At 43.1% G+C, this 72,089-nt stretch overlaps 1 protein-coding gene and 1 pseudogene across 1 annotated transcript; one reads left to right on the top strand and one right to left on the bottom strand.

The window, feature by feature from the left end:
- The first annotated feature begins 30,437 nt into the window (after positions 1–30,437).
- LOC105705750 (patr class I histocompatibility antigen, A-126 alpha chain) lies at positions 30,438–33,815 on the top strand. Its single transcript, XM_064380639.1, is given in 10 exon segments — positions 30,438–30,602; positions 30,604–30,939; positions 30,941–31,032; positions 31,034–31,145; positions 31,147–31,459; positions 32,049–32,324; positions 32,445–32,558; positions 33,004–33,036; positions 33,179–33,226; positions 33,385–33,815. Coding segments are annotated over 10 exon segments (1,479 nt in total). The 5' UTR covers positions 30,438–30,452; the 3' UTR covers positions 33,390–33,815.
- Positions 33,816–52,210: 18,395 nt separating this feature from the next.
- LOC105705746 (coiled-coil domain-containing protein 77-like) lies at positions 52,211–54,261 on the bottom strand (annotated as a pseudogene).
- Between the last annotated feature and the right edge of the window lie 17,828 nt (positions 54,262–72,089).

Below are 72,089 nucleotides of genomic sequence, written 5' to 3'. Positions count from 1 at the left end.
CTCTAACTATTGCATCCACCCAAAATTGTGCTGTGCAACAATGGCTGCAACTGGAAAAAAAAAAAAAAACCAGCAGTATTAATAAACAAATGGCACTTAGAGATATGGAGGTCAAGTCCAAAAAAATCAGCTAAGAATGTTGAAAGTGGTTGCTCCCTAGAAAAGCAGAAATTGATAAGATACAGAGAAGGCTCTCATTTTTCTCAAGCTATCCTGTGCAAATATTTGACTCTTTCAATTATGGACAATTGTAAATTTAATTAAAGTAAAAGAAAAAACTTCAATAAATATGCAAGTTTATGTCTAATGACAACTGGATTCAGCAATGATATAATTAAATATAATATAGTTATAACTATAGTGATAACTAAATATAATATAGTTATAACTATAGTGATAACTAAATATAATATAGTTATATTTAGTTACAACTCAGTATAACAATGATCTTACTAAAATATAAAAATACTTTAACATAACACAGTCATGCATAAATGTGTATGTAACATCAACTCTGAATAAAAACATGGAAGAGTATGTCAATAAACACATTTCTGAATAAATAGCCCACAAATGAATTCTCTACCCCTTCTCCTTTATTGGTTGCCCTGTGACCTGAGGCAGTGGGTATCAGGACCTAAGGTCTCTCATCCTTCTGTTGCTTCCAGGCAGGTCCCGCATCCTCTCCTACTGCACAGCGGGCTCTCATTCCTGCCTTGCATCTGTTTTGACAGCCCCCACCACCTCACTGATGCTCTTAGAAGGACCCCGAGCAACAGGGTGGGGAACTGTCTCACCTCCCCACTTCCCTTTTCCAATCAGTCTGAACTGACAGGAGAAGATTGAATTGCTTTAACTGGGAATCTGGATTGCTTTACTCATCCTGATTCCCAGTTCATTTATTCTACATCAATTCAGTCCACATCTCCTGAGCACGCTCTTCACTCCAGCCTGACCCTATGCTTATTTTAATGCCCTCAGTTCTTTTTCTTTTCGATTTTTGTGAGTACATAGTAGATGTATTTCTTCATGGAGTACATGAGATGTTTTAATACAGACATGCTATGTACAATAATCACATCATGGTGAATGGGGTATCCATCCTATCAAGCATTTATCCTTTGTGCTACAAACAATTCAATTGCACACTTTTAGCTACTTTAAAATGTATAATTAAGTTTTATTGACTATAGTCACCCCATTGTATGACCAAATAGTCATATTCATTCCTTCTATATTTTTGTAACCATTGACCATTTCCACCTCCCCTCTACCGCCCTTCCCAGCCTGTAGTAACCATCATCCCACTTTCTATGCCCATTGGGTTTCATTGTTTTGATTTTTACATCCCACAAATAAGTAAGAATATGCAATGTTTATCTTTTTGTGCTCTGCTTATTTCACTTAACATAACGATTTCCAGTTTCATACATGTTGTTGCAAATGACAGAATCTCTGTATTTTCTTTATCCTTTAATTTGTTGATGGACACTTTTGTTGTTTCCAAATCTTAGATATCGTGCAAAGTGCAGCAGCCAATACGGGAGTGTAGTTATTTATTTAATATATTAATTTCCTGTCTTTTGGGTATATACCCAACAGCAGGATTGCTGGATCATATGATGACTCTACTTTTAGTTTTTTGAGGAATCTCCAAACTGTTCTTCATACTGGTTGCACTAATTTACATTCCCAGCAACAGTGTACGAGGGTTCTTTTTCTCGCCAGTGTTTGTTATTACCTGTCTTTGGGATAAAAGCCATTTTACCTGGGGTGAGATGATAACTCACTGCTTTGATTTGAATTTCTCTGTAGTTCCATGATGTTGAACACCTTTTCATATACCTGACTACCATTTGCATGTCTTCTTTTCAGAAGTGTCTATGCATATCTTTTGCCCATTTTTGATTGGATTATTATGTTTTTCCCTATGGAGTTGTTTGAGCTCCTTATGCATTCTGGTTATCAATCCCTTGTCAGTTTAGTAGTTTTCAAATATTTTCTTCTATTCTGGGGTTTGTCTCTCCACTTTGTTGATTGCTTCCTTTGCTGTGCAGAAGCTTTTCAACTTGATGTGATCCCATTTGTCCACCTGTGCTTTGGTTGCCTGTGCTTGTGGTGTATTGCTCAAGAAATGCTTTCCCAGACCAATGTCCTGGAGATTTTCCCAATGTTTTCTTATAGGAGTTTCATAGTTTAAGGCCTTTAAGTCTTTAATCAATTTTGATTTTATTTTCATATGTGACAAAAGATAGGGGTCTAGCTTCATTCTTCTCTATATGGATATCCAGTTTTCCCAGGACTGTTTATTGAAGAGAATTTTCTTCAGTATATGTTCTTGATACCTTTGTCAAAAATGAGTTCATTGCAGGTGTGTGAACCTGTTTCTGGGCCCTCTATTCTGTTTCATTGGCCTATGTGTCTGTTTTTATGCCAGTGCCATGCTGTTTTGGTGACTATAGCTCTAATATAATTTGAAGTCAGGTTATTGAATTCCTCCAGTTTAGTTCTTTTTGCTTAGGACAGATGTGGATATTCTGGGTCTTTTGTGGTTCCATATAAATTTTAGGAATTTTTTTCTATTTCTGTGAAGAATGCCATTGGTATTTTGATAGGGATTGCATTGAATCTGTAGATTGCTTTGGGTAGTATGGACATTTTAACAATATTTATCCTTCCAACCCATGAACATGGAGTATTTTTCCATTATGTAGTGCCCTCTTCAATTTCTTTCATCAGTGTTTGATAGTTTTTATTGTAGAGATCATTCACTTATTTGCTTAATTACCAGGCATTTAGTTTCATTTCTGGCTATTGTAAATGGGATTGCTTTTAGTTTCTTTTTCAGATCGTCCACTGTTGGCATATAGAAATGCTACTGATTTTTGTATGTTGATTTTGAATCCTGCAACTTTACTGAATTTATCAATTCCAGTAGTTTTTGGTGAAGTCTTTAGGTTTTTCTAAATATAAGATTATATCATTTGTAAACAAAGATAATTTGACTTCTTCCCTTCCAATCTCTATGCCCCCTATTTCCTTCTCTTGTCTGATTGCTCTAAGATTCCAGCTAAACAACAGTGGTGGAAGTGGGCATTCTTATCATGTTCCAGATATTAGAGAAAAGGCTTTATCCTCCATTCAGTGTGATACTAGCTGATGGTCTGTTGTATAAAGTGTTTATTATGTTGAGGTATGTTACTTCTGTACCCAGTGTTTTTAGGATTTTTATCATGAAGGGAGGTTGAATATTATCAAATGCTATTCAGCATCAATTGAAATGATCATATGGCTTTCAATCCTTCATTCTGTTAATATGATGTATCTCATTGATTGATTTGCATAGGTTAAACCATTCTTGCATCCCTGGGATAAATCCCACTTGGTCATGATGAATGTTGTTTCTAATGTATTGATGAATTCATTTTGCTAGTATTTTGTTGAAGATGTTTGCATCAATGTTTATCAGAGATACTGGCCTGTAGTTTTTGTTGTACTGTTTTTGTTTTATTTTGATATATCTTTTGCTGGCTTTGGTACCAGGATAACACGGGCCTCATAGAATGAGCTTGGAAGCATTCTCCCCTTTTCTATTTTTTGGAATAGTTTGAGTAGAAATGGTATTAGTGGTATTAGTTCTTCTTTAAATGTATGGTAAAATTCAGCAGTGAAGCCATTAGGTCTCAGGTTTTTCTTCACCTGGAGACTTATTACAATTTCAATCTTTTCACTAACTCTTAGCCTATTCGGGTTTGGGATTTCTTCCTACTTCAATCTTGTTAAGTTTTATATGTCTAGGAATTTGTTCATTTCTTCTAGATTTTCCAATTTGTTGGCATACAGTTGCTCACGGTATCTTCTGATGATTCTTTGAATTTCTGTGGTATCAGCTGTAATATTTCATTTTTCATTTCTGATTTTGTTTATTTTGGTCTTCTCTCTCTCTCTCTTTTTTGTTAGTCTAGCTGAAGGTTTGTCAATTTAGATTAACTTTTTAAAAAACCAAGTTTTTGTGTCGTTGATCTTTTGTATTTCTTTTTCACTTCAAATTGATGCTCTGATGTTTCTTTTCTTCTACTAATTTTAGGTTTGGTTTGCCCTTGCTTCTTCAGTTTTTATTTTTTGTTTTTGACAGAGTCTCACTCTGTTGCCCAGGCTGGAGTGAGTGGCACAATCTCAGCTCACTGCAACCTCCTCTTTCCAGATGGAAGTGATTCTCATGTCTCAATAGCTGCGATTACAGGTGAGAGTCACCATGCCTGGCTGCTTTTCTAGTTCTTTAAGATGCATCAGTAGATTGTTTTCATGTTGTTTTTGTTTTTTGTTTTTAAGAGATGAAGTTTTGTTCTTGTTGCCCAGGCTGGAGTTCAGTGGCACAACCTCAGCGCACTGCAATCTCTGCCTCCCAGGTTCAAGCCATTCTCCTGCTTCAGCCTCCTGAGTAGCTGGGATTGCAGGCACCCACAATCCAGCTAATTTTTGTAATTTTAGTAGAGATGGCATATCAGCATGTGGGCCAGGCTGGTCTCAAACTCTGACATCAGGTGATCTGCCTGCCTCAGCCTCCCAAAGTGCTGGGATAACAGGTGTGAGCCACAACACCTGGTCTACATTGTTTATTTGAAGCTTTTTCTTTTTCAATTTAGGCACTTCCCTTTTAGTACTGCTTTTGCTGTATCTCATAGGCTTTGGTATGCTATATTTCCATTATCATTTGTTTCAAGAAACTTTTTAGTTTTCTTTTTAATTTAATTTCTTCATTGATCCACTGGCCATTCAGGAGCATATTATTTACTTTCCATGTGTTTATATAGTTTCCAAATTCCTCTTGTTATTGATTTCCAGTTTTATGTAGACTTTAGTCCAATAAGATGTTTGGTATTATTTCAATTTGTTTAATGTTGTAAACCCTGTTTTGTGACTACATTTGCTCCATTCTTGAGAATGATCTATGTGCTGAAGGAAAGAATTTGTATTCTGCAGTTTTTGGATGGGATGTTCTGTATGCTTCCTGAGAACTGGATATTCCAAACATCTGAGTTTTTGATGTAGGCTATTTCAAACTGGTCTAACGCCCATAGTTTACAGTAGGTAATCCTAAAGCATAAGTTACGACAGAGTTTATGTATTTGAATTTTTAACCTTTCAGAACTAAAGAAAGGGCTGCACTTTGGGTCAGCTTGAATCACCAAAATGAGAATTGAATCTCATAATCATAAAAATTAAGAAATAATGATAAATATGCACAAAGTAGATTACCTAGTTTTATGTTACTGTGTATATTTATTTGTTGTTATTCCTGCCTCTTAATAGAATCTTAAATAGATAGGCATCCTGTTCTGGCCTCTGCAGAAGGAGCCTGTCTTTAGCCAGAGACAAGCAGGGGATTAAGGTCAGCGTCAACCTCAAGGTCAAGGGGCTGCACAGTGTTCTGAGGCCAATGTGCTGATGGCCCCCTCAAATTTGCATCCTACCTGGCCATTTGGTAGGGTCTGATCACTGACAGTAATCATTGTAGCTTCATGGAACATTTTATGAAGACAGTGGCTGTCAATTAATTATTAATTAACTTCATCAATTAATTATTGATGCAGTTTATTGAGGATTAATTCTCAAATTAATTCTCTTTAACAATTAATTTAATGTCCTTAATTAAATTTCTTTAATAGATACTTAGGTTATCTATTTTGTTTAATTTTAATTGATTTTTTGATGTGTTTAGATTTACAGAACAGTTATAAAGCTAGAGCACAGAGTTCTATCTACCCTACTTTCAAGTTCCATTAATGTTACAGTTTAATAAAGCCATGTTAAGGCTAGGAATGTAAGAAATTAACATTAGCATAATATTATCGGTTAAACTATAGGCTTTACTTGAATTTCACTAGTTTTTCCATTAATGTCCTTTGCCTATTCCAGGATTCAGTTCAGGTCACTTAATGCTGTTAGTAGTCATGTTTCCTCTGATCTGAGAGTTTCTCGTCTTTGCCTGTTTTTATGTTTTTGAAAGTTTTGAAGAGTACTAGACAGATAATCTGTAGAATGTCACTCAGTTTGGGTTTGTCTGATGTTTTCTCATGATTAGATTGGGGTTATGGCTTTAGGGGACAAGTACCATACTGGTAAGTGCCTTTCTCATCACATAATATCAAGGAGTGCATGATATCTTGAACTCCCGACCTCACGTGATCCACCTGCCTTGGCCTCCAAAGTGCTGGGGTTACAGGCATGAGCCACCATGCCCGGCCTGGAGTGCATGATATCAACAGGACTTTGATCACTTCTTTAAGGTGGTGTCTGCCAAGTTTCTCCTCTGTAAGTTTACGATTCTTTATATCCTGTATTCCATTCTTTGTGAGTCACCATGTCCAGCCCACATTCAAAATATGGAAATTAAGTTTCATCTTCTGGAAAAAGGATTCTCTTCATGTATTAATTGGAAATTCTTCTGTAACAAAGATTTGTCCCTTCACTCTCATTTATTTATTTCTTAAATTAATTATTTTTTCAGTATAAAATGGATATTCATTTTATATTTTCGATTATAATTCAATACTGTTGTTATGTTATTGCTCAAATTATTCTAGGTTTGTCCACAGGGAGCTATTTCAGGTTGGCTCCTGTGGCCCTTTGGCACATTCTCAATTTTTAGGTGGGGAGCGGCACTTCCTTTCTGGAATTACATGATGTTCTAAGTTCATGTTGTATTTTCTCTATCCTAGCCTTGTAATCTGCTGTTTTTCTAAGGTGCCCTGGTTTTTCTTACTGAAGAGTGACATTTATAAACTATGATCTGGGCACTGGGTCCTCATTCGACTTTTCTAAGAGGACATAGGAATTCCAGGAGCTGCCCGAGATCATATAGTCCAGTAAGCAGCTCTCACTTCAGCGCCACCTTAGAGCTTATTCAGCACAGCCTTTGACATCCCCCAAAAGATGGTCAGATCCCCATGCACGGCTTTATTTCCTAAAGTTTCTATTTTTTTCAGTCTGCAGGGCTTAGACATTGATAATTTTATTCTCTAATATTTGGAGACTTTCATCAAATAAGAATCTCACATTTCAGCAACAGCTTTCATTTACAAAACTGCCAGAATAAGCACAAGGAAAAATAAAGCAGAGAGAGGGATCACTTAACACTTTTTCTTTATTTCTTTTTTCACTCTCCCTTTGATCAGGTCTTTATCCAAAGTAACTTACCCACAATGATTTGTGCCATATGCCACTTGTGCAGGAGGCTTCTTTTCCTCTGTGGTAGGTTTCTTTCCTGCTGGCTTCTTTTCAGCTACTGGTTTTTATGTATCCACTGCTTTTTTCCCACCAGAGGCTTCTTCTGCATCTTAGAACCAACAACCTTCTTTCCTTACTTCCCTACCACAGACTTCTTGCTTGCAACCCCCTTCTCATCTGATTTGACCTCTAATGCTGCTATTGTGGCAGCGTTATCCACCCAGAGTTTGTGATTCTTGGTCTGGGGAAGAATGGTGTTCCCGCACATGGTCTGTGCCTATGGGTTTAGTTTCAATGTCATTCTCAGGAACACATCAGTGGGTTCTTCTTCAGGACGTTTCAGTGAATATTCTTGTGCAGTGCTCAAGGGTCTCTTTGGATCTCTGTGCTTTTCAAGATTCTGCTGAGGTCTCTAATAACCATCTTGTATCTGGAAAGGTTGTAGTTACTCTTGAGGGAAACAGATTTGTGCCAAGTGCCATGCAATTCATCTAACTTCTGGAAAGTGCTTTCAGTCCGAATGCAGAATGTCCCACATGCCCACTATGTGCAGGGTCCTAAATGCTCAATTTGCTACATTAAGTGGAGTAATTCCAGGGATGTTTCTGAAGACCTTGCTGATACCATCTAACCTCATTCATTATAGGTGACGTGGGGTCCCCTGCACTGGATACAATGACATTTTCTCATTTCGTCCTTGCCAGCTCTCATTAGCTGAGAGGCACAGACTTTTTGATATCTTCCCAGGCTCTACATTTCTTAAGACACAAAAGAACCTACTTGGTCTTCTTGTAGACTTCAACTATATCTTTGGCCATCACAGGAAATACAGGAGTGTCCTCAATACGATGACCCTCAGACATGACTAACACTGGTCAGGCTGAGACATCCAGGTCAGAGCAGATGGCATATTGTTTTTGGCTTGTGTTCACTCTGTTGTGCCAATGGTGACAGGCTTTGACTAGTGCAAACATGGGGAACATATTTGCACTGTAACACATATTTCCAAAAGCACTCTGGCCAGAACAGTGAGTTCCACCACCTCGAGCTCTGGATATTACAGACACAGCACTGTCAGGATCCCATGACTCAGCACTGGTCTGATAACCTGCTAATTCACTGACAGCACGTGGCTGCCTGTTGTTTTTGTGCAAGTTGGTGTGAACAAAGCTTATAATACCTAGTTCAATGAGAGCCTTGAACACAGCAGGCAAAGTTACATTCTTCCTGATGAAACCACCTTTTCAGAGTATATTAGCAGACAAAGACACACCATGGTGTGGAGAGGAGAAAGTCATGCTCCTCTCAACCTGGCAGCTGCTACAGGAGAAGCTCACTTACATTTGTGTTTTCTGTGGAATATTTCCCTGTTCCTGCTGTGCTTTCCATGTCCCTGGAACAGGAGGAAAGATGGTTCTCTTGGACCATGAGACAGAAATGGTGATGTGGAAACATCTGCCTTTATCACACCTCCCCAAACTTTCCATTTCTGCTCTGGCTGTACCCATTCTCCCTGCCATTCCCTGACCCATGAGCCTTTTCCTTCTCCCAGCCTCATGGAGATCCCAGACTCTCACCTAGAGCTGGCTCTTCAGTGGGAAGTCAGTCATTACCGCCTGATGGTAGAAGAGGAGAGAGAGACCAGATCCTGGGGCTGGGGCAGAAGCTTTAGTAGGAATGAAGGATGTTAAAGTGAGAAGAACTTCAAATAGAGGGGTGATGTATGAGTGCTCTTTGGGGACTAAGGACATCCTTAGCATCTCCATTTAGGAGGGAGGAAAGGGACTTGGGTGCAGGAAAAGGGAAGGGGGTAGAGGCCAGATTACACAGTCCTATCCATACCCCTGGTTTTCTGACAACACCTACCTAGTCACACTGAGGAGCCCAGACAAGCCCAGGGGCCACTTCAGGCAGGTATGTCTCAGCTTCTCTCTAGGGAGGACCCCCAAACTGCCTAGCCCTGGTATGTCTCATTCCCCTGACACTGTCCCAGGTCTAGTCCCAGTGAGCCTCAAGTCCAGGGTCAGCTCCTTCCCTTCCTGCAGCTAGGTCTGAGTGACGTTAGCAGGTGAGAAGCCAGGTGCTCTGCATGGCAAGGTGTGACTGTCCTCAGAGTCCTCCATACTAATAACACAAACCCGAGTGGGGAACTGGATGCAGGACAGAGAGGTGGAATGAGGCTGGGACACCTCTCGGTTCCCTCTTGTCTCCTAGTCTTTCTGCATATGCCAGTATCTTCCCCTCCCCAACCCTGGGACATCTAAAAGCCCCAGCAGGAAGGGGAGACCTGGGTCCCCACCACTCCCTGCCAGATGTCTTTCTTAAGCATGCCCATCTTTATTCTCACTGCTGCATTAGGGCCTGTGGCAGCACAGAGAGCTGAGTATGTGCAGAGGGTGATCCTGTAAGGTTCTTTCTTCACACATACCTGCTGGGCTGTTTCTTTCCTTGTCAAATCTGCTCAAATGGCACCTTTGTGAGGCCTAATCTGACTACCCTATTAGAAGTGTCACCTTGTTTTTATTTTGCATGGTTGTTGACATTGAATTTATTTATTTATTTATTTATTTATTTATTATTTTTTTTATTATTTTTTTTATTGCATTTCAGGTTTTGGGGTAAATGTGAAGAACATGCAAGATTGTTGCATAGGTGTATACGTGGCAGTGTGATTTGCTGCCTTCCTCCCCTTCACCTATATCTGGCATTTCTCCCCATGCTATCTCTCCCCAACTCCCCACCCCCTGCTGTCCCTCCCCTATTGCCCCCCAACAGACCCCAGTGTGTGATGCTCCCCTCCCTGTGTCCATGTGTTCTCATTGTTCAACACCCTCCTATGAGTGAGAACATGCAGTGTTTGATTTTGTGTTCTTGTGTCAGTTTGCTGAGAATGATGGTTTCCAGGTGCATCTATGTCCCTACAAAAGATGTGAACTCATCATTTTTGATGGCTGCATAATATTCCATGGTGTATATGTGCCACATTTTTCCTGTCCAGTCTATCATCGATGGGCATTTGGGTTGGTTCTAGGTCTTTGCTATTGTAAACTGTGCCACAATGAACATTCGTGTGCATGTGTCCTTATAGTAGAACAAGTTATAATCCTTTGGATATATGCCCAGTAATGGGATTGCTGTGTCAAATGGAACTTCTATTCTAAGTCCTTGAGGAATCGCCATACTGTCTTCCACAATGGTTGAACTAACTTACACTCCCACCAACAGTGTAAAAGTGTTCCTATTTCTCCACATCCTCTCCAGCATCTGTTGTCTCCAGATTTTTTAATGATCGCCATTCTAACTGGCGTGAGATGGTATTAGATGTAGTTTTGATTTGCATTTCTCTAATGACCAGTGATGATGAGCATTTTTTCATATGTTTGTTGGCCTCACATATGTCTTCTTTTGTAAGGTATCTGTTCATATCCTTCGCCCACTTTTGAATGGGCTTGTTTGCATTTTTCTTGTAAATCTGTTTTGGTTCTTTGTAAATTCTGGATATCAACCCTTTGTCAGATGGGTAAGCTGCAAAAATTTTTTCCCATTCTGTTGGTTGCCAATTCACTCTAATGACTGTTTCTTTTGCTGTGCAGAAGCTGTGGAGTTTGATTAGGTACCATTTGCCTATTTTGGCTTTTGTTGCCAATGCTTTTGGTGTTTTGGTCATGAAGTCCTTGCCTATGCCTATGTCCTGAATGGTTTTGCCTAGATTTTCTTCTATGGTTTTTATGGTGTTAGGTCTTATGTTTAAGTCTTTAATCCATCTGGAGTTAATTTTAGTGTAAGGTGTCAGGAAGGGGTCCAGTTTCTTCTTTCTGCATATGGCTAGCCAGTTTTCCCAACACCACTTATTACACAGGGAATCCTTTCCCCATTGCTTGTTTTTATCAGGTTTGTCAAAGATCAGATGGTTGTAGATATCTTGTGTTGCCTCCGAGGCTTCTGTTCTGTTCCATTGGTCTATATCTCTGTTTTAGTACCAGTACCATGCTTTTTTGATTACTGTAGCCTTGTAGTATAGTTTGATGTCTGGTAGTGTGATGCCTCCTGCTTTGTTTTTTTTGCTTAGAATTGACTTGGCTATGCGGGCTCTCTTTTGGTTCCATATGAAGTTTAAGGTGGTTTTTTCCAGTTCTGTAAAGAAGGTCATTGGTAGCTTGATGAGGATAGCGTTGAAACTGTAAATTACTTTGGGCACTATGGCCATTTTCACAATATTGATCCTTCCTAACCATGAACATGGAATGTTTCTCCATCTGTTTGTGTCCTCTCTTATTTCATTGAGCAGTGGTTTTTAGTTCTCCTTGAAGGGGTCCTTGACGTTCCTTGTTAGTTGTATTCATAGGTATTTTATTCTCTTTGTAGCAATTGTGAATGGCAGTTCATTCTTGATTTGGCTCTCTTTAAGTCTGTTATTGGTGTATAGGAATGCTTGTGATTTTTGCACATCGATTTTATATCCTGAGACTTTGCTGAAGTTGCTTATCAGTTTCAGGAGATTTTGGGCTGAGACGATGGGGTCTTCTAGATATACAATCATGTTGTCTGCAAATAGAGACAATTTGACTTCCTCCTTTCCTAATTGAATACCCTTTATTTCTTTTTCTTGCCTGATTGCTCTGGCTAGAACTTCCAGTACTATATTGAATAGGAGTGGTGAGAGAGGGCATCCTTGTCTAGTGCCTGATTTCAAAGGGAATGCTTCCAGTTTTTGCCCATTCAGTATGATATTGGCTGTTGGTTTGTTGTAAATATCTTTTATTATTTTGAGATACGTTCCATCATTACCTAGTTTATTGAGGGTTTTTAGCATAAAGGGCTGTTGAATTTTGTCGAAGGCCTTCTCTGCATCAATTGAGATAATCATGTGGTTTTTGTCTTTGGTTCTGTTTATGTGGTGAATTACGTTTATAGACTTGCATATGTTGAACCAGTCTTGCATCGCCAGGATGAATCCTACTTGATCATGGTGAATAAGCCTTTTGATGTGCTGTTGCAATCGGCTTGCCAGTATTTTATTGAAGATCTATGTTCATCATGGATATTGGCCTGTAGTTTTCTTTTCTTGTTGAGTCTCTGCCGGGTTTTGGTATCAGGATAATGTTGGTCTCATAAAATGATTTGGGAAGGATTTCCTCTTTTTGGATTATTAGGAATAGTTTCTGAAGGAATGGTACCAGTTCCTCTTTGTATGTCTGGTAGAATTCAGCTGCAACCCCATCTGGAACTGTGCTTTTTCTGGGTAGTAGGCTCTTAATTGCTGCCTCAAATTCAGACCTTGTTATTGGTCTATTCAGGGTTTTGACTTCCTGGTTTAGGCTTGGGAGGAGGCAAGGGTCCAGGAATGTATCCATTTCTTCCAGGTTTTCTAGTTTATGTGCATAGAGATGTTTGTAATAATCTCTGATGATGGTTTGAATTTCTGTGGAATCTGTGGTGATATCCCCTTTATCGTTTTTTATTGCATCTATTTGGTTATTCTCTCCTTTCTTTTTTATTAATCTGGCTAGTGGTCTGTCTATTTTGTTGATCTTTTCAAAAAACCAGCTCCTGGATTTGTTGATTTTTTGAAGGGCTTTTTGTGTCTCTAACTCCTTCAGTTCTGCTCTGATCTTAGTTATTTCTTGTCTTCTGCTAGGTTTTGAGTTTTTTCTTTATCTTGCTCCTCTAGCTCTTTCAATTTTGATGATAGGGTGTCAATTTTAGATCTCTCCTTGCTTCTCATGTGGGCACCTATTGCTATATATTTTCCTCTAGAGACTGCTTTAAATGTGTCCCAGAGATTCTGGTATGTGGTGTCTTCATTCTCGTTGGTTTTGAAGAACATCTTTATTTCTGCCTTCATTTCATTGTTTATCCAGTCAACATTCAAGAGAAAGTTGTTCAGTTTCCATGAAGCTGTGCGGTTCTAGGTTGGTTTCTGAATTCTGAGTTCTAACTTGATTGCACTGTGGTCTGAGAGACTGTTTGTTATGGTTTCCGTTCTTTTGCATTTGCTGAGGAGTGATTTACTTCGAATTATGTGATCAATTTTCGAGTAGGTGTGATGTGGTGCTGAGAAGAATGTATATTCTGTGTATTTGGGGTGGAGAGTTCTGTAAATGTCTATTAGGTTTGCTTGGTCCAGGTCTGAGTTCAAGTCCTGGATATCCTTGATAATTTTCTGTCTCGTTGATCTGTCAAATATTGACAATGAGGTGTTAAAGTCTCCCACTATTATTGTGTGGGAGTCTAATTCTCTTTGTAAGTCATTAAGAACTTGCCTTATGTATCTGGGTGCTCCTGCATTAGGTGCATATATATTTAGGATCGTTAGCTCTTCTTCTTGTATTGATCCTTTTACCATTATGTAATGTCCTTCTTTGTCTCTTTTGATCTTTGTTGCTTTCAAGTCTATTTTATCAGAGATGAGAATTGCTACTTCTGCTTTTTTTTGCTCTGCATTTGCTTGGTAAATCTTCCTCCATCCCTTTATTTTGAGCCTTTGTGTATTCTTGCACGTGAGATGTGTTTCCTGGATACAACACACCAATGGGTTTTGGCTTTTTATCCAATTTGCCAGTCTGTGTCTTTTGATTGGGGCATTTAGTCCATTTACATTTAGGGTTAATATTGTTATGTGTGAATTTGATCCTGCCATTTTGATGCTAGCTGGCTGTTTTGCCCATTAGTTGACGCAAATTCTTTATTGTGGTGATGCTCTTTACCATTTGGTATGTTTTTGGAGTGGCTGGTACTGGTTGTTCTTTTCTATGTGTAGTGCCTCTTTCAGAAGCTCTTGTAAAGCAGGCCTGGGGGTGATGAAATCTCTGAGTACTTACTTGTTCGCAAAGGGTTTTATTTTTCCTTCACTTATGAAGCTTAGTTTGGCTGGATATGAAATTCTGGGTTGAAAGTTCTTTTCTTTAAGGATGTTGAATATTGGCCCCCACTCTCTTCTAGCTTGTACGGTTTCTGCTCAGAGATCGGCTGTGAGTCCGATGGGCTTCCCTTTGTGTTTAACCCGCCCTTTCTCTCTGGCTGCCCTTAGCATTTTCTCCTTCATTTCAACCCTGGTGAATCTGATGATTATGTGCCTTGGGATTGCTCTTCTTGAGGAATATCTTTGTGGTGTTCCCTGTATTTCCTGGACTTGAATATTGGCCTGCCTTGCGAGGTTGGGGAAGTTTTCCTGGATAATATCCTGAAGAGTATTTTCCAGCTTGGATTCATTCTCTTCATCACATTCAGGTACACCTATCAAACGTAGATTACATCTTTTCACGTAGTCCCATATTTCTTGTTGACTTTGTTCATTCCTTTTTAGCCTGTTTTCTCTAATCTTGCCATCTCGTTTTATTTCATTGAGTTGATCTTCGACCTCTGATATCCTTTCTTCTGCTTGGTCAATTCGGCTGTTGAAACTTGTGCATGCTTTGTGACGTTCTCGTGTTGTGCTTTTCAGCTCCATCAATTCACTTATATTCCTCTATAAGTTGTCCATTCTCGTTAGCATTTCGTCAAATCTTTTTTCAAAATTCTTAGTTTCTTTGCATTGGGTTAGAACATGTTCTTTTAGGTCACAGAAGTTTCTTATTACCCACCTTCTGAAGCCTGATTCTGTCATTTCATCACACTCATTCTCCATCCAGTCTTGTTCCCTTGCTGGTGAGGAGTTGTGATCCCTTGTAGGAGGAGAGGTGTTCTAGTTTCGGGTGTTTTCATCCTTTTTGTGCTGGTTTCTTCCCATCTTTGTGGATTTATCCACCTGTCGTCTTTGTAGTTGGTGACTTTCTGATTGGGTGTCTGAGTGGATGTCCGATTTGTTGATGATGAAGTTATTTCTGGTTCTTAGTTTTCCTTCTAACAGTCTGGCCCCTCTGCTGTAGGACTGCTGAGGTCCACTCCAGGTCCTGCTTGTCTGGGGATCACCTGCAGCAGCTGCAGAACAGTAATATTGCAACCAGTTTCTTCTTCTGCTTTGTCCCAGAAGGACACCTGCAAAATGTCAGTCTGAGCTCTCCTTTATGAGGTGACTCTTTGGATATATGGGGATCAGGGAGCTGCTTGAGGAGACAGTCTGTCCTTTATAGTAGCTCAAGTGCTGAGCTGTGAGCTCTGTTGTTCATTCAGAGCTGCTGGGCAGGTACATTTAAGTCTGCTGCAGCATAACTCAGAAACCGCTTTTTGTCCCCAGGTGTTCTGTCCTGGGGAGTCAGGGCTTTATTTATGAGTTTCCACTGTGCTGCTGCCTTTTTTTTTTTTTTCAGGGCTGCCCTGCCTGGCAAGAAGGCAGCCTAGTCACTCTCTGCCTGCAGAGGCTTCACTGAGCTGCTGTGGGCTCCACCCAGCTGCCATGTGAACTTCCCTGCAGTCCTGTTTATATGGGTGTAGTTAGAACTGCCTCGGCAATGGTGGCCCACCTCTGTAATGACGGTTTCTCTCTGTAATGGTGGGTTGCCTCAGCAATGGCAGGCTGCCTCAGCAATGGCGGACTGCCTCCGTAGTGGTGGAGTGCCTCGGTAATGGCAGATGCCCCTCCCCCACAGAGCTGGACCATCCCTGGTTCAGCTGTGCTTGCTGTGAATCTCTCAACCCAGAGCGTTTCCAATTGCTGTTTTTTTGTTTTTGTTTTTGTTTTTGTTTTTGTTTTTGTGAGGGTGAGACCAGCCAGGCCTGATCACCTGGCTCCCTGCCTCAGAGCCTTTTGTTTTTTAGTTGAACAGTGGGCTCTCTCCCAGGTGTTCTGGTCACCTGTTGAAAAGGTGCCGGGACCTGTGTGATTTCCTGTGCAGTGACCCACTGCAGCAGCTGAAACAGCAGCTCCGAGATTCGTGGCACTTTTTTTTGCCCGGGAATCTCCTGGCCTGGCTCCCTGTTTCAGTCCCTCTTTTTAATTATTATTAATTTTTTAATATTAATTTTTAATTATTAATTTTTTAATCAGATGAATGAGTGACTCCTGGATCTTCCTGAGACCCAGTCCCATTTACTCTGCATTGGGAACCGCCGTGCTGGGGCGCCGGCAAAACACCTGTGCTGACCAAAACAGCCGTGCTGGTGACCCATGGGGTCCATCCGCCTAGGAATCTCCTGGTCTGTGGGCAATAAAAGTCCTTCGGGAAATGCGGCATCCACTCACCCTCTCCACTTTCACTGGGAGATGCAATCCTGAGCTGCTCCTAACCGGCCATATTGGATCTTCCCTTTGCATTTATTTTATATATATATCTCCCGCGACTCTCTAACATACTGTGGAGATTTCTTTGTCCAAAGATGTCCTCACTAATATCTCCCATTCTTCTCTTTTTCAATGCAACCTTTCCATCCTGTATCAAGATCTGAGCCTAATCTTCCTCCCCTTGGACCTGGGACTAGCTTTGGAGACTAGACATGGGGCAAGTGACACTGTGTGATTTCTGAGCTTCTGACATAGGATGCCTTGTGGTTGTGACTTGGACAATTCAACCACTGCCTCCTCGGTCCCAGGTACAGTGCTGGGAGCAGCCAGGGCACATGAAGCAGCAGGTGGATGTGAAGTCATGCACTGGTTCATAGCCCCAGTGAGCTCCCAGCTGACAGCCCGCAAGCACTGAATGTAGCCCTGTGCAAGAGTCTCCTGAATGCTCTGAACAGGGCAGGCTCCAAATGACGGCAGCCCCAGCCCACATCACACAGAGCAGATGAGCTGCCCAGTTGAGCCCAGTCACCCACAGAAAGTGAAGTCACAGCAAGCTTGATATTTTATTTTGGGCATGTTTTGTGCATTGTTTGTTACCTAATAACAGATAATAGGAGCACATACTATAAAATTAACTTCTATAATGTTTTTATTCATTGTCTTTCTTTCCTGTCAGATTGGAAGCATCAAAGATCAAGTGTTTTTCTCTTTTGATTAATCACCAGGCTTAAAACGATGCTTCACACAGAGGCACTCACTAAACATTTGTTAAATAGATGAATAAAATCTGTGACCACGATTCTTTAATGCTGGGTCTGAGACTGGAAGAGGGGGTTACTGGGGTTTAGTTTTCATGTTTGTTTAGTCAGTTTGCACTCCCATAACAAAATACCATGTAGGGGTGGCTTAAACTACAGAAATCTGTTTGTTAGAATTCTGGAGGCTGAAAGTCTAAAATTAAGGTGTCAGGAAATTCAGTTTCTGGTGAGGGCCTCCTTTCTGGCTTTAGACAGCTGCCTTCTCACTATATCCTCACATAGCCTTTCTTCAAGGCATTGTAGAGAGAGGAGAGAGAGAGAGAGAGAAAGAGAGAGAAAGAGTGAGAGAAGAGACTCTGGTGTTTCTTCTTCTTATAAACATGAGTGCTATTGAATTTTGGCCTCACCTTTATGACTTCGTTTAACCAAAACTATTTCCTCAAAGGTTTTACATTGCCTTAAAGCCAATCAAAATGGGGGATAGGTCTCCAGCATAGGAATTTTGGGGACACAATTCAGTGCATAACAGTGGTCTTCTGTGAAGTGCATGTGTTTCAGGCACCAGTAAATTGGTCTCAGTTTCCTGAGTCTCTCAAAAGCATGATGCTAAGCACTGCCCCAGGCTCATTCATGGTCTAACCACACCAGCACTGCAGCCCCACAGCCCCTGATGACCACCTGCCTCTGATGTCTCTTGGTCCCAGGAAGGGGGCATCTAGGTTGTAGGGTCACGGGCAGCTGCTGTCCAGATGGCAGCCATGGATCAGCTGCAGTGTGGGGGGCTCTGGGGAACTCTCCCCAGGCCTCTGGATCCCCAATGCCCAGATGAGTCATCTGGGTAGGAATGAAATTTTGGATTGAGGCTGCAGATTTCCTCAGTGCCAGGGTTGGGGGTGGAAGAAAGAGGGACTGAGGTTATAGGTGCTTGGGTCACCAAAGAAGACAGAGATAGCATCCCAGGGTCTGTGGACAGTGAGTTGCAAGGTGGGCAGGGGTTGCCCCTGGAAACCTGGGAAATGGGTAGTTGGTTGTCTGGGTCCTGCCATGAGGTCCTTGTATCCCACAATGGCACCTGGCCTCCCTGAATATCCAGTGTACAATTGCCCAGGGCTCCTCAGCCTGGCACAAAAGCTCCCATTATCATAGGGAAAGAAGGGACGGCTGAAGTCTATGACAGTTTATTGATCAGTGCTAAGCTCGGATATGACCATTAGATCCTAGGGCAGGACGTGGGACCCCAGAAACCCTGAAAATTTTGGAGCAGGTTTGGTCCCTACAGGTGTGGCACAGACACCTGCCCTTCCTTCTCTATGGTCCAGGACCTGGAAAATACTCTCCAAACACAACCCTGCAGGAATGCCCCAGACCATTCCTTCCCCTGCCACCCTCTCCTTGGTTCCTTCTTCTCCTCTCCTAGTGCCTTCTACCCACCATATGTCCCTGTTCTCCCCCTGTCTTCACTTCCCCAGGAGCCCCACTGTTTATCCCTTTCCTGGACCTAAGGCCCCAGTAGCCCCTTCTCTGAGATCCCAGGGTCTGACTCCCCAAAATTTGTCTGGCAGGCCAAGAGGATGCCACCTGGGTTGGTTAGGGACACAGAAAGTCCACGGCACAAGGTGCAGCTGAGCTGTTGTGGGTCTCCCCAGTGCTGAGCTGAGAAGATGCACTGGTTAGGGGCATCCATGGCAAGTGCGGTGATAGAATTCCCTGCACAGTAATGATGGGGTTGGGAGGAAACCTACAAAGTCAGTGGAGTTGGCTGGTTATGGCTCGGTTGCCCTGATGCCCTTTGAAAGGATTGTGAGAATCTGGATTGTTAACAGCCATCACTGGCTACATGTGACAATCTCTGCACTGTCTCATGGAGAGGTCTTTATCTTCTGTAGAGAAAGATAGTGTGAAATTATAGTTGAAAACATCATTACAAGGGCCACAGTGCTCCAGAGATGTTTGACACTCAGCCAAGGCAGGCCTGTTACAGGAAAGTCAGGGCCCTGGTGGGGAAACCTGAGATTCTGCAAACTGGAACAGGGTTATCCAATGGGTGCCCTCCAGGACCCTCTGGGCATGCAGAGGAAGCCCACCCTTCTCTAATAATGGTTCCCACTTCCTATGTTGGAAGATGCTGCAGAAGCCTCACACCTATGATGCAGCGGGAATCCTACTCAGGAGCTTTGCAGGAACGAGCCGGCATGACCCCATAGGAGCCCAAGGAACACTTCAGAGATTGGAGTTTGAGGACACTTGATCAAGGAACCAGAATTTCTGCCTGGATGAATAAAAACCCTTTGACTTAGTTGCTGTGGAACATGTAGAGGATGGAAAAACAAGGCTGGGGGAAGTGGGTGTTGTTAAAGCCCACAAGGACCATGCTCCACAAGAGAGCCCAGAGGGCACACCTTCCACCAGAGCCTCAGGAACGTGCTGGTGAGAGGGACCTGCATCACTAACAAGTGTCGGGGTGTTGTCCTCTGCAGGCTGGGGGTGACGGTAGTAAAGATGGTCCCAGGGTTGCATTTATTAATATCTCTGGGGATAGGGTGGCCCTGATGAGACAAAGACCAAGTAGTGGCAGTGACCTGTAAAAGCCAGAGGGCACGGTTACTATGGCAACCTCAGAGGAGCAGCTAGGAGGGCTCAAGCTGCAGGTAGTGTGGAAGGTTAATAGAGGGTGGTGTCCCAGAATTAGGACAGGCAGCCAACAAGGGCACTGCTTGATATCTATGTTAAGAAAGCAAAAGCTGAGGAGTACATGCATGAAGGTGTTTGACCCAATACAAAGTCATGGTCCCATCCTCCATGCCTAGACCTCAGCCAAGATTCAGATTCAGATCTCAGTGACAGAAGAGGAGTCCATATCCCTAGGAGAAATACCCTGCAACCCGTGGAAATATATGCTGAGACAATTCCCTCCATCCTTCAGAAAAGGAACCTATAGCTATTTACTCAGGAGACTGTACACCAGGGAAGGGAAATAGGCAGAACTGGGGGGATTACTGACACTGGGTGTGAGCTGACAGTGATGCCCAGATGCCCACAGCACTATCATGTCCCCATCACAGTGGGGCTTACGGAGGCCAGGGAGCAAACCTGGACACATTATGGCCCACATGGAACCACTGGATCCATAGACCCAAACCTGGTTATCTCCAAATTCCCTGAGTGCGTAATTGACACTGATGCCCTGCTAAGTGGAGTCACCCCCACACTGGGTCCCTAGTCTGTGGCATAAGGGCTCTCATTTTGCTAAGAGACAAAGGGAAACCTCTGACACTACCCCTATCCTGGCCAAATCAAAAATCACAGTGTGTCCCAGGGTGGGTCTTGTGAAAGACACTGAAAGTATTGTGAGGGTCACACCACAATTAGAGAGCTGAAGGGCTGAAGGATGTGGGGTGGTGTTAGAGTTTTCTATTGTCTCTACATAATCCAGCAACCTGTCCCTGAGAAAGCCTGATGCAGCCTACAGAATGACTGATATTACTCCAGGTCTGGCCAAGTAGGAGTTATAATTGCAACTTTTATGTTGTCTGATATCACTGGTAGAGTGGATTAATAAAGCCTTGGGCACACAGGTCAGCCCAGGCCTGGTAGGATGGACTCATGAATGGAGCAAGCACAGTGGCAGGCATGGGGCTACATATGGGACCAGAAGCACTGACTTCCCCCTACCAAGGCAGATCCAGCTGCTGCCACCTCTGAATGTTCAACGCATCAGCATTTGAGGCCCATGATGTGCTCTAGTGGGCACTATTTCTTTAGGTGACTAGCCACTAAGTAACAAGGCGACTACATTTGGACACTTCTATCCTGGAAGGGCCACAGGTTCATCTTCACCATGTTAGGCACCTATTCCATGGGTGGGTTTTCCTGTCCTGCTCTCAGACAGTCAGCACCACTCTCTGGGTGCTGTTGACAATCCTGATTTGCAGGCTAGATGGTGCTCCTTGCTCATTATCTGCCAGAAAGACCCACTTGGCAGGGAAAGTTTCAGTGTTTCCATGGCTGTGGGTTCCACTAATCCTATCGACATCTGCACCACCCAGGGGCTGCCAGCCACAAGGGATGCTGGACAGGTCTTCTACAGGCACAACTCAGTGCCAACCTGAAGGAAGCACTCTGAGGGGTGGGTACCATCTTTCAGGACTTGGTGCATTGTTTGAATCAGAGACATCTCTACAGTGCTGTGCTCTCAATAGGAAAAACATGTGGGTCCAGAAATCAAAAGGTGGAAGCAGGTCTGGCTCCATGTCCAATCGCTTAGATCCACCCACTGGGGTATTTTGCATGTTTTATCTCCCAACACTGGGCTGTGCAGGGTAGGAGGTCCTGGTTTCTACAGGAGGGTACCTTTCAAAGGAGACGAAAGACAGCCCACTGAACTACACATTATGGTTGTCACCAGAGAAGGTTAGACAGTGTGTGCCCAGACACCAGCTGGTGAGAAGAGGAGTCTCCTCCTCTCCAGGCCCAGGTAATAGATCCTCATCCCCAGGAGGAGGCATGGCTACTTTCACACAGTGAGGGCAGAAGTGTGTGTAGAAACCAGAGATCACCTGGGGGCCTTCTGGTTCTCTTGCCCCATTGTAAGTGTGAACAGAATCATCCAGCAATTCAATCTGAGACAATTTGATTTCTAGAGGCCCAGACTTGTCAGAGCAGAAGGTTTGAGTCACACTTCTGGGTAATTCCCCAATGCCCTGCTCCTGTGCTCTAACATCCTCTGTAGCATTGGTGCTGAGGCCCTGCTTCTCATGGGCTGCTCCCAACCAGTGATGGGTCACACCAGTGACACTAAGGCAGGACATTCCTGGTATGGGCCAGGACGGCCAGGGGCAGAACTGTGATACTTCTAGTTAAATGATTACAAGCTTGCTTTGCTTGTTATACACTGAGATTTGTGCCATGAATTGAATATCGAATTAAGAAAACTCCAAACTATGGTGCAGTACAATAAAAATTGTTTAAGTTCTGTAAAAAGAGAAATCCAGTGGTAACAGTGAGGAAGGAGACCCAGGCATCTAGGATCACTTCCCCCTTGACCTCCACACTGCATTTCCATAGAAGAAAAGGCTGGCTGACTGGCACCTCCTGAATCACCCTTCTGTAAATAGCAGACATGGTGTTGGGGGAATCTCTCCGGAAGACACCGTTTTTACTTAAAAAAGATCAAACCCCACCCTACTCCTACATCGGAGAACAGAAACCTTTCACATGTAATTCCTAAAACTGTAGACCCAAGACCATTTCATATGTAATTTCTAAAACTGCAAACCCAAGACCGTTTCCAATTTTAGTATATGTGCTGCCAAGGTGAGCACCCAAGACCCTTTCGTATGTTACTTCTAAAGCTATAAACCTAAGATCCTTTCATGTGGAATATCTAGAGTGTAAGCCTATATAAAGGCAGAGGTTCCCTTTGTTACAGGAGCTAAGTCATTTTGACAAATCGTCGCCCGGCTCCCAGGTGTATTATTAATAATACTTCTTTCTTCCCCGTTCAGTGTTCGAGAGATCTGTTTCTCATGGCTGCTCCGGCTACAACAGGAGGCCTATAGTAAAGACCATCTGAGAGCGCTCTGAAGTCGCAGAACACAGCGGTGTGGTTGCAAGGCAGCAAAGACTGCTTTGGTCCCAGGATCTCTTCCCAACATAGGGTCTGTATGGGGATCTCATAAAGAGGGCTTGTGCAAGAACTCTGGGAAAGAGTACAACCTCTGTTCACAAGACTCGTGAGGGTCTTTGCTGATGAGAGCTTGAGAGGCCAGAAGACTTGCAGGGCAGAGATGACCGGAACACCACAGGCCCTGCCTATGTTCTCAGAATATGGAGTAATTCTGATTGCTCTTTGTCTGCACTGCTCAGGAGATAAATGCCCCTTGAAACACTGAGTGTGGTCAGACCTTATGGAGCCTTATCTGCTGTGCCTTTTCACAGATCCACCTTGATAAACCATAGGTGGTAAAACTCAGTGTCCTAAGTTAGCATTTCCTAGAAGAACCACATTTGCTATTGAATGCTGCAGATCCACGCTCTCCCCTCTCCCAACAACCTTTTCACCTCCCCTCCCCACAGCCCTCAAGAATAACAAGATAATGCACCTAATAAAAGCATGTGGAGCCCAGAGCTCAGCACCAATGTGGTCACCCCTGTGCTAAAGTGCATTGGCCCCGGGACCCATACTGTAGAATTCTACTCTTGTCTTTGTCTTATTTCTTTTCTCACTCCCTCATCACCACCAGGACTCAGGCCACCCACAAACAGGGTTGGGGCTGGCTCCCAACACCTGGGAGACAGGGGACTCCTCTGTTGGCCACCTCTGGCTCCAGGACTCCTCCATGGCCTTGCTCAACTCTCCTTAGATTGCGGTCTAGGACCCTCCAGTAAACCTTCTCTCCTGTCCATCACTGAGGGTGACACTTGCATCTTCATCTGTTGCCTTTCCCAGAGTAGCCTACCTTTCTCACGGTATTGTCTGACAGGTGTGACCCCTTATAAAATGCTAGAGCTTTAATCTGATGACAGCACTTGCTTTTTCAGGCATTTGGACTTCAAAATCATTTTCATCTGTGCACCAGTGACTTCTTACTTATTGCAATCTGTAAAATCCTCTTGTTTATTTAAATTCTTCTACGTGCAGTGGCTCCATTTTGCTGGTATTTGTACTATGCTTTTGAGTCAGTTGATGTTTGTTGATTTAAGTCACAAAATTTGGGGATAGTTTGTTACACAGCAAAGGATAACTAATGGAGCCCTCTTACATTTTCATTATTCTCTAGAGGTTATCCACATCTGTTTTATTTCCCCAGATTTGCATAATATTAGCAATGCATATGGTTTCTAGTTCCTCAAAGCCTATTTTTACTTTTTCTTTTTCTTTATTTTAGTTTCTTTTCCCCTTTGTTTCTTTTCTTTTTCTTTCCTTCTGTCTCTCCCTCCCTCTCTTTCTTTCTATTTTCATTCAAACTCTCACCCTCCCTTTTCATCACTCCCTTTCCTTCCCTTTCCCCTTCCTTCTTTTCTTCTTTCACTCCTTCCTCCCTTCCTCCTTCTTTCCCATCCAAACAACAGATAACTCCTATACATAATGTGCATTATGGACAAATAAATGCAGTAGGAATTTGCTGTACAGGAAGCATAAAAGCCAGGAAAACTAACTAATACTTGGTTTAGGTATACACACACACACACATACACACATGCACACACATATATATATAAAATAACATATAATATATTTTATATGTTATATATTTATATATATATAGTGCACAAATCTTTAAAGAAACATACAGGAGTAATAATCACAAGACTCAGGATGGAGTCTCCTTCTGGGGGATGGGAATGGGCAGCAGCCCAGGGTAGCTTTTCAGGTTTTGTGTTTTTCTCCAGTTCTCGGCACCCTGATAGTTGCTTGATTATAATTAATTAGACAGAGGTTTACAAATTAAAATATACCTGGTTTTTGTTGAAAGAAAAGAGAAAAGAATACCAAAGTTGACTGCAAGAATCCTTAACAAGAACTACTTACATTAGAAGAAAACCACAGAGAATTGTAAAGAGCCATGTGACAGAGAGGACCAGGATGCCATGAAAATGGCCTTTGCTAGCAATAGGTCATTTGATCCTTGGCTCACTGGCATCTCTCTAGATTTTCAAGTATTCAATGTTCAATCTGATGTGCAAGGTAATTACATCTTGCAAAGGATATGATGTTACATTTTACCACACACACAACTGAATTAAACTTTTACAGAACTGGAAATGCACAACATTGATCAAAATAAATGAAACCACAAAATAGTAGAAGGGAATAATCAGTGATAGACGAGCAAATATGAATGGAAAACAAAAGGGGACTGCAAAAAATAAAAAAAAAAAAACACTTCAGATGCACATAATAGCAGTGCTATTTAGAATCATAGTGGTGTTCGAATCACTTCTATCACATGTCATTCAATACTACAACAAAAGATGTTAAGTTTATTATAGAATGCCCACTGAAAAGCCAGTTTTTGAAATAACTTTTTTCTCAATTTGAACTAACTATTACTGACTACTCCATCCAACCAAAGTCATTGGCATCATGCTCAGCTAGATGTGCTGACTGAAGTATGAGATTCACATTTTTGTAAATGAAAAGCAATCTGATGAGGCAATTTGGCAATGTTTTTCTAAGTGAAAGCAAGTTTACTAGAGAAGTAAAGAAGCAAAACAAGGGCAGCACCACAGACAGAGCAGACAGAGCAGCGTTTGTTGTTGTTGTTTTGTTTGTTTGTTTTGTTTTATAGTGTAGGCAAATGTTTTATGAAGATGATATTTTAACAAGAAAATTGGCACTTGGGGCATACCTCCACTAAATTTGAGACATCTTAGACAAAACAAAGACTGATTATAAAGGCATTATTTTTACAGCACTGAGCCATTATCCTCAGCAAACTAACACAGGAACAGAAAACCACACACTGCATGTTCTCACATGTAATTGAGAGCTGAGCAACGAGAACACATGGACACAGGGAGAGGAACAACACACACTGGGGCCTGTTGTGGGAGGGTGGTGGTGGGGGGAGCATTAGGAAAAATACCTAATGCATGCCAGGCTTCATACCTAAGCGATGGGTTGATAGGTACAGCAAACAACCGTGACACCCGTTTACCTATGTAACAAACCTGCACATCCTGCACGTGTACCCTAGAACTTAAAATGAAATAACATTAAAAGTCAAGGTTAAAGCATTATTTAAAATTAAATTAAAAGACAAAGTTAAACCATATGAAAGAATAATAATTAGATAAAAGAAGGCTTTGATTTACCAAATCCTGAAATAATACTTTTAATTTTAAATCCTTTAATACTGTTCCCTTCCAGAAGTGCAGCTTACTTCCCTCTCTTGAGCATGGCTTGGACTTAATGATGCACTTCTGATGTGGCCTGGCTCTGTGTTCCCACCTGAATCTCATCTTGAATTTTCATGTGAATTGTAATCTCCCGATATTGAGGGAGGGACCACACGGGAGGTGATTGTGATCGGATCATGGGGACGGTTACCACACGCTTGCTTCCTTCCTTCCTTCCTTCCTTCCTTCCTTCCTTTCTTTCTGTCTTTCTTTTTTTGATGGAGTCTCACTCTGATGCCCAGGCTGCGATGCAATGGCACAATCTCAGCTCACCACAAACTCTCCCTCCTGGGTTCAAACAATTCTCCTGTCTCAGCCTCCTAAGTACCTAGGATTACAGGCACGAGGCACCACACCCAGCTTATCTTTGTATTTTTATTAAAGACAGGGTTTCACCATGCTGGCCAGGCTGGTCTCGAAATCCTGACCCCATGATCTGCCTGCCTCAGCCTCCCAAAGTGCTGGGATTACAAGTGTGAGCCACCAAACCTGTTCCCAGACCCCCACCATGATGTTCTAATGACAGTGAGTGAATTCTCATGAGATCTGATGGTTTTATAAGGGGCTTTTCCCCCTTTGCTCTGCATTTCTCTCTCCTGCCACCACGTGAAGAACGTCTTTGCTTCCACTTCTGCCATGATTGTAAGTTTCCTGAAGCAGCCTTCTCAGCCATGCAGAACTGTGAGCTAATTAAACCTCTTTCTTTGATAAATAACCTAGTCTCAGGTATTTCTTTACAGGAGTGTGAGAACCAGCTAATACAACTTCTAACAGATAGAGTAATCCTGACATAATAGTTTGTGACTCTGGGTGTAGAACATAAAACTCACTGGGGCTTCTACTTTCTCTCTCTCTCTCTCTGTCTCTGGGATCATGAGCTCTGGGGGAAGCCAGCTGCTGTCCCATAAGCAGCCCTGCAGGAAGGTCCATGTGGCTAAGAACTCAAGCCTTCTGGGACCAGACAACAAGGAACTAGGCCTTTTCCAACAGCCATGTGACTGAACCATGTTTCATGTGAATCCTCAGCCCCAGTGAAGCCCTCAGATGATGCAGCCCTTGGCTGACAATTGGACTGCAGCCTTGTGAGAGGAACTGAGCCAGAAGCACTCAGGGAAACCTCTCCTGGATTCCTGACTATTGGAAACAGTAGGAGATGATGAATATTTGTTGTTTTGAGCTGCTAAGTTTTACATAATTTGTTATGCAATAGTAAATAAATAATTTTCACGAGAGGATGTATTATTACATATTAATTTGCATTTGCTCTAAATTTATCATCATTGTTATTATTATTTTTGAGACAGGGTCTCACTCTGTCACCCAGGCTGGAGTGCAGTGGCATGATCACCATGCACTGCAGTGTCGACCTCCTAGGCTCAAGGGATCCTGTGACCTCAGCCTCCTGAATATTTCAGACTACAGGCAGTGAACCACATGCCTGCCTAATTTTCTAATTTTTTTTGTATAGATGGAGGTTTAACCATGTTTCACAGACTGATCTTGAACTTCTGGAGTCAACAAATCTGCCTTCGTCTGCTTTCCACAGTGCTAGGATTGCAGGCATGAGCCACCACACCAGGCTTAAATTAATTATAAGATATTAAACATGTAACTTACTTGTAAAAGGTAAGAAGAATTTCCACGGCTGAAGAGGATGCATTTTATTACCGTTCACAATGATCACTTTACTTGAACTTCAATTTCCAACTGTGTCCAATTAAACACATAAGGAAGATCCAACCCTTGCTAGGCTGATTCTATGATGGCCCCCAGCAACCATCTCCTGGTCATTCACCCTCCCCCAGTTATTCAACCAACTCTAATGTAGGTGCTGTTATGAAGGGATTCAGCAGATATAATTAAGGGCATCAATTAGTTGACTTTAGTCTGGGTTTATCCTGCTTGCACTGTCCTAATCAGCTGAGCCTCTGAAAAGACTGGGTTCTCCCTGAGCATAGAGATTCAACGTGTGAGAGGCATTCAGCATGAGGGGTTTCCTCCACGGTGGGCTTTTAAATGAAGGGGCTGTGTGGGAAAGAATGCTGGTGGGCACCAGGAATTGAGAACAGCCCTCCCTGTTCTCTACCTTGACAGCCAGCAAGGAATAGGGACCTCAGTCTTACAACTGCCAGAAACTGCATTCTGACTCCACTGTATAAGCCTGAAGGAGGATTCAAAATGAAAACACAGCTTTGGGAAGTCCAGAACAGAGATTCCATCCACATCTTGCCCAGACTTCTGACTAAGGAAATATAAACAGCTCAAGGGGTGTTGTTTGGCCAGGAGTGGTAGTGCACGCCTGTAATCCTAACATTTGAGGAGCTGACACAGGAGGATCACTTGCAGTCAGGAGTTTGAGACCAGCAGGATAATGTAGTGAGACACTCATCTCTACATTTGTTTTTTAATTAGCTGGGCATGGTGGCACTTGCCTGCAGTCCTAGTTACTCTGAAGGCTGAGACAGTAGGGTCTCTTGAGCCCAGGAGTTTGAGGCTGCAGTGAGCCACGATCATGTGACTGAACTTCACCCTGGATGACAGAAGGAGACTCTGTCTCTAAAAATCAACAAATCACCAATAAAGGTGTTGTTTATAGCCAATGCTTGTAATAATTTATTACACAGTCTTATTAAATTCATACACAGTTCAACAGACTCAGGGAATGAACTGATGAATTGATATACACACTAGTTACATAAAATCAATCTTGCTTAACGTTTTCAGTGTTTTATATTTTGTAATTTTCTGTGGTCCATTTTAATACACTCGTATTTTAATCATTCAGTCAACAAAAATTAATTTAGTGCCTACACTAAACCAGGTATGCCCTCACTTGCACACATGCCTGATGTTCTAGAAGCTTCACAAGACTGAGGTGGAGCCACTGGAGTTTTTTACAGGGAGAAATGACACACTCTGACTCACAGTAGTAGGACCACTGTGGAGAGAACAGTCACGTAGCAGGTAATGGGACAGTGCTAGAGCCACTATTCAGGAGTGACAAGGTGGTGGGGCCTAAGGGGAGAGGAGGGCCTGAGGGATGAGAGCAACAGAGGGAAGGACTGGAGAAGCAGGAGGTGAGTAAAAGGAGCAGAAGGAAAGAATTCAAAAGCAGCAGAATTCTTAGGTTTAAACACATTGTTTTATAAATTTTTTTTCTTTCTGGATATTAGCCCTTTGTCAAATGGGTAGATGTTTTATAGATTTTTAATACATCCATCTACAGAGTCTCTCAGGGTGTTCTTCGCAGTGGGTTTTAATGCCTTATGTAGGTCTACCTAATAACTGTTTCTTATGTTAATCAGGTTTAAAAAAGACTAAGTGTTCCTATAAAATAAACACACCACTTAGATGTGGACACTTCCTAAAAACAGGCAGTGCATGAGCACTGGTGAGGGGCATTGTGACTGTATTGAACACTTGCGACTGTGAGGTGAATGAAGTCTGTACTGGCTCCCGGTTGCAACATGTTGCACACAGTGATAGAATGTGCTACTTTGTACTGAGGAGATGTCCTGGACTCACACAGAAACTCAGGGCTGTGTAATCAAGGTATTTTTAAAATGCAACAAGTGGGAGTCACAGATACATTTTCTGGGAAAGTGAATCAGGAGCTTTATGAGTCCTGTTGCAATGCTTTTATTTTTTTATTTATTTTTTTTCTTGCCTTGTCTCACATGAGAGCTTTTAGACACATTTATATATCAACGGGCCAAAGTCACAGTTTTTACCGATTAGTACCAAGATTCTTCTACCCACTGTAGTTAATAAACGAAAAGCAAACTGGTCTCTGTGCTATCTCATGCACTCAGGCAAAATTTTTCCAGATTTGAAGGAAAAAAAAAAAAAGAAAACCCTGTCTCTACACCTCCATTCCCAGGGCGAGCTCACTCTCTGGCAGCAAGCTTCCTGGGGTGAGTTTTCTTCTAGAAGAGTCCAGGGGAACAGGTAAGGAGTGGGAGGCAGGCAGTTCAGTTCAGTGACCAGGATGCAGGGATGACAAGTGAAGGGAGAGGGACGGGGCCCATGCTGAGGGTTTCCCTCTGGTTTCTCAGCAGCTCCTGGGCCAAGACTCAGGGAGACATTGAGACAGAACGCTTGGCACAGGAGGAGCGGGGTCAGGGCGAAGTCCCAGGGCCCCAGACGTGGCTCTCAGGGTCTCAGGCGCGGAAGGCGGTTTTTGGATTGCGGAGGAGCAGCGTTGGGGATTCCCCATCTCCGCAGAGTTTCTCTTCCTCTCGCAACCTGTGTCGGGTCCTTCTTCCTGGATACTCACGACGCGAACCCAGTTCTCACTCCCATTGGGTGTCGGTTTTCTAGAGACTCCAATCAGCGTCGCCGCGGTCCCGGCTATAAAGTCCCCAGTCACCCACCCGGACCCAGATTCTCCCCAGAGGCTGAGGATGGCTGCCATGGTGCCCCGAACCCTCCTCCTGCTGTTCTCGGGGGCCCTGTTCGTGACCGAGACCTGGGCGGGTGAGTGCGGGGTCTGGACGGAAACGGCCTATGCGAGGAGGAGCGAGGGGCCCGCCCGGCGGGGGCGCAGGACCCAGGGAGCCGCGCCGGGAGGAGGGTCGGGCGGGTCTCAGCCCCTCCTCGCCCCCAGGCTCCCACTCCATGAGGTATTTCTACACCTCCGTGTCCCGGCCCGGCCGCGGGGAGCCCCGCTTCATCTCTGTGGGCTACGTGGACGACACGCAGTTCGTGCGGTTCGACAGCGACGCCGCGATTCCGAGAGACGAGCCGCGGGCGCCGTGGGTGGAGCAGGAGGGGCCGGAGTATTGGGACGGGGAGACACGGAAGCACAAGACCGCCGCACAGAATTCCCGAGTGAACTTGCGGAACCTGCGCGGCTACTACAACCAGAGCGAGGCCGGTGAGTGACCCCGGCCCGGGACGCAGGTCACGACCCCTCCCCGTTCCCCACGGACGGCCCAGGTCGCCTCGAGTCTCTGGGTCCGAGATCAACCCCGAGGCTGCGGGACCGCCCAGACCCTCTACCCGGGAGAAACTCGGGCGCCTTTACCCGGTTTCATTTTCAGTTTAGGCAAAAATCCCCGCTGGCTGGTGGGGCGGGGACGGGGACTTTTGCCTAAACTGAAAATGGGCGGGGCTGACGCGGGGGCGGGGTCAGGGTCTCACACGCTCCAGACGATGTATGGCTGCGACATGGGGCCGGACGGGCGCCTCCTCCGCGGGTATGAGCAGTCCGCCTACGACGGCAAGGACTACATCGCCCTGAACGAGGACCTGCGCTCCTGGACCGCCGCGGACGTGGCGGCTCAGATCACCCAGCGCAAGTGGGAGGCGGCCAATGTGGCGGAGCAAAGCAGAGCCTACCTGGAGGGCACGTGCGTGGAGTGGCTCCGCAGATACCTGGAGAACGGGAAGGAGACGCTGCAGCGCGCGGGTACCAGGGGCCAGCGGGAACCTCCCTGATCACCTGTAGACCTCCCAGGCTGGCCTTGCAGAAGGAGGGGAGGAAAATGGGACCGATATTAGAATATCGCCCTCCCTCTGGTCCTGAGGGAGAGGAATCCTCCTGGGTTTCCAGATCCTGTACCAGAGAGTGACTTTGAGGGCCTGTCCTGTTCTCTGATACAATTAAGGGCTGCAGTCTCTGAGGGAAAGGAGGAGAAGTCAATCCCTGGATCAGGGATTTCCTGTGATCCCACAGCAGCGTTGGACACCAGGATTTTCCTCTCCTGCCTTGTCCTCTGCCTCACATTCAATGTGTGCGGGAGTCTGACTCCATCTCCTCTGAGTCCCTTGGCCTCCACTCAGATCAGGACCAGAAGCCCCTGTTCCCCACTCAGAGACTAGAACTTTCCAAGGAATAAGAGATTATCCCAGGTGCCTGTGTCCAGGCTGGTGTCTGGGTTCTGTTCTCCCTGCCCTACACCAGGTGTCCTGTCCATTCTCAGGATGATCACGTGGGTGCTCCTGGGGTGTCCCATGAGAGATGCAAAGTGCCTGAATTTTCTGACTCTTCCCTTCAGTGCCCCCCAAGACACATATGACCCACCATCCCATCTCTGACCATGAGGCCACCCTGAGGTGCTGGGCCCTAGGCTTCTACCCTGCGGAGATCACACTGACCTGGCAGCGGGATGGGGAGGACCAGACCCAGGACATGGAGCTTGTGGAGACCAGGCCCGCAGGGGATGGAAACTTCCAGAAGTGGGCGGCTGTGATGGTGCCTTCTGGAGAGGAGCAGAGATACACATGCCATGTACAGCACGAGGGGCTGCCCAAGCCCCTCACCCTGAGATGGGGTAAGGAGGGGATGGGGTGTCATGTCTCTTAGGGAAAGCAGGAGCCCCTCTGCAGCCCTTCAGCAGGGTCAGGGCTGGAGCCTGGGGATCAGGGCTCCTCACCCTCCCCTCCGTTCCCAGAGCCGTCTTCCCAGCCCACCATCCCCATCGTGGGCATCGTTGCTGGCCTGGCTGTCCTTGGAGCTGTATTCATTGCTGTGGTCGCTGCTGTGATGTGGAGGAAGAAGAGCTCAGGTGAGGAAGGGGTGAGGAGTGGGGTCTGAGATTTCTTGTCCCACTGAGGGTTCGAAGCCCCAGGTAGAAGTGTGCCCTGCCTGGTTACTGGGAAGCATCATCCACACTCATGAGCCTTCCCAGCCTGGGCCCTGTGTGCCAGCACTTACTCTTGTGTAAAACACCTGTGACAATGAAGGACAGATGTATCACCTTGATGACTGTGGTGATGGGGACCTGATCCCAGCAGTCACAGGTCACAAGGGAAGGTCCCTGCTGAGGACAGTCCTTTGGAGGGCAGTTGGTCCAGGACCCACACCTGCTTTCCTTGTTTTTCCGATCCTTCCCTGAGTCTGCAGTTACACATTTCTGGAAAGTTCTCTGAGGTCCAAGACTAGGAGATTCCTCTAGGACCTCATGGCCCTGCCACCTTTCTGACCCCTCACAGGATATTTTCTTCCCACAGATAAAAAAGGAGGGAGCTACTCTCAGGCTGCAAGTAAGTATGAAGGAGGCTGATCCCTGAGATCGTTGGGATATTGTGGTCCGGAGCCCATGAGGGAGCTCACTCAGCCCACAATTCCTCCTCTAGAGGCATTTCCTTTAGGCTCTGACCAGGTTCTGTTTTTGTTCTACCCCAGGCAGCGACAGTGCCCAGGGCTCTGATGTGTCTCTCACAGCCTGTAAAGGTGAGATCCTGAGGAGGGGGAGCTGATGTGTGTGGGTTGTTGGGGGGAACAGTGGACACAGCTGTGTTATGGGGTTTCTTTGACTTGGATGTATTGCGCTGGTGATGGGTTGTTTCAAGTGTGACTGATAGAAATTTGTTAATGAATTTTTTTTATAGTGTGAGACAGCTGCCTTGCGTGGGACTGAGAGGCAAGATTTATCCACACCTTCGATTTGGGACTTCAAGAATCCTGACTTCTCTTACTGCAAAGGCATCTGAATGTGTCTGTGTCCCTATAGGCATAATGCGAGGAGGTGGGGAGACCAGCCCAGCCCCGTGTCCACCATGACCCCTTCCCCACGCTGACCTGCATTCCTTCCCCGGTCACCTTTCCTGTTCCAGAGACCTGGGGCTGTGATGTCTCCATCTCTGTCTCAACTTTATGATGCACTGAGCTGTAACTTCTTACTTTCCTATTAAAATTAGAATCTGAATATAATTTACTTCTTCAAATTATGTCTATGAGACTTTGATGGGTTAATTAAAAGAGAAGATTCCTGAAATTTGAGAGGCAAAATAAATGGAAGACCTGAGAACCTTCCACAGTCCACGTGTTTCTTGTGCTGATTTGTTGCAGGGATGCAGAGTAGATGGGGCTGTGGCCAGTGGGTGCTCAGGCCACTGTGGGCTTTATGTGGTCACTGCTTGACTGGGTCATCTTTGCTGCTCCATTGTCTTTAGCCCTTCAGTAGAACCTTGTCCCACCTCGGCCTGTGATCACAGGGACCTGAGTGTCACCTATGGTGGTCTCTACACATAGAAGTCCTTGTGGTATCTGGAGACAAATGTTCAGACCCCTGTCCTTCTCACCCTCCTTCCAGGTCTCTTTCCTGGATTATATTTTCCATATTTTCCCCCTTATTAAATGAAGCAGATTCTGATACTTGCAGGGAGGAGGGCTCCCATAGTTTCTCATCGTGGGTAACTTTCTGTTGGAATTCCTTCTGCTCTCTCTCCTACGCTTCTTCCTGCCTGAGTTGTAGTAATCCTAGTGCTGCCTCCAATCCAAACTCATGGATTTATAAAGCAGAGTCTAACTTAGATTCATATGTGGTTGGAAAATTGGAGCCATAAGCCTAGGGTTATCTTTCCTGAAGAGAAAAATATGGTTGTGTGCTGCAGCGTGCAGGAGGGTTGGTGTGGGAGGAGGGAGGAGGGAGGGAGGACACACATGCAGCCCTGGAGAGAAAAGCTCTGGCAGCACTGATGTCAGCGTGAGACGATGTTGCCCTGTAGCTGCCACAAAACAGCATTTGGCCTGAGGCTACATTAATAAAGATATTGCCTTTAGAATAGGGAGGTGCCCTTCAGTGATCATTCATTCAACTGACATTTGTTGTCTGCTAGGTATATGACTGCTTTTGCATTTAGAAAACATTTTAGTAAAAATGAGGATTTCCAGCATTGTTGTGTATGCGTTCTAGATGTAAGCTTATCCAACCTGTGGCTCACAGGCTGCATGTGGCTCAGGACAGCTTCCAATATGAGGACGTTTTTGCTTATCTGTGGTGGCAGATATGAAAATTATGCACATACTTTTTTTTCTTGTTTCTATTTTTTTCTGCTCATCAGCTGTCATTAGTGTGTTTTATGTGTGACTCAAGACAATTCTTCTTCCCATGTGGTCCAGAGAAGCCAAAAGATTGGACACCTCTGTAGGCAGATTATAGATACAGTATAAGCAGAGTCAGAGCAGAAAATGCTTGAGTTAGAAGGTGGCAAGTGCTGTGGGGCAGGTGATCCAGAGTGTGGGCTGTGGGGACAGGGAGGCGGCTGTTGTGCTGGGTGGTCACCATGGGCCTCGTTGCAAATGTGACCTTTGAGTGAAGATTTGAGGGATGTGAGGAGCTGTCCACAGGGATGACTGGGAAAGCTCTTTTCAGGCAGGAACCTTCAGTGCAGATGCACTAGGGCAGGAAAGTGTCTGTGTTCCTGGAAGGATGAAGAGGCCAGAAGGGCTGGACAGAGAGAAACTTAAATGAGATCAGAGCTGTGGCCAGAGCAGATAGGTCTGGATGGTGTGGGAAGGGTTTTGACCTTTGTTCTGAATGACATGGAGAGTTAGAGGACAGTTTTGAAAACGGGACATGGTAGGACTTATCCTTTGGTTGCTGTGCTGAGAACAGAATTGGGAGGTGAGGGACAAATGAGGCAGTAGGGAAATGCTGGGGAAGGAGTGCAGTATTCCAGGATGGAGACACTGGTTACCTTGACTGGGGTGTGAGCAGGGGAAATGGTGGGAAGTGATGGGATTCTTGGTGAATTTGAAGATGGACTTCACAGCACTTGCAAATGGATTGTATCTGTGGTGTGAGAAAGAAGGATCAAGGACACCCACAGTGTGGGACTGAGTGAGTAGAAGGGTGGAGCTGCTGTCAGTGGAGATGGGGAGACTCTGGCAGGAGCATACGGAGGAGAGGGCATCGCAGGCATTCAGTGGAGGAGACATCTACGAGGAGTGCAGGTGAGGCGCCCGGATGCCTCTGCAGCTACAGCTTCACCATCCAGTTACTCTCCTGCTTCCACCCCCTGTATCTCAGAGCCAGAGCACTGATTCTCCCGTGGGCTCTCTGCACAGGTAGGTGAAAGTCAGGGAAGTTATGGTCTGCTGTTGGTTATAATAAGTCACGGATTATTGTGCCTTCTCAGATAATTAAAGAAATAATAAGAGAAGTTGTAACTAGAACAGTTATTTAGAAGACCACAATAATGCAAAGTTTCTTATTCATCTAGAGAAGGCAACAGAAGAAAAGTAGTTGAGTGAAAAAGAGATAATATTAGAAGGCAGCAAATGACAAAGCACAGACTGAAACCCAATGAGGCCAACGATGACATTAAACATAATAGACTCACACACTCCAATGACAAGACACACACTGCAGAGGGGGAAAGATAAGTCAGTCCATAAATATCCATAGGCTACTTACAGAAGCCATAATTTCAGTAGAAGGTACAGGAAAGTTGAAAGTAAAAGGATAGAAAAGAAATATCAGACACACATTCATGAGAAACCACATGAAAATGACATTTAGAAAAATCACAGGACATGACTCTCAAGAGACACAGAGTCCATGTAGACAGCTCACAGTGTCTTTACTTTTTTCACAAACAGGGTCTGTTGCCCAGGCTGAAATGCAATGGTGATATCATACCTCACTGTAACCTCTATCTCCTGGGCTGAAGTGATTCTCCTGCCTCAGTCTCCCAAGTAGCTAGGACTACAGGTGTGAGCCCCCACACCTGGCTATAATGTCTAATTTTCTCATCTGATGTGGCATGATCAAGGAAACAATATCATGCCATGCGTTTGATTGCAGTAAGAATACAACAAATATCAGGGGAATGAAGAAATAAAACCACTTAGTAGTTCAAGCCAGGTCCACATTTACATTTTACAGATGAGGAGCAACATCTCAAACGAGTAAAGTTAAATAAATTGATTTTCAACATCCAGAGCAGAGTTGAGAACACATTCCCTGTGCTAAAGGAATCAGAGCTCTACTGAGGTCATAGCGTTATCATGAATTGCTACTAGAATGGGAATTGATACATTTCAAGATATACTAAACAAAGGGTGTGCAAGGATTAACTGAATACAGAGATAAAGAAGAAAACGGATTTGTTAATAGACGGACAAAATCTTTAATTTGTTTTAAAGTGGATTTATGTGAACCAAAGCAGGTATTTTAGCCACTCAGTGATGTATGTCTCCCAATCATATTGCAAGTAATAAAAAAGGGAATAAAACTAAAGTTATCACCTAATGGCAAGTCAAGCAGAAAAATATGTTTTTCCCAAAGTAAATGTTATTTTTTTATAGATTTCTAATAATGTACAGTGACATCTAGTGGAGGCAAGCTGGTGTTACAATCCATTAAAATAACTAACGGGTGTCAAATTCTGCTGTCATAATTACGGTGTATAGTACCCTCACCAATGATGGTAATCTTAATCCTTGTATTCTAACTCTATATTTTAAACTCTTTTGTAAAACTTATCTCCTTTCACCTAGAAGCAATCAAACTCCAAGTGGTGCTGAAAACAGAGCCACACATGGTCACGCCATTCTTCTGAGGACTCTTAAATAAATCAGGAGAAGCCCCAACTGCTGTCCCCACAAAACACCCTCTTCTCAGCAGAAAGTAGCCAAAAATAATCGTTGTCCAACACCTCCTAACAGCAGTTACGGATATCACTCCTAAGGGGAATAATACAGAAGTTATAAAGATATTATTTTAAACAGAGAGAATAAAAGAGTTCTTGGTGGAATTTTCCTTTAATAAAAAGCAGTCCCAAACCATTTCTTTTCTAACAGAAAGCAGCCTGAAAAGCTGCAAGCAAACTGGAAGCTTGCATATGTAAATGCCAGCAGCTATACTAAAAGCCAGGTACACCCAACATGGCGGTTCCCCCTCCCTCTTCTTTGTCTACCCATGTGGAGGTTTCACGGCACCGGTCGGTTAAAGCCAAGTGTGCAGGTCAGGATGCCAGGCAGGTAGAGGCTACATTTGCATAATAAAAGACTACGGTGGGAGGGCCACTTTCTTCACAGGCTGTGTAAAGGGCGCACCTGGTCAAACCAATCCCCTGAGTCCTATGTAAATCAATCACTGCCTCCTGAAGCCTCTCCATGAAGTCGATTGCATCTCACCCCAAACCCTGAAACCCACTTGGGGCAACCTGTTTTCTCTGTATGACAAAGCTTTCTCTTTCTTCTTTGTCTATTAAACTTTCCGTTCCTTAACCTGCTCCACGTGTGTGTCCTTGTCATTAACCATCACAGGACAACAAGCTTGGGTATTTATCCCAGCCGTTTCAATACCACCGCTGGAGGCAGTGAGCGTGATCTATTCCTTGAGGCCTGGATGAACCTGATAGGACACACCTGATGGGAAGCCATCACCCAGTCTGCAGGCTTTGGCCGTCAGTGTAGAAGACACAGGTCCTGAGCTCTCCACAGGTGCCACCATGGCCAGAGCCTCCTCTCTGCATGGTTAGTGAGGCTTGGCCCTTCCCCTGAACACAGTGACAGGGATCTCTCCAGAGGTGGAGATGATACTATTCCTCCCCTAAAATGGTTTAACCTCGTGCTTTTTCTGCTTTACAGGAAAGCTGACTGGGGCTGGTGTCCAGTGAAAAAATCCCAGGCACACAGGAGGGACAGGTGGATTTCAGGGCTGTGCTTGATCTGGGAAAGGAAGAGCACCGATCACCAGGTGGCGCCATTGTGCTGCTCCTGCACCGAGGAGGTGGATGCTGGGGCTGAGCTGCAGGGTGGGGAGAGGATGTCATTCCTCATTTTCCAGGTTCCAAGTAAAAACCCTCCTGCCCAGCCCATCTGGTTCTTCCTGAATCCTCAATTTAACAAGGACTGTGTTTTCTTTTTTTTTTTTTTTAAGTTCTGGGATACATGTGCAGAACATGCAGGTCTGTTACATAGGTATCCATGTGTCATGGTGGTTTGCTGCACCTATTAATGCTCTCCCTCCCGCTGTGCTCCACCCCCGACAGGCCCCAGTGTATGATGCTCTCCTCCCTGGGTCCCTGTGTTCTCATTGTTCAACCCCCATTTATGAGTGAGAACATGCAGTGTTTGGTTTTCTGTTCCTGTGTTAGTTTACTGAGAACGATGGCTTCCAGCTTCATCCATGTCCCTGTAAAGGACATGAATGCATTCTTTTTTATGGCTGCAAGGACTGTCTTTTTCTCAGACAGGTCTTTTTGACCAGGTAGGCTTTTTTGACTTAGAAAGGTGGATGTGATTGTTAGGTTCACCACATCTGGTTTATTGTGTTTCCAGTAAAATAAAATCAAAATACATACCTTGTAAGTAATCAAATAACCCACAATAAGCAAATATTTATAATGTACTGACACCACTCAGGTTTCCCCCAAGTGTGGGCACAGCTGCAGACACACTTTGTCCCTTGAGTCAAGACACTGGTTAGGGTAAAATGGGAAGAAACCCCAGTCACTGCAAAAAAGGCCCCCATGGAAGAGGCCTGGCAAGGGAGTCTCCTGTCCCAGGTCCACCATATTTGGGGATGACTCCCCCTTCTGGGAAGGACTTTTTTTAAAAAAATTATTTTTATATCCACATTAGTTCTGAAATTGCAGAATGTCCAGACACAGCACTGGTCAGTTATACTATCTCTTTCTTCTCTATAAAATGCTGTGCCAAAGGGCACCCTCATATACTCCTATCCTCTTCCTGGAGAGAAACAAAACAATAATGGACAACATTGAAACATACAAACTTACTTTAAATATGCGCTGTGAGAAGTAGCTACTGAAAGATTAATTCCTCCAAAATGAGGGAAGGTACAGAAAAAAACATCTGCACACCCACGTCCATAGCAGCATTATTCACAACAGTCATGAAATAGAGGCAACCAAAGCACCACTTAACACATGAATTGATCACAAAAATGTGGTACATACAGACAACGGAATATTATTCAGCCTAAAAAGAGGAAATCCTGTTCTATGCTGCACTATGGATGAACCTGGAGAACATGGCTAAGTGAAATAAGCCACAAAGAAGCTCCAATGCTGCAGGATTCCATTTATATGAGGTGTCTGAACCTTTAGAACCTGAAAGTAATATGGTGATTGCCAAGGGCTGGGTGGGGGGAATGGGGATTAATGAGGAGTTTTTGTTCAATGAGCATAGAGTTTCAGTTTTGTAAGATAAAAAGTTATCAGGATCTGTGGCACAACACTGTGCTTACAGATAACACTACAGTACTGCACACTTCAAAACTGTTAAGATACCAAAGTTTATGTAATATGTTTTCTGGCACAATGAAAAAAAAAGCCCTGCTATTAATTAAGGAGAAAAGCACATAAATTCATTAAAAATATGCTAGTATATGCTTACCATGAAGAAAGTGATACAGAAAACCATGAGAGATCCTTGCTATCATCCACGAACCAGCAGATTCAGCATCTCATGTAGTGAGACAGAAAGACTCAAATACCCAGCCTTGACATCTTGAATCAGTTTGAATTTTGGCAGGACCCCAGGTGGCTCCACTTCATGTAGAAGCGCTGTCCCAGATGGTGGTGGAGGGACATCCTCGGACGGTGGCTCTGCTCATAGGTAGAAGCCTCCATTCCAGATGGGAGAATACCAGAATGGCCCAGGAGTGATATTTCCAAGAAAGTAAAATTAATAGAATGCCCAAAGTTTCTGACTTATCGAAAGAGTCATACAAACAGGAGAGATACCAAAGTTAAATTAATGAGAGTTAATTAGAAAATAAACAAAAAACAAGGCAAGTATTAACTCCTGGAAGAACAAATGTGCCAGAAGTGAAAAGTGTTAAAGTTGACATATGAGAGTGTTAGTCATGGAAAAGGAAACAAGGAGTGACTGAACTAAGCATAATTACTATATAATATACTGGGAAGAGGAAGGAATGGGAAGGGTGAAAGAGAATGAGAGCTCTAACTATTGCATCCACCCACCATTGTGCTGTGCAACAAAGGCTGCAACTGAAAACAAAAACAACACACAGTATTAATAAACAAATGGTACTTAGAGACATGGAGGTCAAGTCAAAAAAAATCAGCTAAGAATGTTGAAAGTGGTTGCTCCCTAGAAAAGCAGAAATTGATAAGAAGCAGAGAAGGCACTTATTTTTCTCAAGCAATCCTATGCAAATATTTGACTCTTTCAATTATGGACAATTGTAAATTTGATTAAAATAAAAGCAAAAACTTCAATGAATATGCAAGTTTATGCCTAATGACAACTGTATTCCACAACGATATAGGTTAACTAAAATATAAAAATACTTTAACATAAAACAGTCATGCATAAATGTGTATGTAACATCAACTATGAATAAAAACATGAAAGAATATCAATAAACACATCTCTGGATAAATAGCCCACAAATGAATTCTCTGCCCCATCTCCTTTACTGGTTGCCCTGTGAACTGAGGTGGCCAGTATCAGGACCTGACTAAGGTCTCTCATCTTTCTGGTGTTTCCAGGCAGGTCCTGCATCCACTCCTCCTACATAGAGAGCTCTCATCCCTGCCTTGAGTCTGTTTGACAGCCCCTCCACCGCCACCTCACCGACACTCTTCGAAGGACCCCACGCAACAAGGTGGGGAGCTATCTCACCTCCCCACCTCCCTTCCCCAATCAGTCTGAACTGATGGCAGAAGATGTTGATGCTTGCTTTACTCATCCAGATTTCCAGTTCATTCGTTCTTCATCAGTTCAGGCCACATCTCCCCAGCACTTACTTCACTCCAGTAACAGACTAACCCTATTCTTATTTTAATGTCCACAGTTCTTTTATTTTCAATTTTTGTGGGTATATACTAGATATATTTATTTATGAAGTATATGAGATATTTTAATACAGAGATGCCATGTACAATAATCACATCATGGAGAATGGGCTATCCATCCCCTCAAGCATTGAACCTTTGTGCTACAAACAATCCAATTACATGCTTTTAATTATTTTAAAATGTACAATTAAGTTTTATTGACTATAGTCACCCTGCTGTATGATCAAATAGTCATATTCATTCCCTCTATTTTTTTGTAACTATTGCCACCTCTCCTCCACCCCCACAACTACACTCCCCATCCTCCAGTAACCATCCTCCTACTTTCTGTGTCCATGAGTTTCATTGTTTTGATTTTTAGATCCCACAAATAAGTGAGAATATGCCATGTTTGTCTGTCTGTGCCCTGTTTATTCCACTTAACATAATGATTTCCAGTTCTATACATGTTGTTGCAAATGACAGAATCTCATTCATTTTTATGGCTGAATAGTACTCCATTGTGTATATATAATACATTTTATTTATCCATTCACCTGTTGATGGACACATCAAATCTTAGATGCCATGAACAATGCTGCAGCAAACACGGGAGTGCAGACATATCTTTAATACATTAATTTCCTGTCCTTGGGGTATATACCCAACAGTAGGATTGCTGGATCATCTGATGGCTGTACTTTTAGATTTTTGAGGAATCTCCAAACTGTTCTTCATAGTGGTTGTACTAATTTACATTCCCAGCAACAGTGTACTAGGGTTCCTTTTTCTCACCAGTGTTCGTTATTACATGTCTTTTGGATAGAAGCCATTTTACCTGGGGTGAGATGATAACTCACTGCTTTGATTTGAATTTCTCTGTAGTTTCATGATGTTGAACATCTTTTCATATACCTGCCTACCATTTGCATGTCTTCTTTTCATAAGTGTCTATGCAAATCTTTTGCCCATTTTTTATCGAATTATTAGATTTTTTCCCTATGGAGTTGTTTGAGCTCCTTATGCATTCTGGTTATAAATCCCCTGTCAGATTAGTAATTTTCAAATATCCTATTCTGGGGTTGTCTGTCCAATTTGTTGATTGCTTCCTTTGCTGTGCAGAAGCTTTTCAACTTGATGTGATTCCCATTTGTCCATCTGTGCTTTGGTTGCCTGTGCTTGTGGTGTATTGCTCAAGAAATTCTTTCCCAGACCAATGTCCTGGAGATTTTCCCAATGTTTTCTTATAGTAATTTCATAGTTTTGAAGCCTTTAAGTCTTTAATCAATTTTGATTTTATTTTTGTATATGATAAAGGACAGGGGGTCTAGCTTCATTCTTCTGTATATGGATATCCAGTTTTCTCAGCACTGTTTATTGAAGAGGCTGTCTTTTCTTCACTGTACGTTCTTGGCACTTTTGTCAAAAATGAGTTCATTGTAGGTGTGTGGACCTGTTTCTGGGCCCTCTATTCTATTCCATTGGTCCATGTGTCTGTTTTTATGTCAGTACCATGCTGTTTTGGTGACTATAGCTCTAATATAATTTGAAGTCAGGTTATGGAATTCCTCCAGTTAAGTTATTTTCACTTAGGATAGCTGTGGCTATTCTGGGTCTTTTGTGGTTCCATATAAATTTTAGGATTTTTTTATTTCTGTGAAGAATATCATTGATATTTTGATAGGGATTGCATTGAAACTGTACATTGCTTTGGGTAGTATGGATATTTTAAGTACAGATATTTTAACATTATTTATCCTTTCAACCCATGAACATGAAGTATATTTCCATTATTTAGTGTCCTCTTCAACTTCTTTAATCAGTTTTTTATAGTTTTTACTGTAGAGATCATTCACTTATTTGTTTAATGAGCAGGTATTTAGTTTTATTTCTGGCTATTGTAAATGGGATTACTTTTTAGTTTCTTTTTCAGATTGTTCACTGTTGGCATACAGAAATACTATTGATTTTTGTATGTTGATTTTAAATCCTGCAACTTTACTGGATCTATCAATTCCAATACCTTTTTGGTGATGTCTTTAGGTTCATCCAAACATAAGATCATGTCATTTGTAAACAAGGATAATTTCACTTCTTCCTTTCCAACTTGTATGCCCACCATTTCTTTCTCCTGTCTGATTGCTCTAGCTAGGATTCCAGCTGAATTACAGTGGTGAAAGTGGGCATCCTTGTCATGTTCCAGATCTTAGAGGAAAGGCTTTCAGTTTTCCTCCATTCAGTATGATACTAGTATAAAGCTTTTATTATTTTGAGGTATGTTACTTCTGTAACCAGTGTTTTTAGAATTTTTATCATGAAGAGATGTTGAATATTATCAAATGTTTCTCAGCATCAATTGAAATGATCATATGGCTTTTAATCCTTCATTCTGTTGATATGATGTATCTCATTGATTGATTTGCATAGGTTGAACCATTCTTGCAGCCCTGGGATAAATCCCACTTGGTCGTGATGAATGTTCTTTCTAATATATTGTTGAATTCTTTTTGCTAGTATTTGAAGATGTTTGCATCAATATTTATCAGAGATACTGGCCTGCAGTTTTTGTTTTTGTTTTTTGTTTTGTTTTGATGTATCTTTTGCTCACTTTAGTACCAGGATAATATTGGTCTCATAGAATGAGTTTGAAAGCATTCTCCCTCCCTCTGTATTTTGGAATAGTTTGAGTAGAAATGATATTAGAAGGTATTAGTGCTTCTTTAAGCGTATGGAAAAATTCAGCAGTGAAGCCATTGGGTCTCAGGCTTTTCTTTACTGAGATACTTTTTATTACAATTTTGATCTTGTTACTTGCTATTACTCTATTCAGGCTTGAGATTTCTTTCTGCTTCAATCTTAATAAGTTTTATATGTCTAGGAATTTGTCCATTTCTAGATTTTCTAGTTTGTTGGCATGTAGTTACTTATAGAATCCTCTAATGGTTCTTAGAATTTCTGTGGTATCAGTTGTAATGTCTCCCTTTTCATTGCTGATTTTATTTACTTGAGTCTTCTCTCTCTTTTTTCTTAGTCTAGCTACCAGCCTGGGCAACATAGCCAGACATCATCTCTTCAAAGATACAAAAATTAGCTGGGTATGGTGGCATGCATCTGTAGTCCCAGTTACTTTGGGGGCTGGATGGGAGGATCACCTGAGCTTGGGGAAGTCAAGGCTGCAGTGAGCCATGATCACGTCACTGTACCCCAGCCTGGTCAACAGAGTAAGACCATTTTTCAAAGAAAAAAATAGTTAACTTGGATCAAAGACCTAAATATAAGTTCCAAAACTACAAATCTCATAGAAGAAATGTATGCAAAATAATTATAATATAATATGATGTAATATAATATACGGCCACTTGTCTCATTTTGAGACAGTGTTTGCACAATGTGAGCACCATGAGGGTAATCATAGCCTTGTGGGTTTAATTATAATGCCATGAGAGAAGCTTGGCCAAATGAAGGAGACTTCCTTGGACACAGCCCACCATGGCAGTCTTTATAAGAAGCATAGAGCCATCCAAGGGGGCTGGACATGTGCCAGACTATATATGCCCAACAATTTGAAGGACCAGATAAGGCTGTGTTTACTGCAGGCATGAAAAGTTATCACAAGAATGCTCCCAGGTTGGCATGATCCCATGTCCCTTTTAAACTCCCTTGGGAGACAAGATGTATATAATTTGAGAGAAGCCATAGCTGATCTCAGAGAAACAGAAAAGAAACAGATGAGGTCTGATGGATCACTAAAGAGGGAAAAATGAGAAACAAAGTCTGCTGGACCAAAATAGGGAGGTCAAAATGGCCCAGTTAGGATCACCAGGGAACAAACGTGGCATGATCTGATATCAGCTGAAGTAGACAGAAAATATAAATTGACAACCTAATGCAGTTTTAGTGAATCAGAAGAGTGCCTGGAAAGACCTGGCTCCCTTCCTAGTGCCCTGCCAGAAGAGGGAAAAGGAGAAGAGACCCTACATAAAAGAACTCCAGTCTCTGTGTCCCAGGAATGAACTCCTCTCTGGCCTACAGACTGGGGCAGGGGGCCAAGGTTGCCTTCATGTACCAGCAATAGGGGGTGACTAGAGGCCCCACATGGAGCTTATAATCTGTACAAGTCCCTGCCCCCACTACAAAGAAGAAACAAGCAGAGAACCTTAGTTTTAGCAGACAGAGGTGCAGAACGCACCTTAATTCATGGGAACCCAGAGACATCCTGGTAAGTGGGCAGCTACAGATGGTTATTGTAGGGGAAAATAATCCTCCCTGGTATTGAATGGAGTCCCCCCTGCTTACTACACTGTCTTTATCTCATCTGTCTTAGAAAACTTATTGGTTATGGACATCCTTTTGGGATGCACTTTAGAAACATCTGTGGTGAATTCTGCCTACAAGTTTGAACAGTAAAAGCTATTATAAGAGAAGAAGCAAATTGGCAACATGGTACCTCCCTCTGCCACAGTGAATTATTCATGTGAAACAATATCATCTTCCTGTTGAGAGAGAAGAAATTACAGCCATACAAGAACTGAAAAAAGTTTATAGGATCTGGCCAGCCCAGAGCCTGCTCAATGACCAGTAAGAAAACCAGATGACACCTGATGTACAACAACAGACTACTGAGAATTAAATAAAATGGCTCCCAAGATACAGACTGTTGTGTCTAATATAACTCAAGTGATAGAACAAATAATACAAGATATAGGCATTTATCATGCTGTGTTAGATTTGGCTAATGCCTTCCTTAGCATCACTTTACACCCTGATTCACAGGTGTAATATTGATATTATGCTAATTTCTGAAGACTTGCTATTGCTATAGCAACATCTCTATGCATTGTGCATCCTACTCCAATCCAGAGGATAGGCCATCAATTTGCAAAAGATACAAGGCCCAGAATCAGCTGTAAAGTTCTTAGAGGTTACTTGATTGGGTAAGACATCCAGGTGCATTCATGGATATCTTACCTAAAACAGTTAAATAGCTATAAATTTTTCTAGGTCTTTTTTGAAATTGGTGGGTTTTTATCCCACATTTATACTGACTAGCGAGAAAGGGATCTAGTTGGTGCTGGGATAAAGAACAAGAGAAAGCATTTGAGAAGAATAAAATACTAGTGGCTTAGACAGGTCTTAGGGTCCCTGCTTCCTGGAATACCAGTGTCTTTGGATGTGACCACTGGACCTTCTGACAAGTCCAGCATAGAGAAGCAGTTCCTTTAGGATTTGAGTTACAATTATGGAAGGGTACTGAAACCTGCTATTTCCCAATTGAACAACAGGTCCTATGGGTATAGAAGGTCTTGCCACAAGTTGAATCCATACCTGCTGCTTTCCTGATACCAAGGAGAACAGGTCCTATCAAGGACTGGGTAGAAGGAGTGTTTGCCGGGCCTGCATTAACTACTGCCCAAGTCTCCACTTTACAAAAGTGGCATGCATACCTGCAACCACATAGTGCCCTCTCCATGTGTTCCTTAGGAGATGAACTGCCTGCTATCTTAGGGCCAGGACATTATGAGTCCAGTGCTGCCCCTATTGTGGAGTCCCCACAGGAGATGTCTCCAATGGTACATAAAGGCATGGTCCCCTTTCCTGACAATACTTGGTACTCAGATGGATTGAGCCCAGGTATCTCTGTGTATGGACAGTAGTAGCTGCACAACCACAGATGGATAGTATCTGGTTTGAGATGGGAATGCAACAGAGCAGTCAATGGGCAGAACTCCAAGCTGCATGGCTGCTTTGTACCTATGAGCCACCACCTATAGTTCTCTATGCAGACAATCTGGCAGTACTTAAGCAAATTTGGCTTGCCCAAAAGGCCTGAGATAATTGGTATATAATTTAAAAATCCTTATGGGGAGCTGGTGTATGGAAAGACATTTGGAAAAGTCTACAGGAACCCACTATGGACCTAATTGCTTCAGCACACGGGTCAGATTCACTTGCCACCAACATGGAGGCAGATAACCTAGCAAAAATTAGTATACTGAGCTAGTTGATTAGGTACATACCATAGAGGGCCCCTCTGTGCATGAGTGGGCTGGCAAATAGCAAACAGATCAAGACTAGCTCTCTGCTATGCACATTTAGTGGTGGGAGTAACAAACTGCTTCATGTGTTTCCACCTGTACGTCTGCCACATCCCTCATACACCTGGACATAGACATAAGATAGCTGCCTCTATGAGAGACTGGTAGACTACATCAGACCCCTGCCAGTAATCTCAGGACAAACGTATGCACTAACGTGTATACACTGCCATGGTATTGTTGTAAGCCTTCTCTTATAAGAGCAAACCAAACAGCCACCATCAGGGGCTCAGGGCAACTCAGTGTCATGTATGGATACCCTCAACACATTGATAGTAACCGAGGCATGCATTTCACCAGACATGGTGTTCAAGACTGGATGCATGAAAAGGACATAGATTGGATATTTCACTTACTGTATACTCTCCCCCAAGCAACACAGTGACTGAAAGGAAAAAATGGTATTTTGAAGGCACAGTTTTGAGCACTCTGAAAATCTAATATCTTGCATAGTTAGACAAAGGTTTTGTCTCAGGCCATTAGAAACCTTAATTTGGTTGAGACAAATATGGTGCTGGCACCACACCAATGACTCAGGACCACCACAGAGGAGGGTCCCTTAACCATAGTAGTAAAGAAAGTCCAACCAGATGCATCTCTACTGGAGCAGATAAAAGGCCAATGGCAAAGGTTATTTAGGACTCCCAGGATCTTGAGCCAGGGGAGGGGATACTTGAATGGAGGTTGGACTAGCAACTTTCCCTATGTTGGACAGAGCATTTCTTCCCAGACAGCAAGGAATTTCCTTCTTACTAAAGTTGTCTCCATTGATCCTGTTGAAGTCTGGGCCAAAACACTCCATATACCAATAAACACAGCCCCTTAAAGAAGCATCCTGGATGCCATTTGACGTGGTCCTTTGCTGCCCCTGTAACTTTACAGAAAATACCAGCACCTTTGCCCCTCTGGCAACATGTTTGGTATGCACTCCCCACCCATAATCCCATGTCCTATCCAACAGAGACGGAGCTACCACAGTCATTCTGTTTAAGGGGGAAGATCTGCCCCACCAGGTACCTGCTAAATATTTTTAAATTCCACCCATAGTCTTCTGTTCTTATGGCTGTTCTGCTCTACACCTCTTGGTTTGGTTCCTGAATAAACATGGCAAAAGGCATTTTTAATTCTGTGTCTTACACCTGGCATACTTATCATTACCTGTTGGCTGTGTTATTGCTGTGGCCCCTGCTTAACAAGTAGAAAACAAATTGACAAAAAGTGTCACTCACACCATCAAAATGTCACCCACAGCCTCCCCTGAAGGCTCAGGGACCATGGGGGCAAATGTGAGTCCATGAGATTGTAAGAGCTGGATTAGAGGGGTGGGATGTGGAAAGAAAAGTGGCTCCCTTTTGGATGCTAATTCTCCGTGTTGACTTCTCGGATTAGCACTAGTCCCAGGAATGACTCCCGATTCCTATTGTAAGAACATGTCAACCTTGATGTTATCACACAAATTCTAGGCTATGACATGTTAGCATTCTTGCCTGTTCTAGACAGTTGCCTTTGTCTTGCAAAGAGCACGTATACTCTTTCCCTGTGGTATATAAGCCCTGGGTATGGGGGTAACAAGTGCAGAAACCTACCTATCTTGCTGCCATCCAAGACCACGCTTCTGTCTGTAAGTTTCCCAATAAAACACCCTTTACTGACACACTAGATGTGTCTGTTTTGTTAGTTGATTTATTGGCTCCTTTGGCATATGGGGGCATTTTGCATATATGGCCCTTTCATGAAACAGAGGGTCTGTGTGGGGCTGGGAGCCCAAATAAGTGCTTGTAGTCAGAGCCTAGAACATTCACTGAGGAGACAGAGCTAGACCTGTTAGCAGAGACAGACCTGTTATCAGAGTGGATAGCTGGGCCAGCAGGTCTGGAGTGATGCTATGGAAGAGCAGGCCAGTGACAGCTGAAGAGCTTCAGAGACTCCCACTTCTAACCAGCTCACTTCCTCTAAGAGGGACTACTGTCGTATCATAGTACACAATTGTCTCTGCCTGGTTGTCCTAGTAAATATTTAGCATTTGGGGGCATCCACGCTACTGGAACAGTAGCCACGGGAACAGTCCACTGTGCTAGCTTAGTTGCACCCAACTATACAATGAGAATGTGGGAATCAGTGTGTTCTGCTACTTCTCTACTTAGCATTCCTGGTATACCTGCTTTACATAGGCACCATGTGGCACCGTGGTGTGTGTGCCTGTGCACCTTTGAATCACATTTGGGTATCTATTGAAAGGTTTCTTCAGGGCTGTTGTGACTCCAACTACACTATGGACTGATCCCTGTCAGAAGGTAACAAAGGGACAAGGGACAGCATTTCCAGCCTAAGTCCTGGAATGTGTGTGGCATCAAACCGTTTTGCATTTGTGAGCAGGAACACAACTGTATAACAATAGATATTCCATCAGTCAACAGAAATTGTGATTGGCTTTAAAGAAAATGGGCTTCCCTTGATCTTAGGAACATAAGACTCAGCAGTATAGAAACAGAGAAATGGTTGCAGGTGGAGAAAGCACTTTTACTGGAGTCAAGAAGGCAACAATAACCCAAAATCTCCAGCTTTTCCTCCCTTCTCTCTCAAGCTGTCTGTACCTCTGTTCCAGCAGTGATGGCAGCAGTGTGGAGATCACAGCCTCAGGGAACAACCAAGGCCCAGCATCACTAGCAAAGGTTATGAGAAACTATGACTTCCTTTTTAAAAAAACACGGTTGGGGAGGGCCAGGGGGGAATGAGAGTGCCTAAGGTCTTAGGAGAGGGCTGATGCAGGCCTGGGGTATAGCATATTCTGTAGCTTGTCTAGAATCACCATGCCAAGTGAGGAGGTTGCTTGAGTGAGAATATATTAAAGATAGCATCTGCACCCTCCTCTAGAAGTCTCAGAATGTCCACTGACTGTGGCTTTAGTGGTCCTTGAACAGAAATTTGGTAACATGATGAGTAGCAGGTGCTGGCATGGTAAGATTACAAATGTGTATCAGAATTATTTTGCGGGTAACAGAAAATACAACATATAAAGAAACAAGTTAATACTATGAGAAAGCCATTAGCCAAATGCAGAATGTGGATGATTCTACAGGACAAGTAATCTGGCTTTGTTGGGGAAACAGAAGCATAGGAGAGCCAGGGTGACACCATTTTAAAATCAACTCCATCTTTCAACTAGCAAGGTGTATTCCTTGCCAATCACAACCCATGGTCATAAGTTTACAGCCGAACAAGCAACTTAATAATGCCTGTAAGAACAAACACCGATGACAACAGAATGTCTACATGTCCTGACATCACATAAATATAAATGCTTTTAAGATTATTACAGTCATGCTTTGATGTACTTACTAACTAAAATGCCAAGGATAACTTTCTTTAAATCAACAAAGTACTAAATTTTGTTCTGCTGTCAGAGCACCCACATGTAGACATAACTTAGCTTTTAGAAGAGTTTACAGCAAAGATGGTGCATTCCTCCTTTTGCTTTCTAAGGACACCTACTCTGTATCTGAGTAATTTTCAATAAACGATCTCCTTCTCACTTCACTCTGTGACTCACCTCTAATTTCTTCCTGTGCTCTTTTGAGGTCAGGATCAGAACACATTTTTCTGGTAACAGTTTCTCCAACAAATCAAAGGCTTCAGAAAAAAAAATAGGTGGGACGGGTGGTATGTTTAGAAGCACAGAGAATAAAGAGACATAAGAAGTAATTGCAATGCGTGGACCTTCTCTAGATTCTGTTTCAGACAGATCAATTGAAAAAGACAAGAGAGATTTGAATATGCATTGAGTACTTAGTAAAATTAGAGAACTGTTGTTAATTTTGTTGGTGTGAGAATAGCATGGTTTTATGTTTTCTAAAAACCCTGTTCTGTGAAAGGTGCATGCTGAACTATTTAACTATGAAACTGTATGTAAAGGATTTGATTTTACAATCCTCCAGAGATGAGTTTATAATGATATCAATGATGTGATAAATAAATCAATGGAAGAGAGGTGGCAAAATCTCCCCCAAAGAAGAACTCCAAATAAGGTAGGTAGATAGTCTGTCCTTAAAGGGACAGCATTAACTCCTTCTTCTGGAAGTGTGAAATCTTGACATGATGTAATGAAAATGGTACTTCACTTGTGGTTTTCCTCTCCCATATCCATAACCCCTATCTTATTTTTTTTGAATGAAATATTTTATTGAAAATAGTTAATTTAAAATAGATACATCATTTTTAAAAAGCCATGTTACTGATAAAGTATCTAACTTTCCATATAAGGATCATTTCAGTTTCATTCACCCTTGCCAAAGTGCCTCCTTTGTTTATCCAGATGGACATTTTATTAGTCTCTAGTGCCCTCTGGTGAAACACCATGAAATTGCCCAAAAATGTGATTCAGGTTCTGTGGTGCATGATGGAAGGTAAAATAGAATGAGTGCCTACTTCAATGTGACAAGTTGTGATGTGCTGACTTCTCCCTGAGCTCAGGAGAAAGGCAGCCTCTGTGAGTGCTTCTCTCTCTTTAGGGAAAGTGTTCTTCCCACGGACACTCAGCCAAGCTCATTGCAAAATACCTTCTTCCTAAGCTTTCATCATCACTGTCTTCTAAAAAAAACCCAAAAACCTGTCAATACAGATGGGATAAATAATGAAAGCTTCTCAGTCATTTGGGACCAGGCCCCTACTCCTCACAAATGTTAAAAGGACAGCAAAAATGATAAAGCAAGCTGAGTATGTAAGAAAAGCTTTCCTAGTGGTCCCTGATTCTTCACCCTGTCTTTATAATAATGAATACCACCACTCTAGTCAACTTAGGTCTACATTCTCTGGCAGCAGATGACCTTGTCCTCAGGTTTCAAGAAGCACACCTCAGGGGGGTGGGGAGTTGGGGAGGGATAGCATGGGGAGAAATGCCAGATATAGGTGAAGGGGAGGAAGGCAGCAAATCACACTGCCACATATGTACCTATGCAACAACCTTGCATGTTTTTCACATGTACCCCCAAACCCAAAATGCAATAAAAAAAATATATATATATATATATATAAATTATTATTAAAAAAAAAAAAAAAAAAAAGAAGCACACCTCTTCCAAATGGGGGCCATTTCCAAAAGTAGACATCAACAGACTCTAAGTTCATTCTCCAGACCAAACACTTTGGACTTAAGATTCTTCAATTCTCCTTGTATCTTATGTGCCCGTCTATTGCTGTCACGGACTTTACACAGAATGGCGAGATCCTGATTTGCCAGGGCATTAACTGTTACCTTATATAACATTTGCTCCAAGTCTTTCAGTTTCTGTCGGAGAACCTTAATATCTGTCTTAAAGCCTTCTACCTCCAAGATACGTCGCTGCTCCAATGCTTCATAGCGTTTCGTCATTATCTGTAAATGCTACCCCATCTTGTTAGTGCGATCCTTGAAGATCTCTCTCCTCATTCCCTCTTCCTCATGAATTTGGGCAAGTTCTTCTTCTAAGAAAATGCACTGCTCTTGGTACATATTGGACAGCTTTTTCTCTTGTACTAACTTATCTTTTAGGGACTTAATATATTCATTTTGGGCATGATGACTCTCATGCATAAGAGGCAACACTTTTCCAATTTTATCTTCTTTCTTCTTATACTGCACTCTATATTGCTTAATCTTTGACATCAAATGCTCTTTTTCAAGCATCCATGACTTCTCTTTATTTTAGTTTTCAGATCTGAGTTGCAGTAAATCTTTGGTGCTCTCATAGAGCAGTTCTTGGGTATGGTGAAGATTTCTGGTTAGTTATTTGATTTTGTCCTGATTTCTCTGGTGCTGAACTTGTGTTTCCTCAAGGCAAATCTGTCTATCCTCCATGAGACCTTCCATTTGTTCTCAAGAAAGTTTGGTCTGTTCTCCCAGCTGAGACTGCAGTGCTTCCACCTGTAGGATCAGCGTCTGTATGTCTCTTTGATAATGCCCAGAACTTTCTTCTCTCTCTCGCTGGTCTTCTTTTGCTTATTTTAGGATCTGCTTTGAAAGCTGAAGATTCATTCTGCTCACATTCACCCACAGCCTGGATAGTCTTTTGGAGAATGCTGACTTTGTGAGGAGGCTCCTTACAAAAATAGGTCACTTCTCCAGCATCTGTTCCCACAAGAGCCAAGAGATTCTGGATCTTTCTCTTGTCTTCTAGATCCCTGATTCTCAGTTGGTCATTTTCTGAGTAGAGCCGTAAAACATGTTCCCATTCTTGGAAGAGGCAGACCTGCATATCACTTAGAGCTTTCTGCAATTCAGCAATCTCTTCCTCTCTCTGCTGTAAATCACATTCAAGTTTATGCTGTACTTCACAATTTTCTTTGTAGAGTTCCAATTTCTTCAATAAGTCCTCATTTTCTGCCTCACACTCAGCCACCTTCTTTTGATAATATTCCAGGAGCTCCTTAGAAGGACAGAGTTCGGCCAGGCGATCTTCTAGGGAAGGCAAGGGGGTTGACTCCAGTGAATCTGCCATTCCCCTCCTCTTGGTGGAATCACTGATGGCAACACCACGTTTGGAGACAACTGTTCACTTTCTGCAGACAGGGGTGTGTGTTGGGGTAAAGTTCACGCCGTCTTTTTCACACGACACACTTAAGTCTCTGAGTCAGGGAACTCCTCCCCTATCTTATTATATATATAAAAAAATTCCAATAGAGGAACATTCTACAAAATACCTAACTAGTATTCCTCAATAATGTCTAGATTATCAGAAACAAGGAAAATCTGAGGAATTGTCACAGCCAAGAGGAGCCTAAGGAGAGATGACAACTCCATGTAATAGGTTATCTTGAATGAGACCTTGGAGTAGAAAAATAATATTAGGTAAAACCCAAAGACACCTGAGTAATATATGGCTTTTGTTTAAAGATAATGCATCAATATTTATTCACTAATTATAAGAAATGAACCATACAATGTTAGGTGTTAATAACAGGAGAAACTGAATTTGAGGTAGATGGACGATCTAACAGCTTCTCAATTTTCCTGTAGTTAAAACTGTTCTAGAACTAAAGTCTATTTTTTTAATTCTCCTGGAAAAAAGTGGAAATATATGAAACATGATGGAAAAATGTTAATAATTATTGAATGTGATGATGGGTAATGAGAATTAATTATATAATTCTGTTTTTGTGTATTTGAAGTTTTCTATGATGGAAAGTTTGAGGCTGGGCACAGTGGCTCGCACCTATAATCCTAGCACTTTGGGAGTCCAAGAGTTCAAGTCCAGCCTGGGCAACATAGTGAGACCCTATCTCTACCAAAAAACAGAAAAATTAGCCACGTGTGGTGGGCTTGCACCTGTAGTCCTATCTCCTTGGGAGGCTGAGGTGAGAGGACCACTTGAACCCAGGAGGCCAAGGCTGCAGTGAGCCAAGATCATGTCAATGCACTCCAGTCTAAATGACAGAGTGAAACCTTGTCTCCAAAAAGGAAAAAGTTTGAACAAGAAATATGGAGATAAGGATAAGAAGAAGCTATTTAAAGCATTTAGAGCAGCTGCTTCTTTTTAAAATTGTGGTTTAAAAACATATAACAAAATTGACCATTTTGCCATTTTTATGTGTTCAGTTCTATGACAGTAAGTATATGCATGCTGTGTAACGATGACCATCCTCCATCTCCAGAACTTTTTCATCTTCCCAAACTGAAATGCTGTCTATTAAACAACATCTCCTCTTTCTCTCCTCCTCCCAGCCCCGGTAACCTCCATTCTACATTCTGTCTATGAATCTGACTAATCTAGGTGAATCCTATAAGTGGATTCATACAATATTTTTCCTTTTCAGTCTGATTTATTTAATCTAGCTTCATGTCTTCAAGGTTCATACATATTATAGGAAAATAATTTCCTTCCTTCTTCTGAAAAATATTCCATCGTATGGATCTATCACATTTTGTTCATCAATCCATCCATGGATATTAATTTTCTACCTTTTGGCAGTTATGAATAATGTTGTTACAACTATGATGTACAAATATCTGCTTGGTCTCTGCTTTAACTTCTTTTGGGTCTATACCCAGGAAAGGAGTTGCTGGATCATATGTTAATGCTATGCTAAATTTTTTGAAGAATAAAAAGTGACTGCTTCTACAAAACAGAAATTTTCAGATTAGAAGACGTGGGTCAGGGAAAAATTCCTGTCTCTGAAAACTTAGAGTTTTCACTATAAGCTTTGTAGAACCATTTTTAAATGATCTATGGTAAAAATGAAGTGAAGTATGCAATAAAACTCACTTTGTGCTAGGTACTGAACATACATGGAGGGAGCCCTCAGTCCTTTGGGGAAGAAGCTGGTTATAGAAAGGTGTGATCACAGGCACAACACAGAGAAGACTCCAGGGGCAAGCACAGAAAAGAGCCATCAAAGGAGATTCTTTGCACGCCATGCAGAGGTGCACTACAGGAGGTGATGTGGGAGTGAAGGAGGAAAAGATGACATTCCAAGTTGGAGAACTGGAAGATTAAACTCAGAATGATGTCAGCACTGAGTTTCTAGGATCATATTGTACAACTGGCCCCATCTCAGCACTAACACTCTAAAATCATACCTTTCTTATGTCTTCAAATTGTGGCCCTATATTTAGCTTCTATATCTTTCTTGGTCTGAATCCAGTACTAAAATTGGTCCTGATTACAGGGGAGGTGTTTCTCTTTTGAATCCCACATCCTGAAATTTTCTATTCATCTTGAAGGCCACATTCAGGAAGAACCCTAGGAACTCTGCATCTCAGCATGTGAGGCTTCAGGCCAAGGAGTGCTAATTTGATTGTGAAAGATCTTATCTGCCTCCAATGCCATAAGGTCCTGATGAAATGTCCAACATTGTTGTGGAAATTCAAGTGTCTTAATACAGGATTATATGTCTTGGAGATTGTGTGTAAGAAAATTTTTTTAGAGATAGGTGTGTCTCAGTGGTGCTGTGCAGGGTAACCTGTGGCCAAAATCAATTCACAAAATGCTTTTGACTCAATATTTCTAAAAAATATGAGTCTTAAAATTTTGATATTGGTGGGAAAATGTTACATAATTGAAGAGATAAATACAAGTATGCCAATCAGCCAAAAACACTGCATATGTGTTTAATGCAGATTTTTGTCTCAAAAACTGTTAATAAATTAATAGTGCAGCTTACAGAAGATTAAAATAGCTGGGATGTTTAAAAAACTTTCCAAGTGTCAGATGCTGGTACTTTACATTTATTCTACCTCCTAATCCTTATAATAGGTCAAAGCTCATTTTATGTCTTCAAAGTTCATATGTGACACTGGGACTTAGAAAGGTTAATATAAGAGACATGTCCAAGGCTACACTTCTAGTAATTATAGTTTATTGATAAAGAAACCATTAAAATCTGTTGGGCCCTCACTTAAAAACAAATAATATTCGTGTTATAGGATCAAGATCCCTTCAGTCACAAGTTAACAGTCTTAGAAGAAAAGATTCAACATGTAAATTTATCTGGAAAGGCCAAGGGTGAGGCTGGCTACAGACATGATTGGATTCAGAGACTCAAATTTGTCATCAGATCTCTCTGTACTTCTAAAGAAGATAGTCAGTATCAACCTATCAGCTCCAACTCCTCTCATATTATCCTACCTTAACAGCTTCAGCAGAAAAATAGACATCTTTCTCACAATGTTTATAAATAAAGAACCAGAGAAGATGACCTTTGGACCAATACCTGTTGTTATGGAGATGTGGTACAGTGTGGGAAACCCTGATTGGTCAGGACTGGGTCATGTTATTTCCTCATCCCCTGGTCCATTATATTATTTCTTAAGTTATTTAAATTCATGGACATTATTTTTAACTATTTTAATTGACATAATTATACATATTAGTATAATACAGTGTGATATTTTGATACATGTGTATAATATGTATTAAGCAAGTCAGAGTATTTAACATGTGCATCATATCAAACATTTACCATTTCTTTGTGATGGAAACATTAAAAATCATATCAAAAAAAAATCCACCATGATCAAGTGGGTTACATACCAGGGAAGCAGGGATGGTTTAACATAGGCAAGTCAATAAATGTGATACACAACAAAAAAAGAATTAAAAACAAAAATCACATGATCATCTCAATAGATGCAAAAAAAGCATTCGACAAAATCTGGCATCACTTTATGATTAAAGCTCTTAGCAAAATTGACATACAAGGGACATACCTCAATGTAATAAAAGCCATCTATGATAAACTCACAGCCAACATAATACTGAATGGGAAAAAGTTGAAAGCATTCCCTCTGAGAACTGGAACAAGACAAGGATGCCCACTCTCACTACTTCTCTTCAACATAGTCCTGGAAGTCCTAGCCAGAGCAATCAGACAAGAGAAAGAAATAAAGGGCATCCAAGTCAGTAAAGAGGAAGCCAAACTGTTGCTGTTTGCTGATATGATTGTACACCTAAAAAACTCTAAAAATGCCTCCAAAAAGCTCCTAGAACTGATACAAGAATTCTTCAACATTTCTGGATACAAAACTAATGTACACAAATCAGTAGCTCTCCTATACTCTTTACGGTGACCAGAGTGAGAATCAAATAGAGAACTCAATCGCTTTTATAATAGTGGAAAAAACAAACAAAAACAACTTGTAAATATCCCTAACCTAAGGAGGTGAAAGACCTCTACAAGGAAAACTACAAAACACTGCTGAAAGAAATTATAGATAACTATTGAGATTCACTCGGGTTGGCTGGCAAGATATCAAGGGAAATATTAGGGAAAAGTTATAAAATATAGTCTCTAAACTTTTGGAATGCTGAAAGGTCTTTATTAACTTATAGAACGGGCTGAAGGCAGCCAGTTTGTACATTAGAGTACTAAGTCATAAAGTAAGGATTAACATAGTAAAAGCTTCCCCAGTTAAGTCTGTTTACCCCACACTCCTTTGTCTCTACTCTGTTTATTCATGTAAACTTTGTGTTGAATGGTCCTCTCAGCAGGAAGTTGAAGGGGAGTTACCCATTAATGGTGTTTATTCTAGGCCCCAGAACCAAAAGCTTTTATCATTTGTAAAACCACTTTTTAAGATATGTTAATTATCTACAAGCATGTTGACTTAGAACCTCTGTTATTAAATCTATACTGAATAAATGCAAGGAGGAACAAGAAGTCATGGTTGGTTAGCTGCAATTGCCCTCTGAAAGCAGCTGACAACCATCCCTAGCCCAATCTACACCATATTCTTTGTGTGTGAGTGCATTCATTCATTTGTTGCTGAGTCAAGGTCTGAAGGACAGACCTCCGCAAGTGGTGATCAACATCTCATTCTGTCCCATTCGTTTATGTGTCCATTTTTATGCCAATACCTTTCCATTTTGGTTACTATAGATGTATATTTTGAAGTCAGATACTGTGATACATCCAGCTTTATTCTTTTAACTCAAGACTGTTTTGGCTATTCAGTCTTTTGTGGTTCCATACAAATTTTAAGATTTTTTTTTCTGTTTCTATAAAGAATGACATTGGTATTTTTATAGGGATTGCATTAAATCTGTAGATTGGTTTGGATAGCATGGTCACTTTACAATGTCAGTTTTTCCAATCCATGATAATTTTTGTGTCCTTTTCCATTTCTTTTATTAGTATTTTACAGTTTTCATTACATACTTGGTTAAACTTATTCCTATGCTTTTATAGTTACTGTGAATGAGATTTCTTCCTTGATTTTTCAGCTAGTTTATTATTTTCAGTTTCCCATATATGGCCATTATTGTGTTTAAGTACATTCCATCTATACCTAATTGGTTGAGAGTTTTTATCATGAAGTGATATTGAATTTTATCAAATGCTTTTTCTGCATCTATAGAGATGATATCATTTTTGTCTTTCATTCCATTGATATGCTCTATTATGTTTATTTATTTGTACAGAAATTCTATAGTTTTCATATGTTGATTTTATAGTCTGTAAATTTACTGAATTTATTTATCAGTTCTGAGATTATGTCTTCTGCAAACAGCAACAATTTGACTTCCTCTTTTCCAATTTGGATGCCTTTTATTTCTTTCTCTTACCTGATTGCTCTGGGTAGGACTTCCAATACTGTGTTTTTATTGTTGTTGTAATTTTTTTAATTTTCTATCCATTTCCATAGTTATCAGTCTAGTACTACATTAAATTCAGTTAAAGTAGGCATCCTTATCCTTGTTCCAGTTTTAGAAGGAAATCTTTCAACTTTTTTTCCATTATATATGTTGTGGACTATTGAATTGTCATATACAGCCTTTATTGTATTTAGATACATTTCATCTATACCTAACTGGTTGAAAGTTTTTATCATGAAGTGATGTTGAATTTTATCAAATGTTTTTTCTGCACCTAGAGAGGATCATTTTATTTTTTTCCTTCATTCTGTTGATATGATCTGTCATGTTTATTGATTTGCAGATATGTAACCATTCTTGCATCCCTGGAACAAATTCTGTTTGATCATGGCATATAATCTGTTTTAGGTGTTGTGGATTTAGTTTGCTAGTATTTTGTTAATTTTTGCATCTGTGTTTATCAGGATTTTGGGTGTGTAGTTTTTTGTTGTTGTTGTATCTTTGTCTGGTTTTGATAACAAGGTAATGCTTGCTTCCTAGAATAAATTTGAAAGAACTCCTTCCCCTTCAATTTTTTGGAATAGTTTCAGATGAACTGGTGTTAGTCCCTTCTTAAATGTTTGGTGGAATTGAACAATGAAGGCATTCAGTACTGGGCTTTTCTTTGTTGGGAGACTTTTTATTACTGATTCAAGCTCATTACTCATTATTGGTATTTTCAAGTTTTTAATTTCTTCTTGGTTCAATCTTGGTAGATTTTATGTGTGCAGGTTAAACTTCATTTGCCCTGATAATCTAATGAGATCTATGGACCAAAATTTTGGGTACAGCAGTTTCCATGGCAGTTAGATTCTTTAAAAAACTTTCATTGTCCCCACCTTTTTTGTTGGTGTTGTTTCAAGTGAGTGGTGGGTTTCTTTTTAACTGAATTGTATAAGCGAAATATCTCCAAGTAGCCTTGAATTAGTCACAAATCAATCTTTTGTTTACCAGTCTTGTTTGCTTAATTAGCAAATGTGGGCAGGGAAAAATTTTAGCTGCGTTTTTATTTTTCAACTTTTCCTTTTTGGCTTTTGCATGGCACCGAAACAAAATTTTTATGTTGAACAGAGATACCTTATATTATTGCTCTGAGATCAAGATTCTGACCTATTTGGTCTGACAGCCTAACTTTTATAAACATTTATTTCTTTTCCTTTTATGTTACTAATTTTTCAATTAAGTATCTCATTATTGTACATAATTGTTAGGGAAACTTAAATTTATATTTATAAAAGGTGTCAAGGTGTTGATTACCATGGAGCTATTTTAATCTGTAAAGCCATTAGTTTCAATGCCTTTAAGATTGTTTTCATTCCTCAATTGAAATTGTAAGGCCGGTCACATCGCCGGGAGCTCGGACACCCCCCAATCCCTCTTCGGGAGCTTGGACACTCCCCTTCCTCACCGGGAGCTCAGACACACACCCCTCCCTCGCCGGGAGCTCAGACACACCCCCTTCCCTCGCCGGGAGCTTGGACACACCCCTCCCTCAAAGCCCCGCCAGGACCTAGCTGATAGCATTTTGTCCCATCCGGGCCCTACTCCCCGCCTAGCATTTTGTCCCATCCGGGCCCCACTCCCTGCCTAGTATTTTGTCCCATCCGGGCCCCACTCCCCGCCTAGCATTTTGTCCCATCCGGGCCCCACTCCCCATCTAGCATTTTGTCCCATCCGGGCCCCACTCCCTGCCTAGTATTTTGTCCCGTCCGGGCCCCACTCCCTTTGGGCTCAACCAATCAAATGCTTCCACTCCCTATAAAACCCCAAGTCTGAGAAGAGTCCGTGCGACTTCTCTGGCCACTCCTGTTGGACTGCAGAACCTCACCCAGGAGCCGAATAAATTCACATTGGATCTTCTTGTGCTGGCCTCAGTTTCTTCCTTTTAAACTCAGCAAGAACCCAAGAACTCTTACAAGTGGTGCCAAAACCCAGGAGGAGTTGTAAGACCCCTTCTGGGGGAAACTGACTCCTCCACTCAAAGCTGGACTGGGGACTGCCATTCCACCACAAGGTAAGACTTCTGTTGCCCACTACCCCACCCACTGTCCTTGTAGAGTCCCTGCTCGAAACCGCTGCAGCATCAGGGATTCTTGCCATGGGTCTGGGACCCTGGCTTCCCATCGTGAGTCTGGGACTCTGGCTTCTCAAGGACCTGAGTGTAGAGGAGACGTCCCTGCACTCTTGTCTTCTCCCTGTGAAGGATTTCTCAGGGTCAGGATTTTGAGGGAGATGTCCCCACTTTCCTGAACCCTCACCAGTGACTGAGGTGTGGGTACTCAGAAGCCCCATTCTGCCTCACAGCAGAGCAAACCCCCTGGCTTACACCACCAAAACCTTTATTTTGAACCAGCCTGTTGGCATAAAGGCTTCCATTAATTAAGTAGCTGTACTTTCAGTTTCTTATCTCTCTTTCTCTCTCTCTCTCTCTCTCCCCCGCACCTAAGATGGAGACCGCTTCCCGTTCTTAACTCTCTCTCTCTCTCTCTAGATAATGGCCATTTCCTGCCTTATGGAGTAGCTGTACCATCAGTTTCTCTTCCTAATCCTGATGCGAGTGAGTGAGTGAGTGAGTTTATGTGTAGTCCCAAGGCCTAACAGCTACGGGGCTTGTGTGGGCCTCAACCCACAGTTCCACAGGGACGTCATAAGGCATAACGGTGATTCACCTCTGGACTGAAAAGTTCTGAGGTGACCAGGCCCAGGGGTTATATGGGTACACCTTAGCCAAGACGCCCCTGAAACATCCCTTCAGGGATGTGTCTGGGAAGGCATCAGACTGGTCTCCCATCTCAGGGGCACCCACCCTTTGTCCATCAGTCTTACATGTGGATCTTACATGGTCTTTATTGTAGATTTGCCAGTTTTGTTAGACTCCTGCTAGCTGATATGCAGTGGCTTAGGTCTGCTTCCCCCAAAGTAGAAGATATTTTACAGTGGGTAACAGACCACTGGTTGCAGGGAAACTTTGCTGAATTTGTGCCCCTAGATATAACCCTGTTCTCCTTTGTTCTCCTACTCCTCTTCTGCCACTGAGGTCTCTCTTCCTCAAACTCTCCCATGTGGCAGATAACCCTAGCCCTGTCTGTTTTTATTTTCTTCCTGATTATAATCATTGTAACCGTGCAGGCTTTCTGGTATCTTCGTTCCCGCCCCACCCTCTGTTCCTCTTGCACCACTGCCCAGGTGTTCCTAGCCAAAGAAACCTCCTCTTCGCCCTTAGCCCCTCCACCCTCCTCCTCTTCTTTTCTGACCCCAACGCACCTGAGGAACTCTCCTTTCTGCTGGCCTGACCCAATAATCCTCCACCTTATGACAGACTTCAACTCCCCTCAGCTTCTCCACCTCCTAATCCCAACCTAGCCTCTCCTGCTAGTGCTCACACCTGCTTGTGCTGTGCTCCTAATGATGAAGCCTCCGTCCTTTGCCCCCCTCCATGAGGTGGCCAGAGCAGAGGGCATTGTCCGAGTGCACATCCCCTTCTCCCTTTCTGATCTATCAGCTATTGAAAAATGCCTGGGGTCTTTCTCCACCAATTCTACTGCTTACACCAAAGAATTCTGCTATCTTACTCAGGCATATGACCTAACCTGGCATGACACGTATGTAATCCTATCTTCCACCCTCACCCCAGACGAGCATGACTGGGTCTTTACAGTAGCCGAGCATACACTGATCAGGTACACCTAACAACCAACCAGATGCTGGTAGGCATGGCAGCAGTCACCGAGGCCCACCCTACTTGGGACTATCAGGATGGTCAAGATGGCCACAACTGCTGAGACCAAATGCTACAGTGCCTTCTAGCGGGCATGCAAAGTACAGCCCAGAAGGTAATTATGACAGGTTGAGGGAAATAACTCAGGGACCTGATGAAAACCCAGCCGCCTTCCTTTACTGATTGACTAATGTTATGATCCTCCATACATGGCTGGATCCAACCTCCTTAGCGGGGGCTACAGTCCTAGCCACCCACTTCATTTCCCAGTCAGCAGCTGATATAAGGAGGAAACTTAAAGAAGCTGAGGAGGGCCCCCAAACTCCCATACAGGACCAGGTAAACATGGCATTTAAAGTTTTTAATGGCTTGCCAAGCCCAGGGTAACACTGCAGGTAGTGGGTAAGTCCATTTCCTTCTTAATGGACATGGGGGCTACCTATTCTGTATTGCCCTCCTACTCAGGGCCTAGCATACCTTCCCAGGTCTCAGTCATGGGAATTGATGGAAGGCCTTCCTGTCCTAATCAAACCCATCCTCTAGCCTGTGTCCTCGAGGGACACCCCTTTTCTCACTCTTTTCTAATTGTACCCTCATGCCCAGTTCCCTTGTTAGGAGGAGATATTCTCTAGACTGTGGGGGCCACTCTCCAACTCACTAGCCTCTCAAACTCAAACCCATCACCCGCTCGCCTCCTACTGCCTCTCCTAACCGATACTACACCCTGTCTTAACCCTTTGCCTCAACCCCTTATCCCTCCTGATGTAGTTAATCCCTTGGTATGGGATACCTCTAAGCCTGAACTGGCTAGATATCACATGCCAGCTAAAATACTTCTCAAAAATCCTACTCGCTTTCCCTCATGTCCTCAATTTCCTATTTCAAAAGCCCACCGTCAGGGCCTGAAGCCTATCATCACCTGACTCCTAGCCCAGGGACTCCTTATTCCCACCAGTTCCCCTTGTAACACTCCTATTTTGCTGATCCAAAAGCCATCCAGCGACTACCGCTTGGTTCAGGACCTATGCCTTATCAACGAGGTGGTAGTATCCCTCCACCCTGTAGTCCCCAACCCATACACCCTGCTATCCAACATTCCCTCCAATACCTCCCATTTTACAGTTCTTGACCTCAAGGATGCCTTCTTTACTATTCCTCTACACCCTGAGTCTTACTTTCTCTTTGCCTTCACCTGGACTGATCCGGACACCGATCTGTCACAACAGCTTACCTGGACAGTCCTGCCCCAAGGATTCAGAGACAGCCCTCATATTTTTGGACAAGCCTTAACAGCTGACCTTAGCTCCTGCCCCCTCCAACCCAGTCTCCTCCTTCAGTATGTGGATGACCTCTTACTCTGTAGCCCCTCCCTCTCCCTGTCTCAACAGCATACTGCCACTCTCCTTAACTTTCTGGGATCTAAAGGATACCGGATATCTCCTTCCAACGTGCAGTTGTCAGTCACCTCAATAGTTTACTTGGGCATTCGCCTCACCCCTACAACTAAAAGCCTGACAACAGACTGCAAAAAGGCACTCCTTTCATTATGGCCTCCAGAGACGGCAGACCAAATTCTCTCCTTTTTAGGGTTTGTAGGATTCTTCCACCATTGGATACCTAATTTTGTCTCTCTAGCTAAACCTATGTATGTAGCTGCTAAAGACACACCCATGGGATCCCTCTCCCACCCTGGGGTAGTAAAACAGGCTTTTAAAACCCTGCAAACTGCCTTATCCATGGCACCTCCACTCCAAATACCAGATCTCAATTGCCCCTTCCACTTGTTCACTGACAAAAAAACAGGGAATTGCGGTTGGAGTCTTAACCCAGCCCCTAGGCCCTGTGTACCATCCAGTAGCCTACTTATCAAAGCAACTTGACCCCACAGTCAGGGGATGGCAATCTTGCCTGCGGGCCTTGGGAGCGGCAACAGAACTCACTAAGGAATCCCTAAAACTTACCTTGGGCCAGCCCATCTCGGTGCTTTCTCCCCATCGGCTCACCGACCTTCTCTCTCAAAAATCTCTCGCACACCTAGGACCTTCTCGGTTACAGGAGTTTCATCTACTCTTTATTGAAAATCCTTCAGTCAGCCTTCATCCCACTTCTCCACTCGACCTGGCTACTTTACTTCCCCTTCCATCCCATTCCCCTTCCCCAACTCATTCCTGTCCTGAACTAATAGATGCATTTGCTAAACCTTGAGAGGGCCTATCTAGCCTTCCTCTCTCTGGCCCAGACCTTACCTTTTATGTAGATGGGAGTTCAGTAATGATGGCCGAGGGGCAACAAAAAGCAGCCTATGCAGTAGTCACAGATTCAGCCATCCTTGAGGCATGCCGCCTCCCCAATGGGACCACATCACAAAAAGCAGAGCTCATTGCCTTAACCCAAGCTCTCATGCTAGCAAAGGGGAAGCGAGCAAATATCTATACTGACTCAAAGTATGCTTTTCTTATTACCCACTGTCACTCTGCCCTTTGGAAAGAGCTAGGATTCCTTACCATAAAGGGGACTCCCACAGTCAATGCTACCTAAATCTCAAAACTCCTGCAGGCCCTGTTACTGCCCAAAGAAGTTGCTGTCATCCACTGCTGGGGGCACCGGGCCCAGCAGGATGCCATTTCTCAGGGCAATGAAAGGGCAGATGCAGCAGCAAAATCCTTAACCAGTACCAGGCTAGCTCCCACTCCAGTGTTATTCCTTACCATGGCCATGTAGCTGGTTTACTCACCATCATAAAAACAAGACTTCATATTAAGAGGTGGAACCAAGTCTGATCAGGGCTGGATCTTCCTAAACAATAGGATCGCCCTTCCATGGGAACAGGCTCCTAAAATTATTGCCGAAATCCACCAATCCTTATATATAGGGCCCAAGGCATTGCACCACTTTGTGCAACCCCTCTTTTATTCACCAGGTCTACAACAAAACATGCATTACTTGCTCTAAGGTCTTGTCTCAGGGAAGCTTAAGGCCACAGTTTCCCACCCACCAAATGCGTGGCAACCTGCCAGCCCAGGATTAGCAAATTGATTTTACTCACATGCCCACTCACAAAAAGCTTCACTACCTCCTAACTTTTGTAGATATCATTTCAGGTTGGATTGAAGCCTTCCCCACTTCCTGGGAAACAGCAGACATGGTGGCCTCCCTTCTTACTCAAGAAATCATCCCTCACTTTGGCCTACCTGCCACCATCCAGTCAGACAACAGTCCAGCATTCACAGTTCAGGTGGTCCAGCTGGTTGCCAAGTCTCTCAACATCTCCTGGAAACTACACATCCACTACCTCCCTGAGTCATCGGCTAAAGTTGAACGGGCCCACGGCATCCTCAAAGACCATTTGGCCAAACTGACCATCGAGGTAAAACTCTCTTGGCCCACACTCCTACCTCTTGCTCTAGCCCAGATCCGAGCCACCCCATGGGGGCCAACAGGCCTCAGCCCCTTTGAATTGCTGTACAGCCGGCCCTTCCTGGCCTCCCATAATTTCCCAGTGCAACCACCTCCCCTAGCCTCCTACCTCCCCTATCTCTCTCTTCTCCACCACTTACTCAGGGAGCACACAGATTGCACTCTCCCCATTGTTCCAGGGCTTGGAGACTTGCACCTGGCAGCACCTCTTCAGCCAGGTAACAGTGTTCTCCTCCGGGAGCTCCAACCAGGATCTCTGCAGAGACCCCACATCATTATCCTAACCACCCCCACAGCTGCCAAGCTCCTGGGTCACACTCCGTGGTATCATGTGTCCCACCTCAAGGTGGCACCTCAAAATGATCAGTGGAAATCCGAATCTCTGGGCCCCACTCACCTCCATCTCACCCATGGCCCCTGCCCATCAACTCCTAACCCTTTAAATTCTCCTCCTAACAATGCTTCTAGTATTTCCCCTTAAGGCCAACCCCTACTATGTCTGGTGGTTCTACCTGCAGGAATCCTGGAAACAAGGCCCCACCACTAAAACCCAATACATTTCTCAAGCAGATTGCCAGCCCACAGGCTACAAATCCACCATAAAATTCGAGTTCCCAAAATCCAAGGCCAATACTATTAAGAACTCCTGGAATAACTTTGGCCTCTGCTTCCTATATGACCAAACTAAGAATGTTTGTCACAAGTGGAACACTACCTATGGTGGATGCCCATACGCATCTTGTGTCATGCACAAGACCTTCAGAACAGACACTACCCCGAAAAGTGAAATGCTCTCCATTGACAATCGAGCTACAGTTCCCTCCAGACTGGGTTCAACCTGTCTTGATCATCTACGGGGCCTGACACCACCCTAACGGGGATCCCACTCTTCAAGGCACACTCCCAAGGTCTCTTTCTCTGCTATGGAATGGCTAACAGCTCCAGCTGCAACACAACTGTAAAAGTAAGATTCACCCACTATGCACCTCCAGGAGGATACTTTTAGTGTAATGGGATCCTAACTAAGGTTATAAATGCCTCCCTTCCCACCCCCTGCATACCTGTTACTCTAGTTCCACAGTTGAAGGTACATGGGCAAGCCGAGTTCCTATCCCTCCTTATGCCTCCCCCTGTTCACCGAAGCAAACAAGCTGTCTTCCTCCCAATAGTAGTCGGCCTCTCTTTAGCATCCTCTTTAGTAGCTGCTGGAATAGGAAGTGGAGCAATGGACTACAGTGTCACTTCAGCTGCCCAACTGGAAGACAAGCTCTGTGTGGCCATTGAAGCATCAGCCACCTCCCTGGCCTCCCTCCAGTGACAAATCATATCACTGGCCCAGGTAACTCTCCAAAACCAATGGGGCCTTGACCTACTAATGGCAGAAAAAGGGGGTACCTGTCTGTTTCTCCAGTAACAGTGCTGCTATTACATCAATGAATCAGGTCTAGTAAAGGAGAACATCAACACTCTCCGCTGCCTCCAGGAAGACCTCTGTAAAAAGCAAAATACAGCAGTCTCACCTTTAAGCTGGTGGCATTCTCCGATGCTTACCTGGCTAACCTCTATCATCACTCCTATCATCATAATCTGTTTACCATTATTAATGGCCCCTTTCCTTCTCAGGTTCCTACAAGCTCCTATGCAAGAAATTGGATGAGTGGCTGTTAACCAAATGCTGCTTCATCCCTACATCCGATTCTCAGTCAAGGCACCAGCCAACTGACATGTTCCCCTCACTCTGCCCCTATTCAGCAGGAAGTAGCCAGAAAGAGTGGCGCCCTATATCATCAAAAGGTCAGAATGTAAGGCCAGTTGCCTCACCGGGAGCTCGGACATCCCCCCCAGCTGGGAGCTCAGACACACCCCCTTCCCTCGCCGGGAGCTCGGACACACACACCCCACCAAGAGCCCAGAAAAGAGCCCCCGCCAGGACCTAACTGATAGCATTTTGTCCCATCCGGGCCCCACTCCCCACCTAGCATTTTGTCCCATCTGGGCCCCATTCCCCGCCTAGCATTTTGTCCCATCCGGGCCCCACTCCCCGCCTAGCATTTTGTCCCATCTGGGCCCCACTCCCCACCTAGCATTTTGTCCCATCCGGGCCCCATTCCCCGCCTAGCATTTTGTCCCATCCGGGCCCCACTCCCTGCCTAGTATTTTGTCCCATCTAGGCCCCACTCCCCTTGGGCTCAACCAATCAAACACCTCCACTCCCTATAAAACCCCACGTCTGAGAGGAGTCCATGCGACTTCTCTGACCCCTCCTGTTGGATCGCAGAACCTCGCCCAGGAGCCGAATAAATTCACATTGGATCTTCTTGTGCTGGCCTCAGTTTCTTCCTTTTAAACTTGGCAAGAACCCAAGAACCCTTACAGAAATGCCATAAGCAGTGAGTTTTATCTCAATACCTGTAGAAATATCAGTAGGTTCAAAGTAGGCAGAAAAAAAAGATTGAGAACTTCTACATGTTAACTCTATAATTGTTGGTTATAAAAATAGTGACCATTTCAGTTCTGAATTTTCCTTAATTCATTTTTCCCGTCCACTTATAAATGTGCACAAGAATGGGTCATAATATATAGCCAGCAGGACTATGAGAAAACCTGTCATGCCTTAATCATTAACCATGCCATTTTGTTTCTTATCAGTCTCTCAAGAACAAAGGAAAGTGTATAAATCCCATCAAGGAGTGTTAGGAGTTTTGACCAGTAATCACCGGAAACTGTAGGAGATAATAAATATTTGTTGTTTTGAACTACTAAGTTTTAGGTAATTTGTTATGCAAAAGTAAATAACACAGCTTCACAATAGAGGATAAATTATTGCACTTTAATTTTCTTTTGCTCTAAATTTATTATTAAGATTACTATTATATTATTATTGAGACAAGCCTTGCTCTGTCACCCAGGCTGGAGTGCAGTGGTATGCTCATGATTCACTGCAGCCTTGACCTCCCAGGCTCAAGTGATCCTCCTACCTCAGCCCATCTAGTAGCTGGGCCTACAGGCATGTGCCACGATGCCCAGCTAATTTTTGTATTTTTTGTAGAGATGAGGTTTCACTATGTTGCCCAGGCTGGTCTTGAACTCCTGGATTCAAGTGATCCACCCACCTTGGCCTCCCAGAGTGCTGGGATTATAGGCATGAGCCACCACACATTCAGCCCTGAGTGGCTTTTAATTAGCCATCAGTGCCTATTTTGAATGTTTATTTTTGCTCCTGGAAGACTGTCAGGAACAGGAATAGAAATGGAGTCAAATCAAACAAAAATAAACCAAGATAAGAATGTTCACAAATATTTTAACCCAGCCATGCAGATTGAACAAAATATTAAACCAGGTGCATGACTAAAAGTGAATTCACCACAAACTTGCCTCACAGACAGTATTTAAGTTCTGTAGAAACCAGAGTATTCAATCCAGAAAGGCCCTAATAGAAAAGACCAAAAGTCTTCTATCATCCAGGAGCTATGCATGATTCTTTACTATGGGGACCGTATCCAAACCAGATTCCAAATAATATAAGAAAGCCTCTGCCAAAGGAGGGAGGCTCAGCCTGAGGGAAGACACTAGGGCAGGAAAGGCCAGCTGTGGAAGCACAGAGCTCAAAGGGTTCAAGTGAGTACGGAACACCAGTTCCAATGATCACTGATTCCTTCTGAAAGGGACCTTTTAAAAAAACTTCTTACTTTTAGAGATGGAGTCTCTCTATCTTGGCCAGGCTGGCCTCGAACTTCTAGGCTCAAGCAATCCTTCTGCCTCGGCCTCTGAGTAGCTGGGACTATGGGTGTACACCACTGCACTAGGGCCTGATAGTGACATTTTCCAAGTCCTATTTCTGACACCATCTACATCAACCCAAATAAGAACAGAGAATGGCTCTCTAAAAGAAAAATGTTTATTTGGAAACAAAGCATTGCAATGGGAATACACATGCCACAGTAAACGATGTGTGTGTTTGGGGAGGTAAAGGAAGACAAAGGTTTTTAAAGGGCTACAACGATCAATAACAAGGTTGACATCAGTTATGTCCAAGTTTAGAGAGGCAGTTGCTGGGCAGATATACTTAAAGAAATATTTTTGTGTAAAGCTATGATTGCCCTTGTGCAAAGTTGTGATTTCTGTAGTCTTTTATGATAGTTTTTGTTATCAGGTATATAAGCATGGGAACCATCTCTTCATTGCCTTCCCAGCTCTATTTGTCACAGTTTAAAAAAATTAGTGACTCCATTTTGATTCTGCCAACTTCCACACTAAACACAGCAGAATCACACCTCAAACTCTGGATGCAGGTGAGAACCAGCACAAACACAGTTAGCAGTGGGACCCAACCTCAGCTTGCTCGTCTCCCAGCCTTCTCCACTTATGGGCCCTTCAGCCTTGCCCAATCTCTAGGACATTAGGAAAACCCAGGCACAAATGGGAAGCAGCTGTGAGATATGCAAACCCAAATGTTCACAATCTCCAGCAAGAAGTCTTTCCTGAAGTCTGCAGCCTCAGTGTTTCCTTCAGTATGCTTCCCTCAGATGTGCATACTATGACCCTACAGCACTCTTCCTTCCAGTAACCACAGGACTCACTTCCCCAACTCCTTCAGTACTTCACTCTCTCAGTAAAGACTCCTCTCAGGGGAATATCTGAAAATTACCACCAGCTCCTACATCTTCCTCCACTTCCTATTCTTACTGCCACCTCAGCATTTGGGAGATTCTGGCTCTGGAATAGGAGAACTCCTTCATCCCCTCCCTTCTCATCTTCTCTTCTTTCCCTGTTTCTTCCATGTGTGTTTCTGAATTACACTATTCTTGTCAGTAAATAAAACTGCCTAAAAGTTAAGTATAGCTATTGATGAGTTACAGAGCTAACTCCTGTGCATTTACCACCCAGGTGAAAATCAGAGACCTCTGCCAGCCCCCCAAGCTGTTTTGCCTCCCCTCAAACAAACAGAACCCATCCCACACAGATGTCCACTAAGCTGACCTCTCCCCATGCCCCCTCCTATTTGACTCCTTCCCCTCTACTCCTTCTGGCCTCTTTTCCCTTCTTGTCATGAGTTCCTCCCCATTTGGGCTTCTCCAGGAGCCTCCCTGATCTTCCTAGGCCAAAGCTCTTTGCCCCATGTTCCTCACTTTGTACGCATCTATCTGCCTTCCCTTTTAAAATTTCAAACAAAGCTCTTTATTTCTAATACATTATAAT

This window comes from Aotus nancymaae, unplaced genomic scaffold (genome assembly GCF_030222135.1).
Source record: "Aotus nancymaae isolate 86718 unplaced genomic scaffold, 86718_ANA_hifiasm-v0.15.2.pri h1tg000027l, whole genome shotgun sequence".
Taxonomy (NCBI): Eukaryota; Metazoa; Chordata; class Mammalia; order Primates; family Aotidae; genus Aotus; species Aotus nancymaae.
The sequence above is the reverse complement of the archived record's forward strand: the minus strand, read 5'-3'. Positions and strand labels throughout refer to the sequence as shown.